Source organism: Psammomys obesus, unplaced genomic scaffold (genome assembly GCF_907164565.1).
Source record: "Psammomys obesus unplaced genomic scaffold, mPsaObe1.curated_primary_1811, whole genome shotgun sequence".
In the NCBI taxonomy this organism is placed as follows: domain Eukaryota; kingdom Metazoa; phylum Chordata; class Mammalia; order Rodentia; family Muridae; genus Psammomys; species Psammomys obesus.
In genome coordinates, this window is record NW_026585504.1 from 8,953,412 (window position 1) to 9,009,934 (window position 56,523).

The window sequence follows — 56,523 nt, forward strand, 5'->3', positions numbered from 1 at the left end:
TCTTCCTCCCACCCTAAGCTCACATCCTACAGCTACCCATGGGGACCTGCCTTCCTCCAAGTGTGCCCACTCTGGAGCCTTCAGACCTCCAGAGCCTTGGCACTGACGGCACCCTCGTGCCCTTCACTGTTGGGGTACATGGGAATGTTGGCTCCCTCCGTGGTCCATTAGGCCAGTATGAAGCTGAGCACACTGGAGCCCTCAGGCACAAAGGGATCCAGGCGTCTATGTGGACGCAACTCCTGACTATTTAGGTGGCTCCTGAGCCAGCTGTCCATGCTGTAACGTCGGGCAAGAGGACTACGTGGCAGAGGTCTCCAGCAAGCCTCTACTGGCCCCACGCCACACAGTGTACCGTGGCAACGTGAAGCTGGGCTGTGCAGGGACTTGGGCGCCCACCCTCTGCTCGACCCACTCAGCAGACATGGCATCTGCTTCTTGCTCAAATCCATCTCTGGAGGCTTCAACTCTTCCCCACCCCTGAGAGAAATTTTCACAAATATGGCTTCCTCCATCTCATCACACTTCCAGGGATACACTGGCACTCCAAGAGATGGTTTCAGCAACAGCTCTCATGCGTCACACGGGGTCTTGGGTACTCAGTAAATAAGATGTCCAAATATCTTGGGAGCACACTGATAGGGACACTGGATTTTGAGGATGAGCATCACAGGATTGGTCCATGGCTAGGGAGCACCGGGTAGAAGAGGGAATTCGGGGGTTAGGATTCCACTCCAGTGAGCAACGCTCACCTAAAGGCAGGGAGGTCAGACCATCAGAGACTGGTTCTACATGAGGTCTTGTGCCTCTGTAGCCATCCTTACCTTATGTCTAGCTTCCTGAGAATGAGATCACCAAGAATTTCCCTTCTTATCTCTAGCCCAGTTGTAGCCAAGAGCTTCACCCTCATTAGTGCCCACCATGCTGCCTGCCTTGTCCTGAGCCACCTGTCTTTCCCCAGACTGCCTGCTCCACCCTGGATTCCTGCCTCAGACTTCTGCTCTGCTTCCTCACTTTCTCATGATCTTGAGAGTCTCTGATAGACCCTTGCTGCTGCAGCAATATAAGGATCCTAAAAGCTCTAAGGTCAATCTCCTTCACTGCTCCAAATAGCTTGTTCACCACAATGGACTGCCCTTTCTCCCTTCCCCATGAGATGAGGCTGGGATTTCCCACAGAACTCAGAGACAAACCAGGTTTATCTTTCTCTCCAGCAATCATTTGCAAAAGGTTTGCTTGGATCTTAACGCAGTTTTGTCTCTGCTTGCAGAGAAAGTTCTTCGACATGTTTCTCACGGGCCTGGCGTGTGGTCAGGGCACAGAGACACTGATGTAGCACATTAGATATTTCCCTGAGAATCTTCTGATCCTTCACATCGGAGAGAACCTACTGAAATTGTATGTGGGGGGCTCTGGAGCCACAGAATCAGGGTGAGGGAAGACAGACGAGATGGATGGATGGAATTTCAGATGGAATATTCTGGAAGGATCACCTCCCAGGATACAGAATCCACCCTCCTCTCATCTGGTTGCTGAGCAAAAGATTTTGTCAGCTCTCACCTTGCAGAGGATGCCATTTGCACCCCCACGCCCTATAAGGATGTCTGATAGCTCTTAACTCCCATTAGGTATCCAGGGCCATTCCAATGAGAGAACTGAGACTCAGAGGGGTTTAGTCACTTGTCTGAAGCCACACAGACAGTGAAGAGCAGGGCCAGGTTTGTGGCCAAAGCCTGTTCTCTTTCCTTGTTGCTATAGAATAACCTCATCCATGCTCAGTCTCTCCCAGTCTCCAGCTGGTCTACATCGCCACTCTCTGTGGCCAGTCCTTGCCCTGGTCCTTCTCAAACTCCGTGAGGACAGTTCTTATGCCTCTAGCTCAACCTCAACCAGATGGATCTCCCAGCAGAATCTCCAGGAAACTGTAGGGAACGCAAACCAAAACAGAGAACAAAATACAAACTCTACATCCAAGACATGTCCCCAGAGTCCAGAGTCCCCAGCATCGGATGACTAGTGCCAAGATGGCTCCAGTTTGCTGGACCTGCTCCCAGCCCCCCTAACTCCTCACTGAATGCCTGCCGTGGGGTGAGGGGAGGGGGCCGGAGCCCTGTGTCTAGATTATCCACACCGCCTTGTTCTGTGGGCCCCTCTGTTGCCAAGGCTTGGATGAACCCCGCTTTTGCTTAGCCTCACCTGGTCATTCAAAAATATGATCTGTGGGAGTGCAATTTCCCTCCCATAAGGTCTCAGCTCACTTCCTGTTCTGCCCCCCCCCCCACTACCGTACAAGTTCTCTTCTAAGCTTACTTTAGACAGTGTTAAGCCCAGCCAGGTGGCCAGGTCCCTGTCCTTGGCTTCCCCTTCTTCTCTCCCTTCCCCGTGGCTCCTGAGACAGCCCTAGGAAGTTATCTGAAGCATGTTCTAGTCCTGGCCCTTCGTCAGTCAAGAAAGAAGACCAGAAAGGTAAAGGAATTTACCCAAAGTCACCCAGCAACTTGGTAGCCCCACCTCTGGGCTCCACAGGAGCATCTAAGGTAGCTAAGGATTAACTTTCAAAAGCTGGTAGCTGCATGTCCCTGTAGTCTGAGCCACCAGGGCATCGGAGGAAGAAGGACTCCAGCTGGGCCGGCTGTGTCAGAGGCACCTGACAAAGAGCGCTCAAGGAAGGATCCAGTGGAGCCTGAAACCTATGGCTGTGTTGAGCCACCTCCCACCCCAGTGCTGGGAGGAAGGCTGGGTTTAACCCTTGCCTTCCCCTCCCCCCAACTGTCCAGGGAATCCGAGTGGCAGGCCTTACAGGCCTCTCACGCTCCCGCCCTCACAGCTGCAGCTGGGACGGGCTGGGAAAGGGACACAGGGACACCTGGGTCCCCTTGGTCACGGCCCAGCCCTTTTCCCTCTTGAAGTAGCCCCAGGACCCCATGGGAGTCGGGGTGGGGAGGGGTTGTCATTCCATGGAGCCCTGCAGCCTTGAGATTGGAAAGACCCACCCCTTAGCTCCAAAGGGGTCCTGGACTCTTATCAGGGAAGCCAAAGACACCCCTTATACCCAGGCCTGGCCCCACACCTCCCCCGCCTGCTCGTCCTGCTCTGGAGCCCAGAGCCCCAGAGGGAGGTAGAAAGGACAGAAATAGCCCCAACTTTCCAGGGAGAGTAGCACTCTGTTGGTCTGTAAACTGTTCCGGTTCCCTTACAGCCACCACATGTCTGTAGAGGTCCGTAGAGCCTGCAGGGCCCCTGAAGGCCCAGCCTTATCTCTCTGGGTAAGGAAGAAGTCAGAGGGTCCAGAGGAGGCAGGGAGGCTGAGTGGAGGGTGCAATCCTCAAAGACAAGAAGGGTCAGAAAAAGAAGAAAGAAAAGGGAGGAGGCACAGGAGCTAAAATCCCAGGAGTAGAGGGAGGGTGGTGATGGGTCTCTCCCTTGGAAATCACTGCTAATCAATAGGTGGCCACAAGGCCAAGCCAAGGGCAGAAGCCTTTGGCCCAGAGCCTGGGCAGGGTGTGAGAAGATCAGAGCCCACAAGCTGGGGAGGGTGCGCGCTGACACCGGCTCCTTCTAGTGCTGGCCTCCTGACAGCATCCTTCCCCAGACGGATGGAAGAGGGACGGATACAGAGCACAAAGAATCCCAGAAGCTAATTTTAGCCTAGTGAGCCCCACCTCCCCTGCTGACAGTGAGCAGAGACTGGAAGGTGGGGGTTCGCACCCCTGCCTGGCCTCCTGCTTTAAATGGGAGCGTCACAGGCAGGGTCTACCCCCAAACTACAAAGGTGACACAGCCAGAGAGACCCTACAGCTCACCCAGGGACAGGCTCTGGGGTCCCTGTCTCAGCTCTGGTCAGTAAGCCCTCATTCCACCTCAGTTCCCTCACCTATGACACAGGGATAATAATAACACCATCTCAGGCAAAGCGTGTTACGCCCTGAACCCCGACAGCTCCGAGCTGTCTTCATTTCTGTCACTACCGCACACTTCAGAGGACGGCAAACAGATCTGTCACTCCAGACTTGGGGCTCAGCTCTTCCCTGAGGTACAAAATCGAGGCAAACAGCTAGATCCTGGCAGGATCAAAGCCCTGAGAACAACTGATTATTAACGCAACTGATTAATATGAAGGATCCCCATGACTGGACCTTCCAGGGAGGCGGGAGGAGGAGGAGGGCAGAGAGGAGGCAATGGGCTGGAGAACTGTGGGACCAGAGAGGCAAGCAACCCCCCATGGGCAGGCAAAGACATAGAGGCTCAGAGAAGGATGAAACCTTTCTCAAGGAAGCTCAGAACTATGGCCTGGGCAACCCACCTCCCCACTGGGATTTTGTGGAAACACACGCCCTACACCAGCCCTACCACCCAAGGTGACCATGAGCAGATTCCCTGGCCTCAAAGGTTGTCCTATATCAGCTCTAGCCGGGAAGAGGCTCCGGCAGCTGCCCCACTTACAGGCTGGTCCTCTGGTGGCTTTCCTGGCACACATGTGCCCAATGTAGGCCACACAGGCCTTGGTGAGGGGCTTGAGCCTGATTACCCAGAAGACTCCCCTTGGATCCAGAACAGCCTTCTGTTCTGGGCAGGTGGTCCAGGGTGCTCTAAATAGGAATTCTCAAGACCGATTCTGAAGCCCTCGCCAGGGGAATTCCCGTGTGATGGGGATATGTTCCCACAAAGCAGGGGCAGCTGGAGGCGGGGGGGGGGGAGGGGGCTGCTTCTTTAACTGTCTTCTGGGATGGGGCAGAAGGCTGTCATAGAAAAGGGTCTTCTGAAGGCTCTTCTACCAAGCAAACTGCAGAGGCCCCTTGTTGGCACTATGCCCACTACCCATGTCATCACTCTATTTGCATGGTTTTTTTCCCCTATATCTGCATCTCCTTACCAACCTAGTGGTCCACAGATAGCCTCAGAGAGATCAGAAATGGGATATGAAGAAAAGGAAAGGAAAATGGAGAGCAGGACCAAAACTGACTCCAGCCCCACCCAACTAGCCGTGTGGGCCTGAGTGAGTCCTGAGATCCAAGGCAGCAAAACGAGGTGTGCCCAGCCCAGGACCTGGCAGACCTTTCCTGAACACAGGCCTACTGCTCCTTGACTCTGCATGGACAGCAATTCCTTCACTAAGAAGTTTCAGTACTAGGCTACAGGGATGGCTCAGTGATTGAGAGCACGTGTTCTTGCAGAGAACCCAGGTTTGACTCCTTGCACCCACATAGCAACTTAAAAAAATAAATAAACCCGTAACTCCAGTTCCAGAGTATGCCATGCCTTCTTCTGATCTCCATGGGCGCCAGGCATGTCAGGCAGGCAAGACACTCATACCCTTTCCTTTTTAAAGGAATTAGGTTATGCTGGGCTACCTGGGTGCTAGCTCCAGCTCTTGCCACTATATGTGTCTGTACAATGCCACCCAAGGCAAGTGACCTTCCCTTTCTGGGCCCTCAGAACTAGACCCTCAACAGAGTTGCCAGAAGTGGAAAGCCTGAGGCACACAGACTACCTCCTAGGTATTTGGTGTCAGTGACAGACATGAACAATCAATCCCAGCACCGCAGCCTACTGAAATACTGAATGCAACTGGCTCCCAGCCTCAGAACCGCCATACCACCAACATTACTGAAGAAAGGCTGTTGAGAGAGACAGAGACAGAAAGGGGGGCGGCAAATTCCTCAGCCTGGATGTCATAATTGTGTGGTTCCATGTTTCAGTTGGGTGACCTTGTGTCTCAGTTTCCTCTCTTGTAAAATGACTACACATAGCAAGAGTACATGGGTTAAATGAGATTTAAGTAAGACTTATTGGTTTGCACTAGGACTCTTTAGCCCTACTCCAGCAGGGTGACCACATGCCTCCATTCCCAGAGATCAGTGGCCATCAACTTCCAGGCCCTTTGCAGCCTCTTAAGCGACAGAAAAATGTGGTCCAACGGAGAGACCAGGGCCTTAAGTGACCCTGTGGTGAGTGCACCTTTCTGAGTTTTATTTCCCTGATGAGATGGGCAAATGCCGGTATGAGGCTCTGGAGTCCTCAGAGCTGGCTGCCCTGCTGGGGAAGAGCCAGGAACAGGGCAGGGAAGGGCTTTCTTGTTAGATTAGTAGCAAATCCCATGTCTGTTGATGGCAGTGGATACGCGGGCATTTCTGGTGATTGCCCCTAGCAGATACATGGACCTAAAGAAAGTAATGAAGATGGGGAAAGTGTAGATTGGAGGAAATGTGGGAGCAGAGCATCCCCGTACCTTAGATCACTCACTGCTCCTCCCTCTATCCTCCCTAGTGCCTCCAGAGGGATCTACAGAGGGCCTCGGCCCTGTCGGTGACCTCCAGACTCCAGTTTGATGGCTCTTTCCTTGCTCTCGGAACCCGTCAGCCCAGCTTGGAGCCCAAGAGGCTGCCTCTTCTGCCCTCTCTGAGGCAGAATAGCTTGGGCTTTGGGCACCTCACCAGGCCTCCCATCTTGGAGAGCTGAGTATCCATTTGAGATAGCTGAAGAGAAGCATCTCCATTGTGCTCACCTGGACCTAACCAAGCACAGCTGCTGTGTGTACAGCGTTCCACAGTGGCCTGCCCTCAGTGGCACCTTTGCTTCTCAGGACCATGCAGCAGGAGAGTTCCAAACTGTCTCCCGGATACCATCAACTCTACGTGGCCTTCCCCTGCCTCGGACTTTCTCACCTGGCCACTTCGTGCATTCCTGCTCTAAGACCCAGCCCAGCCCAAATGCCACCTCCTCAGGGATGCCTGCTCTTCTCTCTTCTCTCCCTTGCAGATCAGCTGGTCTCACTGACTTGTGCTCAGTAAGAATACTGTGAGGATGAAAAAGAGTCAGAAAGGTTGGGCAGAGAGGAGAGCTAGCCCTAGGAGGGAGACTCGGCTCATCAGGCTGACACTCAAGGAATGCCAAGAGTGACCTAACTTCTCCAGGCAACCCTTTAGAAACAGGACTCATCTTGCTTATTACAAAATAACCTTTATTGATAAAATAGTTCAGAGTCTTAGAAACACCTGCATATCACAACAGGGGGCCTGGGTCCCAAGGAGCATACCCAAGATCAGCCAACAGATGGTTACAAATCAGCCCCTCAGCTGGTGGCACATGCCTTTAGTTCCAGCACGTGGGAGGCAGAGGCAGGTGGATCTCTGTGAGTTCAAGGCCAGCCTGGTCGAGGGAGTGTGAGTTCCACGACAGCCAGGGCTACACAGAGAAAATGTGTCTCCAAAAAACCAAAACCAATCAAATAAACAAACAAACAAACAAACAAACAATCAGCCCCCAGCCACACCCAAATCAATGTCCTGGCCTCACAACTGCAACCAACCAACCCAGGACCAGTCATCCTCTCTAGGGGGGATTCTACCTGGTACCCACCATTGTCTCTACTCGTGAAAACTCCCTTAGCACCTTCCAAATCTGATAAATCCATCCTGGACTAATAGCCTGCTTGGCTCAAGCTGTCCCTTCCCAGAGGCTAAGAGGTCTGTTGCCCAAGCTACAGGTGCCCTTATAGGTGCCCAGTCACTCTGGGGAGCACTTCCTAAGTTGGGGAGACAACCAGGAGGCAGAGGCGCCCCGGTGCATAGCCATATCACTGTGAGGGTTCTTAACAGCCAGAGAGACGTGCTTCTAGGCTAGGGCAGAATTAGTTATGTCTCCACAGGCCCACATGGGGTTCAGGGAGTTGTCCGGGCCCCGCAGAGGGTGGCTCTGCTCTAGCCCCAGCACTCCACCTGAGGATCTCATCTCAGACTGCTTCCTTGATGTGAGTATTTTTAGCTTAGGGAAACGATTTGCCTGCTCGATGACAAAGGACTTATCCCCTAATGGGGCTGGTACCAAGCCACTGAGAACTCTGTTGGTGTTACAGGTAACCGATGGAGAAGCCGACATCAGCATAATAGCGCCAACCTTTTCAGGCACAAGAATGTATTCTCAAAGAAATTCTGGAATTCACCTCAACCCACTTCCAGTTTGGGGTAGGAATTCACACACCCCAAGCACAGAACAAAAGTCTACAGGAAGGCTCACAGCGGTAAACACACAGGAAAGGGATTTTTATATCACCAGATAATCACATTTGCTGGCTCTCTAGCGCTTTTCCCCCATGGAGCTCAAAGCTCTCTGCAAAGCCTTTCATCTCCCTGCCGCAAGTAGGCGGCAGGCAATTGTCGCTCTGCTCTTTGCAAGGGTGAATGCCAATGATCAGGAGCCCCTATTGAGGCTGAGGCCAGGCTTCCAGACCCCCTCTCCCCCGGCATCCACATGCCCACTTGCCTCCCAGAGGGATGCTGAGTGAGAAAACCAACCCATGCTTCTAGCCTTAAAAGAGCTACAAATCTAAACAGAACAATGCTAGCCCATAACTACCCCATCCCAGTAGTCACTGAACCACAGGTGCTCAACATGGGTGAATCATCTTCATTTCATCCTCTTTCTCAACATCAGGTCCTCCTGGGACATGCAGAAGACTGGCGTCCTGCTCTTTGAAGGGCATGAGGAAGATCAAGGCTGGGGATGTAGCTCAGTTGGTTGAATGCTTGCCTAGCATGCTTGAAGCCCGGAATCCAATCCCCCGTATCACAAAAACCAGGCATGGTGGTGAACACCTGTAATGCTAGCACTGGAAGGTGACGGCAGGATTACCAGAATTTCAAGATCATCCTTAGGCTGCACAGCGAGTCTGAGACTGATCTGGGCTAGAAGACCCTGTCTCAAAAAAATAAAAATCAAACAAACAAACAAACAAAAGAACAACAAGAAGAACAACAAAACCACCACAAGTGGCCTGCCAAGGCACAGGGGGTCTCCAGGAAAGGGAAGCCTGCCTGTTGGCTTACAGGTGGCTGGTAGGGAGGTATTCTATTCCTGTCTGTCCTTGGCCACATTTGGAAAGGTCCAAGCTACCCTTGCTCAGGAGAGAGTAGGGAAAAGTTACCCCACAGTACAGTCAGCAAGGGGAGGTTTCAAATGGGCCCCTTGGAACAGCACTTTTGTTCTTTCCCCTTTGGGGGGGGGCGGGAGGGGGCCTGAGGATGAGGTCTGCAAGTGGGTCCCAGGGAAGTGGCCACATAGACTATGGGGGGTGGTCCTGGTACCAACCCAGGCACAGGCAGTGAGCAGGCAGGCTCACCAGGTAGTCCGAGTCCACTGCCGGCAAAGGATCCTGCGAAAGGCACGGCGGAAGTCCTGGTTGAAGATGGTGTAGATGACCGGGTTCAACGAGCTATTGCAGTAGCCGATCCAGAAGAAGAACTGGAAGAGGCCATGTGGTACCTTGCAGTGCTGGGGGCAGATGGCCCCCAGGCTGTAGCTGAAGAAGAAAGGGAACCAGCAGACCACAAAGACGCCAATGACCACCGCCAGCACGAAGGTGAACCTCTTCTCTCGGCTCAGCTGTGCCCTCCGGCGCCACCACTGCCCGCTGGCAGCACCCACATCCCTGCCCAGAAGCACCTGGCCACGCAGTGTAGCCAGCACCCGGGAAGCCTGAGGCTGCTGCAAGGCTGGGCCGCGTACTGAGGCGGGAGGCGCTGGCAGTGTTGGGGGTTCGCGTTCTCCCACCTCCTCTTCCTCTTCCGCTGCTTCCTCTGCAGTTACCCCACCAGGGTCCCTCTTCTGGCTCTGGGCTGATCTGGGAAGGGCAGACCAGCCGGGAGGCAGAGCCCTGGACTCAGGATCTTCAGCGCTCTCCTCCTCGTCCTTCTCTCTTGGAGGCTTGGGGTGTCCATTGGCCTCTCCCACAGAAGACAGAGGAGAGGCCAGGGTGGGCACCTTAGCTGAGGTTGGCGCTCCCCCAACGACAGGACGGGGCTTCTTGGACTCACCTTCCCCTGAGGCCCTCTTGGCCCTGCGACCTCTGCAGTGGCTGCGCTTGGCAATCACGTAGATTCGCAGGTAGACGAGGATCATGATGAGGCAGGGAGCAAAGAAAGAGCCGATGCTGGAAGCCAAGATGTACCACGCCTCTTGGTTGAGCTCACACTGGGGGAGCCCGCGGGGCTCCGGGCGCTGGTCGCTCTTGTAGATGAGGGGCGGTAGGGAAATGACGGCTGCAATGAGCCACACAGTGAGGATGGTGCATTTGATGCGGCGCGGGGTGCGCTTGGAGTTGTACTCCAGCGCCCGGCTCACTGCCCAGTAACGGTCCAGGCTGATGGCGCACAGGTGCACGATGGAGGAGGTACAGAAGAGCACGTCCAGCGCCAGGTAGACCTCGCACCATGTGCGCCAGAAGTACCAGTAGCCCAGCAGCTCGTTGGCCAGAGAGAAAGGGATGATGAGAGTGGCCACCAGGATGTCGGCGGCCGCCAGTGACACCAGGAACAGGTTTTGTGGTGCGCGGAGTGAGCGGCTGGTCAACACGGCCAGAATGACCAGCGCATTGCCGAAAATGGTGAAAAGGATGAGAAAGGTGATAACCGACGCGATGGCGGCGGTGGCCTCCACCGAGTAGGGCTCCTGGTAGTCCATGGTGGGGCCGGACGCGTCCAGAGGGACCGGTGCTGGCCAAACCCACGGCGCGTGGGAGACAGCGCCACCCTGGCTCCGCTACTGCTGGGGGTCGTCCCCCCGGCGGTGCAGATGTCCCATAGCCTGCCCGAAAGCGGCCTAGGAGGTCCGGGGACACCCGTGACCAGCCATCCCTCTCCCACAACCTCTCCCACCAGTGCCCGGCGTCTCCGCAGTCTGCCCCAGAGAAGTTTTCCAAGTTGTCCCACTGCCGTCCCGGGACCAGAGGAAAGTCGCGCCGTCGCGCCGCACGGCTGCGGGACGCACAGAAGCGAGCGGGGAAGGCGCAGCCGGCGCTGGGAGAAGGCGCCCTCTCTCCCGGATCCGCGCCTGCACTCCGCGGGCTGAGCAGGGGCGTGGGGAGGAGAGCGAGCGAGGCGGGCGGAGGGAGGAGACGGGGGCGGGAGCTGGAGGAAGGGAGGAGGCGGGGCGGGCGGTTCGTGGGGGGTGGTGGAAGGTGCGCTCCGCGGGGAAAGTGGACCCGCAGCCCGCACCCTTTACTCACCCGGGCCCCCAACGCCTCGCTTCTTCCCGCCGCCGCGCAGCCAGGACCCGAGAGAGCAGGGAGTCTGGGGTCTTCGGCGTTCCGGGAAGGATTCGTTCAGACCCGGAGCTCGTCTGTCCCGAGAGTCCACTAGCCTTCCGTCTGCGAGTCTGGGACCGAGCACCCACCTCTGGGGTGGTAGATGAGAGCTCACGTCGCCTTCAGCAGCCCGACCGCTCTAGAAAGCGTGTAGGGGAGTGTTGGGCGCTTAAGCGTAATAAGCCACACCTCTATCCAGCTTCCCAGCGGCCGAGAACCTTAGGGGCCGGACCGGAGGGAGGGAGAATTCCGAACCCCCTTTCCTAAAGCTTCCCCACCCAGGCTCCACTGGGTCCAACTTGCGAGATGCAAGTATCGCGTCTCTGTGTTGCGAGCGCCCTCTGCTGCCGTCTAAGGGCAGAACCTGGGGACCGGCAGCCTCTCCGGTCGCAGGGACACCAAAAGAGCTGAGAACTCCCCGTGGGATGTGACCGGTACGCTACACCACCCTATGGCCGGCTCAGTTTTCCTCATGAAGAGCAAAAAAGTTAAAAGGGAGAGGGGCAGCTGGAGAGATGGCTCAGAGGTCAGGGTGCCCCTTGCAGAGGACCCGAGTTCTGGTCCCAGCGGCCACAAGGCGACTCAAAACTATAACTCCAACGCCAGGTATTGACCTGCATCTGGCCTCCACCGGTACCTACACTCCCGTGCACTTACCCACCCATACTTTAAAACAATTAAGGGGTTTGTTTGTTTGTTTGTTTGTTTGTTTGTTTGTTTTTCAAGACAGGGTTTCTCTGTGTAACCCTGGTTGTCCTGGACTCACTTTGTAGACCAGGCTGGCCTCGAACTCACAGAGATCCACCTGCCTCTGCCTCCAAGAGTACTGGGATTACAGGCTTGCGCCACCATGCCCAGCTTAAAAACAAACTTTAAAAAGGGAAGCCAGCTTGGACTCAAAGCAAAGGCTTGGAGAGAAGCCAATGGACCAATGAAAAAAGGAGGTCCCTCCTCCAGAGCAGCATGAGAAGACCTAGGTCAAGAACGAGACCTCTCTAGCTCGGGAAAAGCTGCTGTTGGTGGCTATGGTGTAGAAAGGAGCTGGCCTTGACTGCTCCAGATGCTGAGACAGCCTCCCTGGTGGCAGCAGGAAGAAGAAACTTGGAAAACTGACTCGGCAGTTAAGAGCACCTGCTGCTCCTGCAGAGGACACATTTCAGATCCAAGCACCCACATGTCAGCTCACAACCGTCTGAAATTCTAGTTCTAGGGTATCTGACAACCTCACCTGACCACCGTGCCTATAACACTCACACATAAAATAGTAAATCTTAAAAACAAACAAACAAAGACTTTGAATAGGCCTTTCCTGACTCCCCCAGCCTCAAGGAGGTTTCTCCACAGCTTGCATGGAAAGAACCAGGCTTTGTATTTATAGCTCCTAGTTCAGAAGGGCATTATTATATGAATGTATAGAAATTAATCCCTGAAAATGGAGTCCGCTCCCAACCCCCACTTCAAGTCAGTGAGTCCACTGGATCTTCACTCCTCATGGCCATCACTGTGCGAGCTGCCATGTCCCCACCTTTGGGTCCCCAAAGATCGGCATAGACATCTTTTTGCTATGTTATTTGGGTTCTAATATCTCTAACTCCCTTCCAACCCACCTCCCCAACACTAGGTAGGAGAGAAAGAAGATGCGGGTAAGGGCGGTCTTGAGGCAAGTCCCCTCTGCATCGTCAGAATCTGCGCCGGTTCAGCAAACCAGCAGCCCTGCAGTAGCAAACATGGCAATCAGCAGCAAGGAAGCAGCAGCTACTCCTCCTCCTGCCAAGTGCCTCTGGCCCCTCTCAGGTCTCTCCAATTTAGTCCCTCTCAAGAGTCCCCAGAATTCCAAACATAAACCATCTGTAGCTAGCAAAACCACGCCCCTGCTAGGGCATGAGACAATCATAGTTAACGGCTGTGGACAAACTGAAGCAGCCCCATCTCCCACACCTGGGATTAAAACAAAAACATGTTCACATAACATAAATGGGTTTTTAAAGACACCAAAGCTCACTACAGACCAGTCTTTCCCCAACTCAGGCTCAGACAGGCAGTGTCCAGACCACCATGCCCAGCCGCCTGGGGGCACTTTGAGCCAGGCCTCCTCACCTCAGGCTGTCCTGCCACTAGCTCTCCAGTGCGGTGGGACTGCCACAACCAGAGAGAGGGGAAGAGACACAAATGTGCCCACACCCACTGTGTCTATGGTGCCCTAGAGTGACATCCCTGGAAAGACAGGTGATAGGGGAAAGGTGATTTTGCACGTAGGTGATACCATCTTATTCCAAAGAAAGGCAAGCTGGTCTTGGGATCCCACTAGGGACAAGTGTGACATCCAGGAGCTGAGGCAGTGGCACGGAGTCTCTGGTGGAGGTCTAGCACCCTGTAGCACCTCTCTCCCTTAGCCACCCCTGGGGCTGATCCCACCCCTGTGTGCTGCACACTCTCCCTTCCAAGAGACCCTTATTTCCAGAACACTACATCAAGGTTCTCCGCCTTCCTGATGTCACAAGCCTTCGATACAGCTCATGTCGTGGTGACCCCGATCAGAAAATTCTTTCCCTTGCTGCTTTATAACTCTAAGTTTGCTGCTGTTATGAATTATAGTGTAAATATCTGGTATGCAGGATGTCTGATACCGCACCCCTGTGAGACAATCGTTCCATCACACACACACACACACACACACACACACACACACACACACACACACACGAATAGCAACCCACAGGTCGAGAAGCACTGCTTTGTGTGGTCAGCTTCCGTTCCACACTCCGTTCCTCCGGCAACTCCCTCATGCAGTCACTGCTCCCCTCAGTTACTGCTCCCACCACCACCTCAGGCTGCCTTCAATCCCCTGTGGTCCCCCACACACACGCATTCTTCACCCCCTTGGGGTTAGGAATGCAGCCTCCTCTCCAGAGCCGTGAGTCGTGAGTCGCCAAGAGCCAAGCCCTGCCTGCGTCCTCTTCCTCAGTAGACCAGGAGTGAAGACCACCCCTTAGCTGTGCAGAACTTCAAGGCACCACTCCTCCTCATCGTCCTGTTCCCTCAAAGTCCACCTCAGAGGACCTTGGTCCTACTCACCCCGCAAGGACCATGCCTTGAGACGCTTTCCTCAGTGAGGCTAAGCCGACATCAACACCACAGTGAAGGACTAGCCCACGGAGGGGGACAGTGGTGCTGAGATCTAGAGCCACCACTTTGACGTTCAATCCTGCATCTAAATTCTGCAGGAGTTTCACCCAGTGGTGATACCCCTTCATGCTGGGGCGCATCTGCTATCCTGCTGTCCCCTTGGACCCAGGACCTTTGTGATTACCCCTTCATTGACCCACCCTGTGATAGCCTACAGCTGACTCAGGCCTACCAGATCCTCCACCCCTACTTCTAAGTTCAGCTTTCAGAGTTGCTGTTCACTTGGCTTTGCCCCTCACTCATGCTACCTCAAACCACACAATGTGCCCAGGGGACCCTTCCCTCTCACTTTACCTTGGCCAAGACTCTCTCCTTCCTATTTCCAATGGGGCATTTAGAATGTCTTTGGTTTGTTTGATGTTTTTTGTTGGTGGTGGTGTTTGTTTTTTCAAGACAGGGTTTCTCTGTGTAGCCCTGGCTATGCTGGCACTCACTCTGTAGACCAGGCTGGCCTCTGCCTTCCAAGTGCTAGGATTAAAGGCATGACTCAAACACACAGGCCTAGAATGCCTTAAGCCTTAAATTACACTGTTACTCCAGGCTATTCTGGGAATCCCTCCCCGATTCTATCCCTGCCTGCCTCACTCTACCTAATGCACCAGCCAGAAATCCCGTCCTTCCCGCCTTGCATTCTTACAGGAGCCCTTCCTATAAGTGGGAAGCCTATAGCCTCCAAGTGATCCCCCTTCCCTGCCATTTATCACCTCAAGATGCCTATCTATTAGCCAGTTATTGTCCCTTTCCCTACCTTGGTGCCCATAATAGAGTCTCCCTGCCATCTAATGAATGTTCATAAGTGCTATTGAATAAATCAATCCCAGAAGCGAACACCACCACATAGCCATGCTGCTGGAGTTTGGGTAGGTGGCTAAGCCAGTCTGATCAGCTTTCAGGTCTGGAACACCACTCCAGTACCCAGAACTGTCATGGAGACCAGGCTCTCACAGGGCCACAGGGCCACATGGCTTCCCTTGGGGGAGGGGCTGACAGGACAACTTTGTTCCTGGCCACCCCCAGCAAGAGGTGCCGCCAGATTCATTCATCCCAATCTCCTGAAACTGGATTTGAACACAAGAGCTACCTACATCTTAGAGGAGCTCGTGATTGCCTTGGGAGAGCAGACCCCTCCTCTGATCTGGTGGGGCCCCTGGACAGCCCGGTCCAGTGGCAGATGCCTGGTCTGGACACTCGAGAGATGTCACAGGCAGCCATATTTAGATGCTTCTGTCTAGTCTCCTTTGGTGGGGCCGTTGCTGTTCTGAGAAATGCTGCCAGAGCCCCACCTTCCTAACATCACAGGCAGACAGCACCTTCTCCTGTATCCAAGATCAAGAAAAGGGACCACGGCTAGAGAGATGGCTCAAAGGTTAAGAGCACTTCCAGAAGTCCTGAGTTCAGTATCTAGCAACCACATGGTGGCTCCCAACCATCTGTGAGATCTGGTGCCCTCTTCTGGCCTGCAGGCACACATGCATAACATTGTATGCATAATAAATCTAAAAAAGAAGGGGGGCAGTGGTGCACGGCTGTAATCCCAGCACTCAGGGAGACAGAGGCAGGTGGGTCTCTGTGTTTGAGGCCAGCCTAGTCTACAAAGTGAGTCCAGGATAGCCACAGAAACCCTGGAAAAGAAAGAAAAAAAAAAAGGAAAGAGAGAGAAAGATTGAAAGAAAGAAAGAAAAAAAGAAAGAAAGAAAGAAAGAAGGAAAGAAAGAAAGAAAGAGAGAGAAAGAAAGAGAAAGAGAGAGAGAGAGAGAAAGAAAGAAAGAAAGAAAGAAAGAAAGAAAGAAAGAAAGAAAGAAAGAAAGAAAGAAAGAAAGAAAGAAAAAGGGAGAGAAAGGGAGAAAGAGAGAGAGAGAAGGGGTAGATCCCTGGGCATGCTCCTTTGCTGAGATGGATACCCAGCACTGCCCCCCATTCAATCTCAGGAAACCTGTTCTGAAGCTTATCCTAGACTGAGGGCAGAGGCTGCAGAGTCCTCGTGGCCCCTGAGGCAACACTACCACGTGACCTCTCCAGGAAGGTGGCAAAGGCCAAGTTCTCACAACCCTCAGGACACCAGACTGCTGTGCCTCTTGCTTCCTGCCACCTCGAGCAAGTCCACCTGTGACAGAAGCCCGGCCCTCTGTAGAGTGTGGGATAGGACTCCCCAAGAGCCCGAGTGAGTGGCCATCTGAACAGTCAGTGCAGCACACAGCATGAAGCAAACACCCAACTTTATTTCTGCCTTTTCCCCAGTGGAGAAGGTGCCCTGCCTCACTAGTTCAGGGTTCTGGTTCCCCTCCCACACCAAGCAGGGCTTCCTGGGCCTCCCAACAGGCTCCTGGAGAATGAAGGGCTCCAGGCCCAGACCCTAGTCTAGAAGAAACCTCATGGAAGACCAAGGAGGGGTGTGGCATGGCTGAAGGATGATGAGCACTGGGATTCCCAACCCCCAGGGGCTTCTAGCTCAGCACCTTGTGGGCAAAACAACAGAAACGGTGATCTAAGGTGTGACTAAGGTTCAAGGCTGCTGTCCGGAGACGGTGGTCTTGTCACGGCTTCCATCACAGAGACTGGTAAAAAGCCACCTCCTACTAGTCCACCTTAGAAGGCAAAGTGGGCTCTCTGCCTCTTGGAGAACAGGGCTTCAGAACATCCTTAGAGCCAGGCATCACAGAAAGGAAGATATTCAGGATCCCAGTCACAGGGCTTCCCCTGAGGTCCATGCTCAAGGGAGCATTCTGGGAACTAGTCCTCTGCTGTAGAACTCCCAGAGGCCTTCAGGGCTGGAATCTTGCTCTTTGCCCACCACTCCCAGGATCCCGTCTCCACGCCCAGCATCTTCCATAGCTAGGGCTCAAGTCAAGGACAGACAGACATCCCTAGGAACTCTGCAGAGATGGGGGTGTGGTAGGGAAGAGACCAAAGAGTGTCCTGGGGATCCAAGAGTGGCCAGTGAAGAGGGCAGAAGAGAAGGAATGGTGCCCAGATGGACAAGGACTAGATGAGCTAGCTGCTCTGGGCAGAATACACCCTCCTCCCCACTAAGGGACGGAAGTTGACAGGCTCAGTCTCTAGGTACTTCTCCAGCATGACTTCCAGGTGCACAACCTCCCGGAAGCAGAGCTGGGCTGTCAAAGACATGGAGGATGGGTGCTGGCTGGTCTCTGCCTTCTGGAAATGAAGCAGGAGGTACAGTGGGCTCCTGGGCTAGCTGGAACTGCCCTGGAGAAATGCCGTCTGCACCTGTTCCGGGCCCCAAAGCAGCAGCTAGCATCTGAGGCGGTCCTGCCAAAGGTACCCCACTGAACGTGTCCTGAGCAGGATGCCCCAATCCTTGCTGGCTGTCTACCAGCCCGGAAATAATACCCTGGTCTCCGGCGCTGGAGCCACTGGGGGCAGAGCTTCCAGATTCTCCCGACAGTGCCTCCAGAAGTCTCTGTAGATGTGATACGGAGGCAGGAATGAGGCTTCTTTCATCACTGTGGGCCTTGAACCCTAAAGCAGGGGAGAGCAGAAGTTAGGTCTCAGAATCACAGAAAGTGTGTTTAGCACTGCCGCAAGGATTCATGTTGGCCTTCGGCTGTACTTAAGAGGGTACAGAGCCAAACTCCCAGTATCTTGTGGGACCATTCCTGTTCAAACCAAGGGAGGACATCAGAAGCTCTCCAGTCTTTGCTTTCTCTTTGTTGCCACACCCAGGCCATGACTGACACTGCTTTGTGGAAACACTCGAGTTTCGTGACCCAAGTTATCTGCCTCAGTGGATGCCGTCCTTCCTGCTTACACACCATAATCTCCCATCAGCGTATAGTGACCAGTCCGTGCTCCTGTGGCCAGTGGCCCTCCTCCTGCCTGCTTCTCCTGCTCACAGCCCATGCCCGCACTCTGAACTCCAGCATCACCAGAAACCACCAGAGCTGTCGCCATTTCTAATAATTCACCTTCAGGCAGCAGTGCCCTCTATCAGCTCTGCCGCCCACCTTGGCTGCCATCGTCCCTGTGGACACATCTCCAGCCACCTTCTGTCGCCAAGTCCCCGCCACACCTCAGTCCCCAGCACGACCCTATGTCCTGCCGTCTCTGCCAGATTCAGGTGCTCTGTCCTTCAGGACCCTCCCACTGCTCTGCCGGCAGCCTCACCTCCCTGGGCACAGCCCAGGCCACAGACCGACAACCACCTCCAGATCTGCACATGGACTCAGGTCCACTGCTGTTGTCTTCCTTCCCATCACGGCCAAGTTCGTGTCCTCCCTCCAAGGGCAGGCCAGACCCTCCCTCAAGTTCTGACGGACCACCTTCCTTTCTCCTCCAGCACCCACCCTCTCTCCACTGTGCCATCATTTCAACACCCAGACATGCCAATCTGCCCACCACTGTGACAGCAATCTTCCCGAGTACCAGTCCCTCCTAACTGTGTCCCAGTTCTCTGCTCTTTGTTAGAGTCGGAGCTCCGGACTGACCTGCAATCTCACATCATCTCATCCTCTAATTTGAAGAGAAATTACGTAATATTTGATTATTAAAAGTATACATGTCAGAGTGACACTAAGAATGATACTTAAGGGCTGCAGAGACAGCTCAGCAGTTTAGAGCCGCAGGCTGCTCTTCCAGAGGACCCAGGTTCAATTCCTAGCACCCACATGGCAGCTCACAACTGTCTGTTACTCCAGGGGATCTGGTACCCTCACACAGATGAAAATACATGCAGGCAAAACCCAATGCTCACGAAAATAAATCTTTAAAGAAAAAAAAAAAAAAGAAATGATACTTAAGCCAGGCATGGTGGCACATGCCTTTAATTTCAGCACTGGAAAAGGCAGGCTGATCTCTGCGATAGAGGCCAGACTAGTCTATATATTGAGTTCCAGGACAGCCACCACTGCATAGTGAGACCCTGTCTCAAAATAAAGTGAGGGGGGGGTCTGGGGGGGTCTGTTCATCCAGGAGGCAAAATTCAAGCACACAGCATGTGAGGCAATAGTTCCAAATGCGGTATCATTAAAGAGTGGTTTTTAAAGGGTCTTATAATTCAACAAGGAAAACCTAACCCAACTGAAAATGAGGCAAAGAATCTTTGTAGACATTTGTCTAAAACCAAAAAGGTATACAGATGGCCAGCCATCTCTTGAAGAGGCCGGATGTGGTTAGCCATTAGAAAAATGCAAATCAGAATGACAATAAATATTTCCATACCCACCGAGATGTTTGTAATCAAAAGCATAGACTATAAACCCTGGCAGTTATGCAGAAAAGCTGGTAGCCACCTACATAGCTAATGGAGTTTGTAAGTGGATCAACTGCTTTGAAAGACAGCCAAGTATGGCTGGGATAGATACCAACATAATATATTGATAGTGGCCCCAAAGCAGGAGTAACTCAAATGCTCATCAGCTGGTGAATAAATGAGATGTGAATGGCATTCAGCAGAAGAGGATTACAATAACAGATGAACAGCAAAGGTCCTACTGAGGGCAGCAAGCCAGACACAAAAAGCACGTGCTCCATTTATACAAAATGTCTAGACGAGGTAAATCCATAGAGGCAGAAGGTGGGTTAGTGATTAACTGGGGCTGGTGGGGAAAGAGGGTGGGACCAGGTGGAGGTGACCTAGAAATGAAATCTGGGCCACAGGCATGCACAGCAGCTTCGCTAGGGGTCATGCTGTCTTCCAGGAGGGGTGCAGCCACCTATGGGGCCGTCAGCGGGATGCAGACATTACCCTTTGCCTCATTTGCATTTGCTATCCCTGAGATAGTAGACTTCTGCTAATTTAGGGAGAGCGACTGCTGTAATTGCTCATCATTTGCTTTCTTCCCAGATGCCCGTTAACCACCTCGCGCATTTTTCTACCGGATATTTTGACTTTCTGTTTACAGCTATTTCTAAATTCAGAACACCACTAGTTATGTTCAGAAGCACCCCTACTTTATAACTTGTATTTTAGCTTTACCTGTGGTGTCTCTTAAACAGCCCTTATTATGCTTTCTGTCAGATTAATCTTTCTAGTGTTAAGTTCCTCTGTGAAGAAAGTCTTCCCTACCCCGATGTTATAAAAGGCATTTCACTATGTTTCTTGCTAAATTTTTCAAAGTTTCTCCATGCACATCCAAGTCTTTTATGCAGGACAGAATGCAATGATGCGTGATTGTAGATACCGAGTGGACTCAGGACCATCTAGAGCAGTGGTCCCCAACCCTCCTAATGCTCTGACCATTTAATACAGTCTCCTCCTTCCATGACCCCCTCATTTTCATTACTACTTCATTGCTGTGATTTTGTTGTTATGAATCAGAACGCAAATATCTGATATGCGACCTCTGTGACAGGATTGCTCAACTCCCAAGGTTGAGAACCACTAAGCCATCTTTTCTGTCATAATCAAGGCCCCCCTTCTGGAGGTTTCACGTTTGATTTTTTTTGAGACAGGTTCTCACTATGTAGCTCTGGGTGTCCTGGAGCTCACTATGTAGAGCAGACTGGTAGCCAACTGGGAGATCCACCCGCCTCTGCCTCTCCAGAGTAGGGATCAGATTAAAGGCTTGTGCCACCTTGTCCACTAAGTTTTAGTTCAAATAGGATCCATTTCAAAACTTTCCTCTCTGCACCCATCCCAGGCACGTAAATAAAGCCCTATATTTAAAATGTATACAGGCATCTAGACATGTATGTGTTTTACATTGATGTAAGGACATTTTGTAAACTCATAACTGGCTGGGGCAGACTTTCCACATCCCTTTGGTGTTGTTGCTGGTTTTGAAGAGAGGATCACTATGATGTAGCCCAGGCTAACCTCGGATTAACTGCAGTAGCCTAGGCTAACCTTAAATTAACATCCTCTCGCCTCAGTTTACCCTGCAAGGATTACAGGTCTGTGCTACCACTCCAGGCCCCTTCACTACTTAGGAAAGTCTTGGTTCTTAGGTCTTTCATCTCACATAAGCTGCCCCTCCAATATTATCAAAATTATAATTCTTACTGTTAATTTTTAAAAGATTTACTATGTTTTTAAATATATGGAGGAGGTATGTGCAGGTGCCTGCTTGCCCTTAACCACTGAGCCATCTTCCCAGTCTCTTGAGTGTGAATTTATTGAATCAAGAGACCAAACAAGGAAGTTTAAGATTTTAAACCCCATCTTCTTTATCTGTAGCTAGAGCATTCACTGCTATATCCAGATGTTTCTGATACAGATTGTCACTACTTGGGCCAGGCTGGCCTCAAACTTCTGACCGGCCCTTCTCCCTTAGCCTCCCAAGGCTGTGTATCACACATGGCGTTTTTGGTAAAGATTTATTTCTTATATATACAGTGTTCTGCCTGCATGCCAGGAGAGGGCACCAGATCTCATTATAGATGGTTGTGAGCCACCTGGGAATTGGCCTCTGGAAGAGCACGCTCTTGACCTCTGAGCTCTTAAGGCCCCACATGGCAATTTTTTAAATAAGTGTTTTCCCCTGTAGTTTAAAAGTTTATTTGTATGAATGCTCTATCTGCATGTGCATCTGCATGCCAGAAGAAGGCAGTAGAGGGCACAGATGGTTGTGACCTACCATGTGGTTGGTGGGATTTGAACTCAGGACCTATGGAAGAACAGACAGTGCTCTTAACTGCTGAGCCATCTCTCCAGTCCTTCCTTATATTTTATATAGCTTCTGTACTCTTATTTTTATTATTATTATAAGAAAATATTTTTTAAAGTTATTTTTGAGGGCTTGCAAAAATACAATTCTTAAATTGAATATATTGATATATTAAAAGTATCCTAATCCTAATAATTTGTTTATAGATTTTGCTTGTTTCAGTATCATAATCTATGATTGGTGACAATTTTTGCTTCCTTGTTCTGTTGTGGGTTTTTTTTTTTGGGGGGGAGGGTATTTTTTGAGACAAGGTTTCTCTCTGTAACCCTGACTATCCTGGAACTCACTCTTGTAGACCAGGTTGGCCTAGAACTCAGAGATTCATTTGCCTCTGCCTCGAAATTGCCGGGATTAAAGGCGTGTGTGCTACCACTGCCAGGCAGTTTCTGCTTCCTTTTTAAACACCAGAACTTTATCTTTTTCTTGCCTTACTTGCAGTGGCTAAGGCCTTCATTTCAAGACTGAATAGATGGAGGATAGCGGGAAACTTATCTTGGCCCTAAGATTTAATATTTTGACATTAAAAAGTTATTTCTACCCTAAGTTTCAGTAGGTGTCCATTATCTGGGTTGTTTCTCTTTGCTAAGGGGTTTTAGTCTTTAGCGGGTATTAACTCCTTTCGAATGTGTTTCCAACTCAATTGTGGTGAGTGTTAGTGACCCCGCCCACCTCTCCTTACCTCCTCACCAATCTTTGCCCCCATACTTGAGCCCCAGTCACTCCTCCTGTCACTCACCCCTCCTCTGGGAGTCAGGGACACCTGGGCTGCACTTATACAGCCTGCAGATCCGGGTGATGTCTGAGGCACTCAGGTTCCACCGCTGGCCAATGTGAACCCCGGGCTTCCAGAGCGGTATGATGGTGGGCTGCCCGCGCCAGCTGAAGGCAAACCTGGAGCCGGGGGTGGGGCCTATGTCAGGATCACAGTAGCCGAGTGGCGAGGAGGGCAGTGCAAGGGTGTGGGGAAGGAGGGGCTAGGAGAAGGGGAAGGGGTCAGAGAAACGGAGCCAAGAGGAGAGGGATTCAGGGAAGGGGTTGAGTTGGGGGCAGAGGTGAGGGGAGCCAAGGGGGACAGAGATGGGGATGCAGAAAGGAGGATGCTTACCTCCCATAATGCATCACTGAGGAGTAGTCGTAGGGTGCCAACATGTTGCTACTCCGAGACTTGATGAAGTTGATTTCGAAGCCTTAAAGCACAGACACATACTTTTGTAAGATGTGTAATAGGAGGACAGCCACCAGAGAACAGGAAAAGGAGGGGAAATGGGGCAACTTCCGAGAATTCACAGTCCGCCAAGTGGAAGAGTCTCAGTCCCCTGCGAAGCCTTCTTTCTGAGCTGGTCTACTTGCCGCATACCTTTGCTACCCTACTCCTCCTCTTGACCCTGGAAGGAATCCATACCTAGAAGCAGGGCGTGCCTCAGGGGCAGGCAACCATGACCCTCCTATAAGCCCTCTCCAGCTCTTCCTCCTGCCCAGTTCACTTTGCATGACACTACTCTTGGCAAATCCGCAGCACCCACAAAGCTATGGCTGCTGTACCCTAGACACTAGTTCCATGTCTACTCCTTGAGCTAGATTCAAAGATGTGCTGTCCTCTCCATGCAGGATTCGGGTGCCTGACCCCTCAATAGCCAGACCATCTTCATCTTTCCATCTTAGATGACAAAGCTGAAGGTCTGGAGCCCAGCAGTCATCATCCTGGTTGGTCCAAATGCCCACTTCTTCCCCCGAGGCCAGTGAGGGAGGGAAGGTTGCTGCCTACTCCTAAAAGGGTTGCTATTCCTTACGCCTTTCCCCAACCCTTCCCCTTCAGACCCAGAAAGTTGGTCCCCAAGGTCACCAGTAGCCTCCTAATCAGAATTCCCCTCCCCCAAAAAAATACCAATTTCTTCTCTTCAGAGACCCTTCATCATTAAACATAATCTTGAATGGGCGATATATTCCTCTAACTCAAACACCAAGTATCCAGCAGGGTGTAGTGGTGACACCGTTAATCCCAACACTTGGGAGACAGAGGCCGGAGGATCTCCGAGTTCCAGAACAGCCAGGGCTACACAGTGAGACCCTATCTCCAGAAAAGAGAAAAAAAATATCAAGTATCTAGCATGCACCAGGCCCTGGGCTCAGTCCCCCCCCACCCCCGCAGCACCATAGAAACATATTAAAGATATATACATAAAACTAAAGATAGGAATGAGAGTCTCCACATCGGCTTCCGCGGAGTTTCTACCTCTGAGTCCCCACAGAATTACTGTGATTAGGTTTATGCCCTGGCAGAGTTTATGCACATTAATGCGAATGTATTCTCACTTTTTGATCTTTGAGCGAGCCATCTTTTCCCCATTAGGATAGCTGATTGGCACGAGGGATGGAACCCCAGTTACAAACCAAACAAGGGTTGTACCACTTTTCTATGTCGCTAGCCCTAGCTAGGTAGCTTTTTGAGCCAATCTGATTGTTAGAACAGCTCTTGAGTTTCTAATTAGTACTGTTTTCTAAGTCTAATTTATGCTTTTACCTTAATTAATCCCCCGTTATTTTTTAAACTTAAATGGGCATGTTTAATTTATTTGTTCTCTTTGCTTTTATAGATATAAGTATCAACGCCCCTGCACTTCCCCTGAGCCTACTCTTAGCCAGAGAGCATTGATTTTAAAATAGCATTTTAGGATTGTTTACTTAAAGACAGAGTCTATGTAGCCGAGCCCTCACACTCTAATCGATTCCTCTGCCTCAGCCTCCAGAGTGCTAGGATTACATAATTTCCTTTTCCTTTACTTTCTTTTGAAAAACCCTTCACTTCCTTTAACCTCCAGAACTAAAAGCCTTGACTATCATTCCTAAGGGAGAGCAGCTTGGGGGTTGTTTGGTTATTGGCTTCCGTTTTACGTCGTGATCAAGATTTTATACCGACCGACTTTTCAAATCTAGCTTCTCACAGCCTGTTAGAGGATGAGTACTTACGAACACCCCAAGAGCACTTGGAAAGATCATGACCACCCTCAGCCCCAGCTCCTATCCTATCCCTTTGCCATGTTCTTCCCAGTTACCCCAAAGCTTCTCTGGGGCAAGTTTCCCACTTCCATCTAGCCAACCCCAGAGCAGAAGAGGCCCCTCAGCAGTTCCCACCAGCAGGAAGGAAGCCCTGACTCTTCCTGTGCCCCCAAACACACCGTGGACCCTGTCCCCCAAAACTTCCCTCCTGCCAAAGGCAGCTGTCATTCTTACCACTGAGCCCTAATCCCCACCTACAGGCTTATGCTGCCATTTGTTCCCTGTACCGCTCCCAGCACACCTGTCGCCTTCTGTCAGCCTTGGCTGTGCCACTTCCAGCGTATTCTGAGTCACATGCCCATTGATGCCCACCTCGTGCACCTCAGCCTTTCAGTGTTTCCCCTCGCCTGACCCTTGTGTCTGAGCTACTCTGAGTTTCTGTCTAGGCTCAGGGTCACAGTCTCGCCCCAGTAGCATCTGCAACGTGGGGGAACCGCTGAGTCCTCACCGATGAAGACTCATAGGGCACTGCCAACCTCACAGCCCGAGGCCTGACAGCAGTGGAGAGAAGTGAGACACAAAGCAAATGGCTGACATCCTTTCTCTTTCTTGGGTACAACTCTAGAGGCCCAAAGAAACAGCCACAGAGGACACTCCCACTCGCCTCACGAGAAAGGGACAGCGTGGGGATGAACTCTGCAGGGGAGGGGAGCAACTTCTCAACTCCAGCCATGGCCTGAAGCCTCTGTTCCTCAGGAAGGGGGGGTACTGAGGCCCAGCCTAGCCTGGGCACCAGCTGGCTTACCTGGGAGGATCTCGTTCCAGTTGACACGGATGTAGCGGTCCCGATCTGCCCGTGAATGCTCGTGCCAGAAGCCCAGCACATGCATGAGCTCATGTAGAACAATGCCCCGGCCCTTCTGGAGACAAGTGGGTGCCAGGGACACCACCTGCACCCCTCCACTGCGTCCCACACCAGAGAAGCACCTGCAAGGCCATGAGAGCGAGCTGGCTTGGTGGTGAGCTAGCTGGGCGTCCACCTAAAGAGTCAGAGCAGGAGGACAGACACCTGCTGTGCTTGCTCTAGGGCCTGGGATGGACCAGTAAGACTGTCCGTCCCCATCCTGGACTCTAGCCCCAGACCTACTGTCCCATCTCCCAGGTCTCTTGATGGCTTGGCCTGTAAAGAGGGCATCACAGAAAGCCTCATCACCACCTGGGCTGCCAAAAGGTGGGACCTGACGTTCATACAAAATAGAAGGTAAGGTCATCACGTGAGCAGACCGAGGCCAGAGGCCTGAGTCACAGCTTCCATCCACCCCGTGTCAGGCCCCAATGAAGGTAGAATACAGAAGGACGGCAGAAGAGGCTTAGCTAGGGCACTCACCTGGACTCAAATGAGTGGCAGAACCAGGACCCAACATTTGCTCAGGTTCATACCACAAGACCTCCAGGAGGTGAGGGCTTTGCAGAGAAGGTCTATGACCAGTGGCCATCCCTTACCCACCTTTGGCCCAGAAGGTCCAGGTCAGGATAGACTGGGTTTGAACCCAAGAACTAGATTTAGATAACATTTGTGTACATGAAAGGATGAACAGAGTATGATTGTGCTCAGCACAGGAGCACAGACGCGTGCGCACACACACACAAACACACAGAGACACATACACACGTGCACACACACAACCCACTCTCGTGTACCAACAGCACTTACCCTGACATAGGAAGGATGGAAATGAAGTCTCTCTGGCCCTTGTAGGCAACAAACCGGATGCATGTGAGACGTTCAAACTCAGCAAAGGCCTCCATAATGACCCGGCGGCTGGGCTCGTCTGGAAAGGACACACCACGGCTGACCCTTATGGAGGTCCCATAGCTCTTGAGGACCTTTGGGAATCCACAAGGGGGATGAGACCAGGACATTGAGCCCACCTTTCAAAACGGTATTCAGAGAGGGCAATGCTGAAAAGGAAGCCTGGGCTGCAGAAAGGCCCAGCTGTGTGACTATGCAGCCCAGAGGGGACCAGAGAGTTCCATCAGCTCTCTTCCAGAATGTCAACACCCCCCTCCCTGCCACAGCTCAGGATGCCCTGGGAGTCAGAGTTTGGACAGCCCTCTCAGTGTAGAAGGGGGTATGCAGAAGGGAAGAGTGGGGCTCCCTGCAGGAGGCCTGCAGCAGGGGGAAGGAGGGTGGGAAGGCCCTCCTCAGCCCTCACACTCACCATACTCTTTGGAGAGCAGGAAGGGAATCTCCACGATGCCACCGACACCCTTGGGCCATTTATTGTTGGTCACTGACAACAATCGGAAGGGGCTCTGAGGGGAGAGGGCAGCTCAGAGTTAAATGGAGGACACAGGCCACCTAAGCTTCCTAACTCTCCAGAGTACCACCAGGACTCTAAAAGATGTGACAGGCAGGTCACGGGCTGTCTTGGGAATGAGGAAACCATTAGAAGGAGAACAAAAGCATGGGGAAATCAAAGGGCCAGCTGTGAAAATCCAGATAAGGGAAGTCAAAGTACCTAAGGTTGGTGTACCAGGAGCCTGGCTCAGGATGGCTCAGGCCCTCCCAAGCACCTCCACAGAACACGAGTACGGCAAAGCTTCTGCTAACCCAAGGAGGAGAAGGCCCCTACTCAGTGATGCCCTCACAATGCTTCTCTTCCGTCTTCCACCAACCAGAACTCTGAAGTGTAGGCTTCATGGCTCCCAGAAGGCCCTGCCCCTCTAGCCACCAACGTTTGATCTGATTCTGCTCTATGGGTTTCAAATGCCAGGCACATGTGTGCACATCTCGAGTGGTCAACCTGAGCTCTCCCGCCCACGGACTCCAGCACAGCCTCTGGAGCCCCGGTCACCTCTGAACAAGCAAGACTGTCTCGCTATCCACTGCTCACTGTCGTATTCAGAAGTGACCGATTCTGCCACCTACAATGGCAACCTCTCCTGAACAATGTGTCCTTCTGCAATAAAGTCACTTTAGTCCCCATCACCCTCCTCCCTTCCAACTCAGCCCTCCATCCTTAGCAAAAACTGTCTCTCCATGTTACTACTTGTTCTGGCTACCTTAAGTAGGGGGTGAGGGGGGGGTGGCACCCAGGTCTTACAAGCATTCATGAGTCAATCTGGGCCCATGTCTTGTTTTTGTTTTTTGTTTTTTTTTTTCAAGACAGGGTTTCTCTGTGTAGCCCTGGCTGTGCTGAAACTCGCTCTGTAGACCAGGATGGCCTCGAACTCGGAGATCCACCTGCCTCTGCCTTCTAAGTGCTGGAATTAAAGGTGCGCACCAGCACTGTCAGGCCTGGGTTTATGTCTCCAACCTTGTGCTTTCTAAGCACTGCCCCTGGGCGGGGGCGTCAAGTGAGTTCTGAGAGCCTGGATCCTCTCCTCCAGGGAGCTCTCTTAGGCCCACTAGTCTGTCATTTCAGCTCTCACTGCTTTCGTGTTCATGGCGACCTAGAAAGTAGTACCTAATCAACCATAAGAAGCAAAGATGGGCCCCACCTGCCAGGTGTTCATGGCACCTAGAAGGAAGTTTTGAGGGTTCTCACAGCCTTGAGGCTGCCCACTCACCGGCCGGATGATGTCCCCTTCTACCAGGAAGCTGCCTTCTGGGGTCTCCTCTGAGATGAGCCCTGGGAGGGAAAGGAGGAAGGGACATGGGTGTGAACCTGTGACTTCCAGAACACAGGCAGGGATGGACTCAGCAAGGCCAATGTCTATGCCTTCTTTTTCTTTGGGGCTAAAGTTCTGTGAGAGCCACCGCTGTGTGGCTTTGGGGACATCCAACAGCCCTGCTAAGTCCCAGCCTGGAAGGGTGTGTGAAGCTTCTCAGGCTGCCTGCATCCTTCCCCTGTTCAAACACAGCCCGGGGCTCCCTCAGCAGGCCCTTTGCTGTCAGAATGCAGCTTCCTCTTCCATCCAGGCCCACTCCAGCATGAGTCACACTCTCCAGAACATGTTCTCGTCCCTCTTGGCCTTACGTTGCTCCCACCCAATATCTATTTCCCATTATCTGTTATATTCTGGACCCTAGAGGTAGCTAGGAGCTGAAATTACAAGTCATAACCACAGAAGGAAGTCGAGAAGGGTGAGCATTGTCTCAATTTGCTTTGCCTTCTCATCTTCCTCCTGTCAGGGAACCTTCTGTAGCTGACTTCTGGGAAGAGAGCTCTCAAGAGGACTTCACGAGGCAGCGAGGGAAGCCACAGAAAGCTTGAGAAGAGTACAGGAGCCCTGCCTGATCTCATTAGGGCTTCAGACTACAAATGGGACACAGACTAATCCCTTACACGTCCTCATCAGGTGAGAAGAGTCACCTCAAGATTATATGACGACAACTGCGTCCTTAAATCTAAAAGCCACTTTCCAGGACCTGTTACTGTTGTGTGGCATTCACAGCTATCATTTACAGCAGCTGGGGACAGCAGGGCTTCCTAACAAGACATCAGAAAGGGAGGGACAGCTGGTAGCTGTGTGGCTCAGCATGGGAGGGGCTTCTCCATGGCACTGAAAGTGAGTGGCAGGAAAGACTCTCAGTTCTGGCTCCCTCCAGAGGTCAAGTGATAAGGACTGGTGCCCATCTGAGCTCCTAACCCAGAGGCCACCACCCTCCCGTCCCAAGGCAAGGTTACCTCCGTCTTCCTCATGGCTGAGATTCCCAGTCAGGGAGCCCCTAAGCCACACTCTTCTTTGTTCCTTAACACCGCCCCACACACACTGGCTAGGTCACACCTGCACACTGTTCCTCAGTGTGACTGAGCTGCTCTCAAATATCTACTGATGATTTTGCTCAACTCCAGGGCGGAGAGAGTGCCCGCGCTCTCTTATCAGGCTGTTTTAAGAGAACTATAGCATCTCACATGAAACAGTACTTCACAAGTTTGAAAAATCAAAACAAACCAGAAAAACAGACTTAAGCATTTCCTCGTGAAACTTGCACTTTTTTAGAACTCCTTAAGTGGGGACATTTCCTCTCAGTTTTTTCTTCATGTCTACTTCAGCGTGGCTTTTTTGAGCCTCACCCAATGGTCTCACCTTGGTTAATTGCAGGAATGTCCTTGTCCTGAGACGCCTGGCTTCCCTCAGGAGTGAAGCCTTCTGGGACACTGGTACTGCAGACTCCTGAACATCTGGGTGCTGAGGGTGCTCCTAGGAGAAAACCTGGCCCAAGCAGACAAGCGCAGGTGCATGGATGCCCCAGGGCACCATTAGTAAGATAGGACAACAGGGCATTGGGAAACTGAGGGATTTAGGCAGCAAAACTCAGCCCCTTCCAGAATAAGCCTCCCAGCATGCATCCCTGAAGTGTGCCTGGCCATCCCACCAGGTCATGCCTAGTGACCAGGTCTAGATGCATTCAGTAAAGGAGGTTCCTATAAGGGACTAGCTCTTGGCTCAAAAAAGGCTATGGCAACCCACATGAGGCAGGAAAGAGGCATCGTGGACTTCAAATCTTGATTCAAATTCAGGGCTAGCATCAGACTCTTCTACTTTTTCTAAAAGCAGGCTCAGCCTGAGTGACTGCTACCCCAGTCAGGTTAGAACAGAGCCTCTACCTTAAAACGAGTAGGTATGCGGTGTTATGCTTGGCAATCTGTTAGGTAGGCTCTCTGCTTCTACAGGTATCAGGTGGCCTCCCCCTCGGTTCCCGGAGGCCTGCACTCACTTTTCGACACACCCCTACAAACCTTCCCTTGGAGCTGTGAAACTGTCTAGATTATTTTAAGCCACATCCCCCTAGCCTCTTTCCAGTGCTCCAGAGGCTGGAGCCAGCTTACCTGGCAAGGAGAGCAGAGCTAGCAGCCAAGGCCACAAGATTCCTACACTCCCCATGGCGGGGGTCTCGCTGCAGGCGACGCACAGAGCTGCGGCAGGGAAAGACACCCGAAGTGCAGGTGCTGATCCACCTTTAAATAGGAGCTTTTCCAGCCCACACCTGCAGCCTCCCAACCACCTCCACCCGCAGGTCCTCCCAACAGCTACCACCTGAAGACCTCCCCGCTCCTACCTGAGGACTCTTCCCCCAAGGCTTGAGCCTTCTGGATCGTAGACCCACCCATCCTGGCTGAAGTGGGTAAAAAGTGGGCAAGGGGCACTAAAGAAACCCTTAGGACATCACATGGCTGTGTAGCTTCCCTGATACCTCCTCCTGCCACCAGAGGGCAGAGGAGCATTGTAGCAAGGTTCCTTGGCTGGACTGAGATCCCAGAACTAGAAGGGACAGCTTTTCCTGCCCTGCCCACTACCAGAGAGAGGGCTCAGACACAGAAAATCTACCCGAGAACTCAAGACACCTCCCCCATGTACTTAATGATGGAAGGTGTGGTCACACCTGTATAAGCTCCTCTCTCTCTCTCTCTCTCTCTCTCTCTCTCTCTCCCTCTCTCTCCCTCTCTGTCTCTGTCTTTCTCTCTCTCTCTGAGACAGGGTCTCATTATGTAGCTTTGGCGGTCCTGGAACTGTCTATGTAGACCAGGCTGGCCTCAAACCCACAGAGATCTGCCTGTCTCTGTCTCCTGAGTGCTGGGATTAAAGGCACCTGCCGCTATGCCCAGCCATAAGCTTTTATTTCGGGAGCCATATAGGAAAGACACAAGTTGCAGGACTCTGCAAAACCGAGCACTGAGCACCCAGCATCATCAGCACTCAACCACACCCCCACACACACGAGAGAGAGGGGACACTTTTGGACACTCAGACCCTCACATGATTGTGGTCCTTCCAATGCCCACTGGCCTGATCGGCCAGGGCCCTTCCCATCTCACTCATTCAAAATGCAAAGCGCCTCAACTCTCCTTCTACTCTTTACACCCAGAGACCCCAACTGGATCGACAGCCTAGAGCACACCAACAAATCCACCCCATGCCCAGCAAAGGACAGCCAGAGCCAAGGGCACTGGTTATTGTCCACAAGGGCCTCGCAGCATTCCTACTGAGCCTAGGGCCACCATTTCTCCAGAAAGTGACCTCAGTTACTATAAGTTTGAGTGCCACAGCCATGTCATGTCCAGAAAACATATAGTGAAGGCCTGTCTCAAAAAAAAAAATGTGTGTGTGTGTGTGTGTATACATACATACATACATATATTTCATACATACATACAATGGCCTAGCTAGTTAAATGTGCTTAGTAAAACCATCATCATCACACTGGTGGAAAATCTCAGATCTGGTCAAAAAATGGGAGTTTTTCCTTCAAACAAGAATGTTGTAGACTAAGTTGGAGTAACTAGTCACGAGAAGACAATTCTGGTGGACATGAGACTCGAGGCTCCATTCTGAGTGCAACCCGAGCCTGCTAGCACCAGAGGGATCGGAGACTTGGCATTTTGCCTCGGTGCGGCTGTGCCAGCACTTCATTTCCTAAATCAGAGCTTGTCTCAGCCTTGGCCAGAGAGACTGTTTTGCAGTCAGCGGCGGATAATTCACTGGTCAACGCACTAAGAACAGTGACTGAGGTCTTTAAATGGAACATCTCTATTACCCTGTCCCCTCCAAGGCACAGGGAGTGTCTCATCTCAGACGGAGGGACAGAAAGCGTGTGAGTGCCTGCAGATGGGAAGGAAGGAGAAATGCTGTCTCCTGGATTTGTCACGCCTGTGGCACTCTAACCCGTAGCAGCCGAGGTTATGTGTGCAAGGTCAACCCAGCCAGAATTCCTGCATGCATTCAGAGGGGCTCTCCAGGCTCTCGCCAAGCAGCTATTGTCAACTGATGGCTGTTAGAGTCATTTTTCTTTGGGGGTATGGCCACGCTCCACGGGATGCTCCAGGAGTGTTTGGGAAGCACAAAGTGGATGTAGGGGGCTATGAAATAAGAAGAGAACATGAAGGTAAAGGGAGCGGTGTTGGGGAGGAAGTTGGGGGAGGGAGAGTAGGGTGAATATGATCAAAGCATATTGTAGACATACATCTATGAAATGGTCAAAGAATAAAATGCAGATTTCTAAAAGGAGACAAATGTTGAACGGTCCCTCCCAAATGAGGTACCCAGAGTCCCCAGTTCAGCACAAGGCAGAGGCCACCTGGAGGGCAGCTTGGGAGTTAATGTCAACATAGAATGTGTTCCTTTTTTTTTTTTTTTTTACTGAATATATGTTTCTATGAGAGTGGAACAGGAGTGACAGTTGTGAGCTGCCATGTGGGTGCTGGGAATTGAACCCGGGTCCTTTGGAAGAACAGACAGTGCTCTTAACCACTGAGCCATCTCTCCAGCCCCATGTTCCCATTTTTCAAGATGGAAAGTTCTAGAAACAACTACTGTAACTATTACCTAATACTTCTGAACACTTAGAATGGCAAAGACAACAAGTTTATGGTTTTCACAATTAAATTTGAAGGATAGAGGGGCTGGAGAGACGGCTCAGCAGTTGAGAGCATTGGCTGCTCTTCTGGGGAACCCAGGTTCTATTCCCAGCACCCACAAGGCACCTCAGAACTGTCCGAAACTTCTGTTCCAGGGGACCTGACACCCTCATACAGATATATGCAATCAAAACACAATGTATGTAAAATAAACAATTAAAACAAACTTAAAGGATAGACTATGAAATATCATTTGTGGTGACACAAGCCTGTAGTGGCAGTACTTGAGAGGCAAAGGCAGGCAGACCCCTTGTGAGTTTGAGGCCAACCTGGTCTACATACCCAGTTCCAAGCAAGGTAAGGCTACATAGTAAGACTCTCTGTCGGGAAAAAAAAAAAAAAAAAAGAAAAAGAAAGGAAGGAAGGAAGGAAAGGAAAGGCCATTCGTTAGGAGGGGTGAACTGTTAGAAGCACACAAGGGGAAGGGAGGGGGTGAAATGGGACAGCCAGCAATACTATATGTGAGATGGTGACGAGATGTTAGTGCTCTGAGGCCTGGTGTACCTTACCTACCCTGAGCCGGACATCAAGTTCCACAGGTAGGTCCCAACAGAAACTGGAACAGTGGCCAGCCCCATGGCCTGAAGCAGGCAGGCAGGCACCACTACAATAAACAAATACGTGGTAGAAAAGTGGGGAAGATGAAAAACAGATCAGTGCATGTGTTGCGGAGAGAGGCGGGACTGGGGGGGTGGCGGCGGCAGCAAGGGGACACCTTGTCCTTGCCCGTTAGGATTGGCAACAGCAGAAACCCGAGATGGAGGAGGGTTCACTTTCTGGATTAGACCTCCTTGAGGGCCCACCATGGTCTGAGAAGGCCACATGGGTGTCTGTGGTCTCTGCTGCCGCCCCGGGATGCAGTGAGGCCTGAGATTAATGTGGACAGATGCAGTCTGTGCCGCTGACCAATGACTTGGTGATGTCCTCAGCTTTGCTGCCTGGGGGAGCATCCTGATATTCTAGCCGCACGTTGAGGTCCACGGCCTGTGCAGATACTGAAGGCCATGAGCAGGTCAGTGGCCCTGATATGGCTGGTCGTGTCGATGTCTATGGCCTGCGTTACCACTGAAGATGGCCGCCTGAAGCCATGTTAATGTCTGTGGGCATGGCAGAACGGACCCCGTTCCTCCCCCTCTCTCCTCAGTTGATGGCTTCTGGTATGGATGCAGGCGGAGAAAGACTCCTCCTTCCTGAGCAGGCTGGCCACTAAGAATTTGACCATATTCTTGAGTATGTGAACAACACAAAATGGACTTGCTCTTTCCTCTGGTTCTGGGAGGATCCCGGAGGAGGAGGGAGTGGACATAGGGAAACTTTGAGGTGATTGCAGTCGGGGTGTTTGATGTGAGAATCCCAAATAATACATTTAAAAGGAGAGAGAGAAACTGATACAGTCCTGGAAGAAGGCTAAGAACAGCCCTAAGCTCTTGAGCACCTCACCCCAGGGCAGAGAGAATGGGCTGTGCACCCTTCATTCATCCCCAGGAAGCCAGTGCCCTCTGATCTGAATGTCCTCAGCCAACACCCATCAGGAAACACATATCGGGAAAATGTGCTTCCTGAGGAAGTGGGGTCTAATCAGGGAAGCTCTGAGCCCTGAGCTGCTTTGAGACCTAGACTGGAGTCCCCCAGTTCAACCACAAGCTAGAACCTGTGTGGGAAAGACCCCAGGTGGGGTCGGTGAAGACCACTCAGTCATTCAGCCACCCTAGACACGGACTTGAGACCAGACACTTGCGGCATTGATTTTTTTTTTTTAACAAAACACAGTTTTATTGACACTCCTCAATGTTCTGTATAAATATAAAGTGCTGTTTCGAACGGCCCCTCCCTAGCCCACAGGGCTGGGAGGAAACCAGGGAGGGAGTGTGACATGTCAGTTGAACACCAATAACTTTTCAGCACCAATTACGGTGAGAGGCACACAGACTTACACATGAAGGCAAGATATCAGAAACACAACACACGCGTCACTTCCTGGCTCCCCTGGGAGCACAAGACTCTATAGAGGTTTGGGTCAAGGGGTGCACGCCCCTAAACTTGGTTCCTGCTTGTCACAGCTTGTTTTTTTTTTGAGCCCTTGGACTACCAAAGGCTTTAACATAGTAGGACTGCAATACATAGGTTCAGAGTCCAATTAGTTTCTGCCAGAGCTGGGGGAGGGAGAACAGATAGCCCTGGTCCCCCTCAGAAGAGCACCATATCAGAAAAGCCATCACACTGGCTTTCCTAGCACCCCACCTTGAGGACGAGGTGAGGAGAGATGAGCCAGGCCGGAGAGGAGCCCGGCAGCCGGAAGCAGGCTCCCCAGGAGTCAGTGAGAGCCGGCCCTGTGGGGTTTTGCCTCAATGGCACAGCACCTGGGTCTCAAGCTGCAGCAGCTGCCCCATGAAACTCAAGTTGGGGGAGATGACCCCCCGGCGTTGCTTAACAAAGTCAAAGGCCTCGTCCAGCCGCACCCGGTGGCTCTGAATCAGGTACGCCAGGCAGATGGTCGCTGAGCGAGAGATGCCAGCTTGGCAGTGCACCAGGACGCGGCCCCCGCTATTCTTCACCGAGTCTGAAAAGGAAACGAAGAGGGAGGAGTGAGACCGGAAGGTGGACGGAGGAAACAGCTGCCCCCTGCCTTTTCCCCTACAGTACCCCCAGAGCCCTGGGCTGAGGCTCCCTTACCAATGAAGCTGATAGCCTCCTGGAACCAGACGCTGATCTCCACCATCTGGTTATCTTCTACTGGGATGCTCTTGTACCGGAAAAGATCCTCAAAGTGGTTGGGGCAGCTGGCTGAGACATTGAGAACGGCTGTGATGCCGCAGGCCTGCAGGCCCTGAAGGTCTGAGGAGTGGCTGCAGCTGCCCAAGTACAGGTAGGGCAAGATTTCCACAGGACCACCCTGGAGGAGGAAGGGGACAGTGGTGAGACCTCAGCCTTGGCCTGGAGGGCTTGAACCCTGAGTGGGGCAGAAACATCATGGGCTGGGTAGAAACAAGAGAAGCTCTAAGCCAGTCTTTCTGACCAAGGACAGACCTTGAAGTCTTGAGGGCATAAGGGGACACGCCGTGTGCCCCTCAAGGCTTAAAGTCTCTATGAGGATATACACATTCACACCATTTACAGGTCTCACACACACACACACACACACACACACACAAAAAAAAAAAAAAAAAAAATTCTGATATCAATTCACCTGGTCATGGATGGAAGCCTTAGAGTCAGAGCTGTTATTTTCCGTCCCGGCAGGAGGCAGCGCCTGGGCTGGAGCTTCAGAGCACAGATCCGGACAGCACGCCTGAAAGCTTTCGAAGCCTCCTACGTGGGGGGAGAGGAGGAGGGGGGGGGGGGGGGGCAAGACAGGAGGGCTGGGATCGGGCAAGAGACCAGGCGCGGGGGGGGGAGCGCGGGGCGGGGGGCGCGGGGTGGGGGGCGCGGGGCTCACCTCTCAGGAAGCATACGGCCACGGGTCCCGCGCGCATCTCGTGCACCAGCGCAGCTAGCAGCAGGTGAGCGGGACCGTCGGGCGGGAGCTCGGCCAGAGACGCGCTGCTCTCGTCCAGCACCACGGCGCGGGCCAGCTCCCCGCGGCCCAGGCGCGCCCGGAGCGCCCGATCAGGCAGCAGGCAGGCGAGGGCGGCGGCGGGGGTGCCCCGCGCCCGGCGCCGCAGCAGCGCGTTCCAGGGCACCGGCCGGGCGGCGCGCGCGTGGCGCCGGCAGAAGGCCAGGAACGGGCGGCAGTCGAGCAGCAGCGTGCGCTCGGCCTCCCGCGGCTCCCGCAGCATCGCACCCAGCGCCACGCACTCCAGCTCGCGCGCCGCCTCCAGCCCCGTGGCGATCGGCATCGCCAAGCCTCTTGCTCCTCTCGGGCCTCCCTCTGGCTCGGCTCGGCTCGCCTTTCCTGCGCTCGGGCGGCGCCAGCGACTGTGCGGCCGGAGCCGTTGGCTCTGGGCTTAAGTACTCGAGGGCTGGCCCGCTCCGGTCTCCGTACAAGGCTAGAGCAGGAAGGCGCCGGGGCCCGCCCCCGCGGCTTCACGTGGAGCGCTGGCTGGGGCGTCCCCGGGGCTCCCAGAGCGGACGGGGCGGGGGGAGGGGGAGGGACACGCAGGGGAAGAAACTGGGGACCAGACAGTGACAAGTGTCGGCCCGGAATCTAGAGGCCCCACCCACGTCTCCCCAGTGTGTACGCCCGAGTGCTCCCCACTTTGCGCCCTTGCTCCACGCCATGTGCTTGGGAACTCAGCTTCTCAGCTTCACAGAGCTGCTGCGGCCTTAAGCTTCCTCGCTTTCCCCATTCTCTCCCAGGGGTTTCATTCTAGGAATTTCGATAACAAAAATGGACAAATTGCCTGTTGCTACCAATGATGATACACTGGAAAGAAGGATACCTAACTCGTCTCATTTTAGAAAACTTAGGAAAATGTCTGTCCCCTTCTCTCCGTGGCAGGGTTTTACCACAGGTTGGCCCAGCTGGAGTAGTCTCTTGAAGCCAAAGACCTGGGTCTGGGGGGCTTTAGCGGGGAAAGGGAGCAGGGGCCTGTGACGTTTCCACTTATGACTGGGACGGTTTCTTTCCCTCGGGGCCCAGGGAAACCCCCAAGGGCCCAAAAAGAAGTACTTCCCATGTCACAGACCAGGGCAGAAGGGGAACTCTGCTGGGTTCTCCCAGGGCCTAGCCAGGTCTGGCGGGAATTTCAGGGGAAGGAGAACCACTCACTTCCAATCCCTTAGAGCTGCAAACCCTCCTGGGACAGGCCGGGGCACCATGCCAGGCTGTAGGAATGAAGAGCTGGGTAACGCACTGCCCGTCCACCCTCCCCAACTCAAGTGCCAGCCCCCCTTCCTCCCGGATGTGGTGAGACCCGACTGTGCGTAGGCTCCCCACCCCGGGGGCACTCCTGGTTGGGGGCAAGAAATGTTGGTAGGTGGCTGAAGTCCATCTAAACTAGACAGAGTGGGTGGGGACAATGTCCAGAACCCAACCCCCCAAATCTTTATTCGCCTGAGCCACTCCTGTACCCTCAGTAAGCCCTTCCAGCCTCTGCAGACCCCGTGTTCCCTCTGTCTTGGAGGGCTACGGCTAGGACCTGTGTCTAGCATGGTATGTAGGTGCTGGAGCAGAATATTATGCCTCTCCCTCCTGTTTGGGGAGCTTAGAGCTTGTGGGGGATACAGAATACAAGGGAGGAGCTACGAGGACTCCTGGACCAGGTATCATGGGCTTGTGCCTCAGTGACCCCCTCATACGTGTAGGTTCCAGGGCTAGGTTATGAGGCTGTGCCACCAAGCCAGTCTGGAGGCTGATACAGCAGAAGTGGTAGCCCAGCCAGGGAGTCTGGACCAGAGATCCCTGAAGCTGATAGGGGCTCTTATCCTTGGCATCGTCCTCACAGATGACTTAATGGCTGATTCCAGGGACAAATTACAGAGCAGGAGGGGGACCATCATGTCTAGTCTTGCTGACCAGAGTCACCTGCCATGCCTGGAGCCACAGCCTTCCAGCTGTGGAGAAGAGGGAGGTCCTGCAACAGGAATGAAATCAGCTTAGCTTTGTGGGAAACTCCTGCCCCTGGACTCCAGTGCCGCGCTGAGCTGGTGGGCCTCCTTGCAGGGTGAGAGCAGGTTTGTTGGGTGCCTCGGTCCTTGTATCTGCGCCAGTGTGGATCTGTCACACATATATCCCAAAGCCACTCTCCTTGGGGGGGTCCCCTTTTCAGTTCTGACACACACAGATTAACTCAGGGAGGCCAAACCTAACCATAAAACTGTGGCTGGCCTTCACCTTCCGCCGGATTCCCAAATCAGGGGAAAACCCCACCTTCAACACCTGAGTGAAAGTCCAAGGCTGGGGTAGAAGGGCCCACATCCCTGCCCACCTCCCGCTCTGACTAAGCCCTCCCCCAAAGCTGCCACCAGTGAGTCATCTGGAAGATGTCTGCTACCCCTTGCCACCCTCTCAGGACCCTGTTCTCCAGACCCATTCCCTGAGAGCCTGCCAAATGGAGGCAGGAATCTGGACATATGCTGGGGTAGCATGAGGGGGCATCCAGCCAAGCTGGCTGCGGGTGCCTCATCACCAGACAGTGAGTGACCTCACAGCCATTGGTTTCTGTTTAAGGTTCTTCATGGCCCACCTGTTAACAGAACAGACCTAACAAGTGAGTTTGGGGCTCAGGTTTTATTTATTTTTCTTTCTTCTTCAATTAAAACTGTGTGAGACTCAACTGGAACAAATGATGATTCTCTGTGTTATTCTTTTCTGTAACCATTTATTTGGCTGGCTGCTTAGACGTCACTGGCCCTCTGCCTTTGGGATTCCGGTTTGTCCGCCCAGCCTGCTTCCAACATGGGTTTCCCTTCCATAATCAGATGCTCCAGGCTCTACCCTGATGCTCTTTCCCTTCCTCCTCCTTCTCCTCCTCCTCCTCCTCCTTCTAAGCCTAGCCTCAAGCAGATGGCCCGGGGAGGAAAGGAGGCGTGAGTGGCTGGGCTGAGAGGCCTGAGCCAGGGTAGTTATGAAGGTGAGAGTAACCTTAGAGATGAGTGACAGGCCACCCCCAGCCCTGCCTGAAGAATGAGTCAGGGGTGACGTCAGCTTTCCTGTGCCAGGCCTCCCACCCGGATACTATGCCACAGCCACCCCCACAGGCTCCTGCGAGGCAAAGATCCGAACCCCCGGGCCCTGAGCTTAACTGCCATCACAGCCTGACCGGCACTGTGGAGAGGAGACAGAGATGTTCAATGGCCATTCGGTCTCCTGTTAGGGAAGGTAAAGCAGGAAGCCCCAAAGGTCACGCAGGTCAGAAGTAGACAGGCATGTGGTAGAAGGGGCTAGCACATCCCACATGTCTGCCAGATAAGTTTATAGGAGGAGAAGGGAGGCAGGCAGCTCTACCAAGGAGCCTCCCCTGGACCCAGCCTCATGCTGGATGTGGGTGAGGGGGATCTGTCACCTGAGCACTGGGTCCCTGTTAGGCCCAGGTCGGCCTCTGACGTGCAGAGCATCTGAACAGGGCACTGAAGAACCGAGGAGCTCACACTGAGGAAGTTCCACCCTTTTCAAATCCCTTTCGACAATCTAAATTTGTCTACTTGTGGCTGGCTGGCTTCAGGGCTCCTGTGACTTCCTCCTCTTCACTGAGGCTCAGGTCCTCGATTCGTTTCTGCAGTCACTGACCAGGTCCTGAGAACTTATGTGCTTATGTGCCAGGTCCTGCTTTGGGGGTGGGGATGCAACAGTCAACCTCCTAGTGACGCCTTCAAGGAGCTGACCTCATCGTGTCAGAAATACTTACCTTCCCGAACATGTTGTATCTCTGGCACTGCTCATCCACTAGAGTAATGATTACCTTTTCCTTTTAAAATAAATGGTAGGGTTGTGAAAAAAAATCAAGTCAACTTAGGAAGGCTATTGGGTAAGGCACAGACACTTCCCAAACACTTTATAAGGGGCGATGCACATAGGAGACGCCAGAGTGGAAACGCCTTGCCCTGGAGGGCATCGCCACTGCCCCTTCCAGCTTTGTGCACCGTGGTTCTGGGCATCTGGCTGTCCCTGTGGCTACAGTCTCCCATAAAGGCAAGAGCATGAGTCACAGGGCAGGGAGGAGCCACGGTGGACAATGGTGAGCAGCCGCACGGTCGGGGCAGAATCTATACCTTGGCATACGTACATCCATGCTAGGACTGGAGTTTTGCTCATGCTCCTACCTGTGTGCCTGGGTAGAGATGGAGGTGACCCCCCTCCTAGGGTACCCATTCCCTGCATACATTGGACTCCCAAGCCTGCATGAGCCCAGCAAGTGAACCACCCCCACTCCCATGCTGGCAGCCAGAGGCATCTGTGGCTTAGGCACAGTCCAGGGGGAAAGAGCAGGTTATGGGCGGGGGGGGGGGGTTGCCACCAATGGTATAGCTTCACAAGCAGAAATATGACCACACTGGGTTCCAAGGTGACAAGAGGACTCGTGGGTCTCTGCTAGGCCCTGGGGACTTAGAGACTTCCATGATCAGAGACCATACTCCCCTGAAAACAGCCAGACTGTTGGCCGTGGCAGCAGAGGTGACAGAGGCAGATGTAAGATAGCTCCATCGAGTCAGCTCCCAGGGCTCCCAGGGCAATATGGCTGGAGTCATAGTGCCTTGCCTGAAACACAGGTGGGCTACTTACGTACTGTGAGATTTTAGGCAAATGCTTTAACCTTTCTGGGCCCTCGATAAAGAAAGCAATGGCTAGCAGTGTGTGGGAGCCTTACAGGCATTACTATGTCTAAGCTTCATATCCTTATTTCTCTCTCTCTCTCTCTCTCTCTCTCTCTCTCTCTCTCTCGGAGACAAGAGAAACTGCAGTGTCTTCAATGCACCTACACACAAGTATGCCTTGGCCACTTACAATGGTCCATGCAACAAGGTCTAGAGCAGTGTTTCCCAGTATGTAAGTAGGTCACGACCCCATTGGGGGTCAAAGGACCCTTTCACAGGATTGCCTAAGACCATCAGAAAACACAGATATTTACTTACGACTCATAGCAATAGCAAGATTACAGTAATGAAGTAACAAAGGAAATAATTTTTTATGGTTGGGGGGTCACTGTGTTAAAGGGTCCCAGCATTAGGGAGGCTGAGAATCACTGGTTTAGAAGAGCCTAATGAGAGGTGACTAGGCCAAGATGCCTGTATTGTGGAAATGAGTTCATCCTCTAATATAGTAAGATGGCCCTCCACTGAGGCCAACCCTTGGACTTTTTGAAATCTTCTTGGTCTGTCCCCGTTTGTTATTAATTGTGCAGCGTCAAGCATTCAGTTACGGCAGCACAAATGAACTGAGACAGAAGCCAAAGTTCAAAGGCATGCCAGTGGAGGCACCAAGGCCACTGTGCTGGCTCGTTTTATGTTAACTTGATGTGAGCTAGTCATCGGAGAAGAGGGAGCCGAAGTTGAGAAAATTCGTCCACAACAACAGGCTGTAGGCAAATGTACAGGGCATTTTCTTAATTGGTTACCTGATTTGGGAGGGCCCAGCCTATTGTGGGTGGGGACAACCATGAGCTGGTGGTCCTGAGTTCTATAAGAAAGCAGGCTGAAAAGGGTGGTAGTGGCGCACTTTTAATCTCAGCACTTGGAAGACAGATGCAGGTGAATCTTCGCTTCGAGTCTGAGGCTAGCCTGGTCTACAAAGTGAGTTCCAGGACAGCCAAAGCTACACAGAGAAATCCTGCCTCAAAAAACCAAAAAAAGAAGAAGAAGGGGGAAAAGAAGAAGAGGAAAAAGAGGAAGAGAAAGAAAAAAGAGGAAAAAGGAAAAAGAGGAAAAAGAAGAAGAGAAGAGAAGAGAAGAGAAGAGAAGAGAAAAGAGAAGAGAAGAGAAGAGAAGAGAAGAGAAGAGAAGAGAAGAGAAGAGAGGAGAGGAGAGGAGAAGAGAGAAGAAAAAAGAAAGCAGGCTGAGCAAGCCATGAGAAGCAAGCCAGTAAGCAGCACCTGTCTATGGCCTTTGCCTCAGCTTCAGCCCTGTTTGAGCTCCTGCCCTGACTTCAGTGATGGAACAGAGATGTGGAAGCATAAGCAGAATGAACCCTTTGTCTCCAACTTGCTTTTGGGCATGATGTTTCATCACAACAATAGTAACTCTAACTAGGACAGCCACCCAGCCTATGGGAGTACTGGCTGGAGCCTGGGTTTTAACTGTTAGACTTTCTTGCCTCTAGACAGAGTCTGTAGGGTCCTGCCTTTGTCCTGCATTCACCCCTTCCCCAGATTCATGCCACCCATATGCCTTTCTTCACAATAACAACTATATTGCCTGTTGACCTATGCTTGTCAGAGGCCCTGCCCTGTCCTGGGACTGTAAGACCTGGGGTCTCACAGCTCAGGAGCTCAAGATCGTGCCCTTCCCAGAAACTCCCACAGGCCATGCAACTCATTGCAAAAGCAAGAGGTTTAATTTAACCATTGCGCAATGGGGTCACCCCAGCCGGTCAGCAAAGAGTGGTACCCCGGAGACAAAGGCCTTTAGGTTTTTAAAAGAAAAAATTGCGGGAGATTTGAAGTTGCAGTTTTGGTAATTTAGGATTGGATGAGGAAGCTATAAAGTAAGCTAATTGGTTAGTCTTAGGTGCTCAAGCTTGGCCAGTCCTGCTTGAGTGCCGAGTGTGGATGCAGCTGCAATTTAAGGTGGGGGTAGTTAGCTCATCCTTGAAGCTTAGGGCTGCGGACTTTTGGCTGGAGGTCAAAAGCTACTCAGAAGAAGTCTGGGTTCATTGCTAAGAAACACTATCTCAAAGACAAGTGCATTGCTTGCTTGCCCTTTTTTTTTTTTTTTTTTCTGTCCTCACAGATATAGGGTCACATTTTTCCATTCTCTAGAAAGGTACTAAGAGGCTTTAGCTTAACCTGAACCTAAAACTCAAAACTATAGGCTTTAGAAGACATACAGGTTACAAAGTTAGTCTAGTCTAACCCTTTCAGGACCTTTCTAAAAAACGATCAGGTTCAAACCGAAAAAGCCCTCAAAGGCCAGAAATAGTGCTTCACCAAACATGCATGGGGAACCCAAGACACTGAGAAACTGTATAATTTGCCTGAGATCTTGAAGTCATTAGACAGTAAAGCCACACTTGGTACTTGAGTTTTGTGTCTCTCCTACCATGCTCCCAGGATCCAAGCCCTAGGTCCACTGCTCAGGTCCTTCTCACCAGATGCCCTGCTCTGCCCTCTTCTTGCTAAGCCCTTGTGCCTGGAACCCTCATCCTAGAGATGCTGATGGTTGACTGTCTCAGGAACAGGAGTTCTCCTGAGTGCCCAGGGCTGTAGACACACACAAGCCTCTGTTCGCCACCAAAAGTCCACTGTATTAGCTGGGCATGGTGGCACACGACTGTAATCCCAGCACCCGGGGAGGCAGAAGCAGGCAGATCTATCTGAGTTTGAGGCCAGCCTGGACTACAAAGATAGTCTAGGACAGCCAAGGCTATGCAGAGAAATCCTGTCTCAACAAAACAACAGCAACAAACCAAGTCCATTGTGCTCCTCACCAAAAAGCACAGTGCCCATGTCTGGGTTGGGGAGTGAGGAACCTCTACTGGCAGCTATGCTTCAACATAGAACTTGGCCCTTACTCCCATCATGCCCCAGTGTCCAAGAGAGACATGTCCTTAGGCCCTCAGAGCAGTGGATGGTCCCAGAAAGCAAACTCTGCAGGCATATTGAAGAGCGCCTCGGCCACATCTGCTTTGATGACCCTGGGCACACTATTTGCTTCAGAGCTCCTCACAGGCCAGTGCTCATGGCTCACCAGGTATATTTACAGGGTGCCAGGCTCTGTTCTGGGTGCCGGGGATGTGGCCCTGAATGAGACAGACAAGGCTTCTGTCCTCTGTGGGAGCCAGAGACCAGACCGTGAACAAATCTGGAAGACCATGTCAGCGTGGCAGAGACAAGCTCTCAGAGGGCAGGGGGAGAGGGTACCGGTCATAAGGAGGGTTCCACCGAAGGTGGCCTTTAGCTATATCTTGGGGGCCAGCAGGAAGGAGGTCGCCCAGAACAAAGCGAGAGACAGAAGGCCAAGCTGAGGGGTGGGGGTGGGGAGCAGCTGGTGGGCAGGCCCTTTACTTCTGGTGAGGATCTGACAATATTGAAACGCCAGTGGGAACCCTTGGAAGGTTCTGATGGGGCTGAATGAGTGGCACTTAGCTGTGAGAGGCGGCCACGAGTGAGGTCAGAAGCTAATGGGGTGGTTTGGGGGCTGGAAACAGTGACTTCAGCCTCGGTGGCAAATGAAAAGAGCCATCAAGAACTTTGATCCAACTGGAAGGGTTAGCTGTGAGGAGGAGTGGAGAGGACTCTTGTAGTGGCCAGATTCGTAGGGCATGATGAGCCTGAGCCTGAACCAGACAGGGCCCTGCTGTGTGCATACCCCCAACTCAGACTTCTACAACTGCAAGAGGGGTGCTCACTCAAAGCTGAGGGGAAGCCACAGACCGAGAGAACTGGCAGCAGGGGAGAGGTCAGGACGGACGTAGCAGTATGTGGGGCCAGGGACTCGAGTTAGGAGCAGACAGCTTGTGGGTGAGAGGAAGCGTCTGGGAGGATCAGGCAGGATTAGAGTTAGATAAAGTGTTTCCTGCAGACAGCAGTTCCTGAGAAAGCCAACCATTGCAGGTCGTCAGTGTCCCCAGACACCGGGGATCACATGTACTCACACACAGAAGGTCATCACAGAGCGTTGTCCCCAGACACTGGGGTCACATTCGCCCACACACTGACGTGTACACAGCTTCAAACACATGTACCGTCATGCTTACACAGCCCTACCAGGATTCCTGCCCTCAAACCCACAGTGCTACACAGTCAAACCGAGACATCCCCTCACCCATGGGCTCTTGAACACACCCGCCATGATGTGGGCTCCCACATGCCAGCATGGCCCGCAGAAACCCGGCATCATCAGTTCCACCAGGACCCCAGGAGGTAGACCCCAGGTCCACAGGCCAGCTTCTCACACGCTCCCACCCGTCCCTCTGCAGCCAAAGACTTTGCCCCTGACCACTCATCCTGAGACATAGACTGCCCAGAGTGCCTGTCCACTTCTCACATGGCTCTTGTCTCCCCTAGATTCAAGGCCTCTAATCCACGTCTCAGTCAGCCCGGAAGTAACAGTCCCCTTCCTTTCTTTTTCTTTGTTCTTTCTTGCTTGCTCGTTTTGTTTTGTTTCGAGACAGGTTTTCTCTGTGTAGCCTTGGCTGTCCTGGACTCATTTTGTAGACCAGGCTGGCCTCGAACTCACAACAATCTGCCTGTCTCTGCTTCCCCAAGTGCTGGGATTACATCCTGCCTCCCCTTTCTCTCATTGGCCGGGGCGTCCTCCTCTGTGCTGCCCTGGAAGGAGCAAGCTCTCAGAGAGCTGGAGGCCATATCTGGGGCCTGATTCTACCCTCTCCTCACACAGGTACTGACACCCACAACAGCACAACACACGCCATCGCATATGGCTGACTCCGACATACCCACACGTATACCAGTTACACACACACACACCACATAAGTCCTCGAGCACACCCTTCGCATGTGCATGCTTCTGTCATCAGTGCTGGTTTGAGAAGGCATGTCAACTTGGAAGATCTGCAGGTTGAAGGACACGGTTCCCGACATTAGTCTTTGACTTGCAGGTTTAGCAGCAGGCCTCCCTACCTCTGGTGTCAGGCACTATACCGTATGTGCCAGGAACTTTGTCCTGGCAGCTGGAGATGAGCTTCATGGTCACAGCAAGGCGGCCCCGGAGCCTTCCGCTGCTCTGGGGTGAGGCCGTCCAGGCAGTGCTGCGGTAGCACCGTGCTATGAGCAGAACCTTTCGGAGCACTGCCAGAAGACTAAATCGCCCTCTGTCCCCTGCTTCCTTCCAGAGGGAGGCTGCTGGCCGGGTGGCCCCCTGACCCTTTCCCCAGCCTTTCACCCATAGCAGGGCCTCAGCACAGAGCAACTGCCTCAGCTTCCCAACACACAGAGACAGGACTCAGGTTTGTGCTGAAGAGGAAGAATCTCTGAAGAGACGGCTCCCAGTGGCCAGGGAGGGCTTCCCAGGCTAGACTGGGCGGGAGCTGTAATGCCCTACACCTGCCCTCTGGAACGGAACCCGCTGGAACCAGACACACCCCATGTGCCAGCTGTCACAGAGCAGTTGGCTGGAATGAAGATCTCCCAGGAATGGCTCAAGAAAGAGAGGGGAAGCCCAGGCCTCAGGTGCAGCCCCAAAGACAATAGTCATTAGGCCAGAGCCAGAGCTGTGCCGAGGCTCCTCCCTGCTGAGGGCGAGGGCACACCAAGGAAGATGTGCCGCCAGGGAAAAGCAAAGGGCAGCACCTTCTCCCTCCTCAAGTCTGGCTTTGTTCTCTCCACCCTGCCAGCCCTGCCCCTCCTCGTCACCCCCTCTCTCCTGGCCCTCTTTAGGCTGCCCCAGCCTCATTGCGCCCCATCCCCCCAGCCTTAGCAGGAGGACAGGAGGATGTAGGAAGGAGGGCTGAGCAGTTGCTGAGGTAGGGACCCAGTTCTTGCGTGCCTCGACGAGTCCTTCTCCATGTCAGCCTCCTTTCACAGACATAAAGGTTGAGCCCTTGCCACCCAGCCACTGGAGCCTACTTCTCTCTGTTCAAATCCTCGGGATGGCATGAATCTGATTCCCTCCTGTAAGCCTGGATTAAAGAAGTCCACACACATACCCGGGCTCGGTGGCACATGCCTTTAATCCCAGCACTCAGAAGGCAGAGGCCAGCCTGGTCTACAAAGTGAGTTCCAGGACAGCCAGGACTACACAGAGGAACCCTGACTTGAAAAAAAAACAAAAATAACTCGAAAAAACTCTACACACAACTTCATTCTCTCTGTCCCCCAAATTCTGCACCTTTGCTCTTGGTGTTCCTTGCAAGGCGGGAGTACAGGGGGTGCACCTTGGCTGTGGAACTTTCTACATATCCTAGCCGGACCAGCTGACCCAGCCAACTTCCCTCCGCACCACTGCTTCCCCAGCTCACTGGCAGCCCCACTTTGACACCAGAGTTGGCACTCAGTGCGTCCCCTCCACCCCCCTGAGCCCTGGGGCTAAGGAGGGACATGGGCATCCTGGCTGAACCCAGACCAGGCCCACCCCCAGCATCAGGTGTTTGTTCCTTGAGGCAACAGAAGTAAGACAGGAAACTGCATGGTGAGGGACCAAGGTAAGTATTCTGAAGGCACATACACACACATACATAATATACATACACACACATGCATACGCATTCAAACACATACACACACCATCCAGAGCCTTTTCCCTCTGGAAACTGCAGCCTCCTTGAGGCAGGGGGATGGCCAACACGACCTTCACAGTTCCTTCTAGTCAAGTACAAGAGCTCTGGTGATGTCCTTGTACACCTTTTTGCATCCTTCATCTGCCAGCCCTCTATGCTTATATAGGTAGGTTTCTGATCCTACTCTAGTTGCTAATGGGCCCAACCCAAAGACTCCCCCCCACACCCCACCACCATGCTCCCTAGATCCCTAGACTAGCCCTGACAAGAAACCAAGCCCGTCTGCAGCAGCCTAAGCCCCAGGCGCTGAGGGGTTTGGGGCTCTCCTCCAGAACCCCCAATGCCAATGGCACTGCCTCTCCTTCAGCTGAAAATATGAGGCACATTCCCAGGTACTTTGAGGCCTGGAGCCAGCTTTCAGCTTCCCATCCCTCTGAGAGACAGTGATGAGCAGCCCCACTACAGAGCCCTCCCAGAGGTGGGAAACAGCTGGTTCTTCCCTGCCCCGCCTTCCCAGTCACCCCCACAGAGACCTCTGGGAAAGGCTCCTGAGAACAGGTGCAGCCTTGCTAGCCCTTCCTGCTGCCTCCAGCAGCTTTTGAACTGGGGTACAAGCAGCCTGGCTTACACCCCACCTACTGGGAGCAGAGAAGAGACAAATGTCTGTCCAGGACCTGGGAGGTAAGACTTCACATGTGGCCACTTTTTGAGGGCTGGGACTCTCTCCCCATAAACTTGTCTTACTCTTTAAAAAAAAGTGTGTGTGTGTGTGTGTGTGTGTGTGTGTGTGTGTGTGTGTGTGTGTGTGTGTGTTAGGGCGGGGGAGATAGTGGGGCATGTCATGCCACAGCCATGTGTGTGGAGATCAGAGTATAACTTCATGGAATTGTTTCTCTCCCTCCATCTTTCAGACTTGTGTGGCCAGAGCCTTCCCTGATGAGCCCTCCCCCAGTTCCTCCACCTGACTCTTCAGAACTTGTTTGGAATGAGAACATAAGGAAGGCAAAGAGCAAGGCTTTTTTGTTTATCTGTTGTGGGGCTTTTGTCTATTTAGTTTTGTTTGTTTGTTTGTTTGTTTGTTTGTTTGTTTGTTTTGGATGAAGGAGATCCCAAGGTATTTTTGGTATGTATATCTAAGGCTGCCAGCTAGCCTCTAACTCTGAGTACAACACAAATGACCTCGAGGCGAATTTCTGCTCCTCTTGCCTTTGTCTCGAAAGAGCTGGAACCATAGGTGAGCCTGGTTTTACACACTGCTGGGGATCGAACACAGTGCTCTGTGTGAGCTATGAGCAAAGCAGAGCATTCGACCAGCTGAGCTGTGTCCCCAGCCTGCATGACCAACTAGGCTGTGTCCCCAGTCTGTGTGATCAGCTGAGCTGTGTCCCCAGCCTGCATGACCAGCTGAGCTGTGTCCCTAGTCTGTGTGATCAGCTGAGCTGTGTCCCCAGTCTGTGTGACCAGCTGAGCCAGGTTCCCAGCCTGCGTGACTAGCTGAGCTGTGTCCCCAGTCTGTGTGATCAGCTGAGCTGTGTCCCCAGTCTGTGTGATCAGCTGAGCCATGTTCCCAGCCTGCGTGACTAGCTGAGCTCTGTCCCCAGCCTGCGTGACCAGCTGAGCTGTGTTCCCAGCCTGTGTGACACCATTTAGACAGGAAAGCAGCAGGGTACTTAACACCATGGTATAAAAGGATAAGAGACCGGCCTCCCACACATGTAAGTGACAGAACAGGCTGTTCTGAGGCCAGTGTGAGGTTGTGGCAGAGAAGTTTCCCAAAACAACCCATTTTGTTTCAGATGTAACCAGGTCCTGTCATCTCCTAACCAGATTTTTTTTTTCTTTTTAAACCAGCATTTCACTATGTAGCCCAGCCTGGCCTCAACAGTCTCAGCCTCCCAGGTGCTGGGATCACAGGCAAATGCCACCGCTCTCAGCTCTGACCAGATTATACTAACAGTCCCTCATGTGCAGGCGCCGCATGAGACTGTTAGTATAATCCTGCCTCCCAATTCCAGCCTGCTTCCAAAGTACAGTCAACATTATGTTTCTAAGGACATCTGAGGGGGACCTGAACCCTTCAGCGGGACAGTCAGGGCTGTCATCTCTTCCTCCCTTTTTCTGGTTCATGTCCCCTGTAAAGCCAAAGAGCTCCTCCTACCAAGCAGCTCCCTACGTCCCCAGACCCCCTTTCCTCACAGAAGCCCTTTTCATCCAAGAGCCCAGACAGACTCAGAATGCCCCAAGCTCCCTTGCTGGACACCAATACCAGCACCAACACCACCTCCTCCAAGAAGCCTTCCAGTTTGCCATGGTGAAGAGCAATGACTACTTCTTGAGTGCCTAGCCCTCAGCACTGTGAAACCCTCAGAGTCATGGTCCCCTGAGGCAAGCAAGGGTGCACATAGCTTTCACCCTCACCTCTCCCCAGTAGCCTCCTCTATCCTCACCCCAGGGACTATCTTCAGGCCTCCTTCAGGGGAGAAATCTGACACCCAGAGAGGGAAATGAGTCATGGTCTGGTGAGGCCTAAACAAGGGGCTGTCAGGGCAGAAGACTGATTCAGGCTGTCCCCTTCCCCCATCACTCTGCAGGCCTTGGCTGGTCCTGCCTTCTCCCTAGAGCCAATCAGCATCCATGCTGGGGTGAGCCACCAGCCTCAGTGCCTGTGGGATGGAAGGAATCATGGGGAGCCAGGTCTGGTCTTCTCTGGGGACATGAGAAGTGGGAGGAAGCACAGGAAGAACAGGCTCACGGGTCAATGGACCCCTGGAGAAAAGGATGCCGGGGCTGATCCTGGGGGTACCCAGTACGGTGCTGTCCAGAGGCCTGGAAGCCCTGAGGTAAGGCCAGACATTTCACCACACCCACCCTGCAGGGCAGCGGGAGCTTCTCAATATAGAGTTCAGTTTGGGTGACGAATCCCCCAGCAGGGAAGAGACCCAATGGTCAAATGAGGGAAATAGAAACTGCTCACAGTCCAACAAGGAACCTTCCCAGCCAAATGCTAGGCCTTTGATGAGTCATGTCCCTTAGCCTCACTGAGGAAGGGGCCAAAGCAGGGCCACCTCAGAACACTGCTGTGGAAATTCACTGAGGCTCTCCATCCGAGAAGGTGTTTTGAAAACCAGGAAGGGTTGTCTATGGGGAAATGATTTAAATAATTAAGGGATAGCACACTCATGAATTCAAGAAAGTTCATTGGCCTGGGGACAGGGGCAGCCCCCATCTTTACTGAGACCCCATGCTTGCATCCTGCCCAGGCACAGGGCTGTCTCTGTCCTGTGTACCCTCTTCTAGCTGCGGAGTCTCATGATCTTCCCTCAGGGCCTTTCTTTTCTTGGTCCTTCAATTTCCTGGCCCCTGCCCCCACTTCTGAATCTTGCAAGGCAAGAGAAGGCAGACAGAGAGAAGAGAAAAGAGGCCCTCATGGTTGTCTACCTGACCCATTTCCTCCCTGCTCTGGACCCTCAACACCCATCTTGAGTTCCCTCCTCTGCTTCTTAAAGGTTTTGCCAGGAGGCTCCAGTAGGCAGAGATGAGAGATTTGGACTCCCTAGCCAACCCCATCCCCAGCACTCAGGTATAGCAGTAGCTGGTTTTCCTGGACTCTAGGTCCCAGGAGACAGCTGCTTTTGCATGGCCCCAGCCCTGATGGCCCTCTGTCCTCCCATCTTTCCTGTGGCCTTCATCATGTGAGCGCTCTGAAGTGCAATGCAAAATGCCCACAATATTTTGATACATTTCTACCCAGAGCTGGAGCCTCACTCTCCACACTTTGCCCAAACAAGTTACATGGGAGCTGCAAGATGTCTCAGCGGGTGAGGCACATGCCACACAAGCCTGATGCCCAGAGTTCCATCCCCAGAACACATACAAATGCTGAAGAGAACCAGCTCTGAAAAGTTGACCTCTGACCCCCACCCCACCCCTTGGCATGTTCACACACAAAGATAATAAACATTTGTAGATGTGTGCGTGCATGTGAGCACCAGAGCACATGCGTGCACACTCATGCAGGCACCCAAGGAGAACAGAGGACTTTGAGTCCTCTGGAGCTGGAGCCACAGGCACTTGTGAGCCATTCGATGTGGCTGCCGGGAACTACAAGGCCAATATGTGTGCTTAACCAGTGAGCCATCTCTTCAGCCCCAGTGATAACACATTTGATTTTTAAGAAGTCACGATGACAGCCTAAATCCTGAGCAGGTTCTTTCCCACCCCTTGATTGAGACACCATGGTTTCCTGCATTTTATGTTTCCTCACGCTGCAGATAAGCCTGGTTCATTCAGCCCCAGATGTGTCCCTAGTAGTCTCCGGTGGAAGAATCGACAGACACCACCTCCAGCTTAGCTGAGCAGTAGGTAGGAGTTCAAGGTTGGCATGAAAGCTCCCAGGTACTGGCTCCTTCCATCCTTACCTCTGCAATGTATGGCATCCATTTCCAAGTTTGCCTCACAGCCTACTATGCCTGCTGCAGTTCCTGCTATCACAGCAACATTTCAGCCAACAAAAGAGAAAGGCGCAAGGGAGGATCTCTCTTTAGGAACTTTCAGGAAGGATTACTGTCACTTCTGCTTATATTCCACAGTCTAGAACATGATCACCTGGCCACGGCTGACTATAAGGAGGGCTGTGTTATCCGATGTACACAGCTGTATGCCCAGAAATCTTGCCACAAGACTGACAACACTCAGCATTCAGTGAGCTCACGGGAAATGGGTTATTAAAACACATCTTAACAGTGAAATACAAAAACTTAAAAATGCCCAAGCCCATCACACTGCTGACTGACACTCTCCTTGGAGAAGCAAGATATACAAGAATAACTATGGTTCCCCGTTCCAGGAGTGCTGGCCCTTCATGGGAGAAGGAAGAGATTACAAGGAAAAGACAAGAAAATAACCCTAACCCAGGGAAATCAGCAATGTAAGCAAAACTGAGATCACACGTGAATCTTTAAGAAAGCTTTTCCACACCCGAGGAAATTCAGTGAGAAATGATGATCAAAAAATGTTATCTCCTGAATCCCAGCAGTTGGGAGGCAGAAGCAGGTGGATCTCTGTGAGTCTGAGGCAAGCCTGGTCTACAAAGCAAATCCAGGACAGCCAGGGCTTGTTACATGGAGAAACCATGTCTCAAAAAACAAAAAAGAAAAACAAACAAAAAAACCAAAAAAGCTATTTCAGCTGGGGTGGTGGTGACACACATCCCAACACATTTAATCCCAATGTTTGGAGGGCAGAGGCTGGCAAATCTCTGAGTTCAAAGCCATCTTGGTCTACAAAGTGAGTCCAGGACGGCCAGGGCTACACAGAGAAACCCTGTCTCGAAGAAACAAAACAAAACAAGAAAAGAATGAATGAAACCTCAAAGCCTGCCCCTAGTGACATGCCTTCTCTAACAAGGCTACACTTCCCAATTCTTCCCAAATAGTTCCACTAAGTGGGGACCAAGAATTCAAACGCTTGAGCCCACGGAGGCCATTCTCATTCAAACTACCACAATCCACACTGTAGTGAGAACTTTGGTTTCTTTAAAAACCCAGTTATGTTATGGGAATATGTTTTTTTGTTTTAATCCCAGGTGTGGGGTACGGGGCTGCTTCAGATTGTCCACGGTAGCTAATTATGATTTGTCTCATGCTCTAGGAGGGAGTGTGACTCTGCCAGCTGAAGATAGCTTATGTTTGGAATTCTGGGGACACTGGGCATAAAGATACCAGAGCCCCAAGAGGGAGGGCAGTTGCTGCTCCCCCTGCTACTATTGGCTTGTCAAGTAGTAATGTGCACAGAGGAAACTCAAGGAGAAGAAGAAATTAGATATCCTGACATCGAAGATCAAATTTGCCCCAAGGAACTCAACAGCCCTAATCAGCAGGAAGTAGTCTAAAGAGATCTACACCCCTTTCCCTTCTATCCTTCTTTCTCTCCTACCTAGTATTGGGGAGCTGGAAGGGATTGGCATGGAGAGGGTGCTAGGTAAAGAACCCAATAAATTAACCAAGAAGTACTGATTACACCGTGTGGATTAAATAATATGAAATAAGAACAAAATACACAGCCAGGTGTGGTGTCACATGCCTTTATTCACCTGTCCAGAGGCAGAGGCAGGTGGCTCTCTGTGAGTTCAAGGCCAGTCTGGTCTACACAGCAAATTCTAGGACAGGGAAAAATATTTGGTTAAAAAAAAAAAAAAAGACCAACTAAAGGTTCTAATTCGAGCTAGGGACATGGCTCAGCAGCTAAGAGCACTGGCTGCTCTTCCTGAGGATCTGGGTTCAGTTCCCAGTACTGACATGGTGGCTCAGAACCATCTCTAACTCTGGTCCCAAGGGATCTGACGCTCTGTGGGAACCAGACACACATACATGAAGGCAAAGCACCTATAATGGAGAAGTAATGGTTCTAATCTGTCCTTTCACTCATTCATTCATTCAACAATTAGCGGGAGGGAAGGTTTTAAATTGTTGTTCATGTTGAAGTTTCCAGCACTTTTTGGACAGACACCTTTGGGGCCATCATGGGACAGGAGGGTGTGGTAGGAGCTCCATCACAGCTGACCATAACAGCAACTAGGAAGTGTTGTATTTATGATTTGCTATTAATTATCTTTTAGTAATGCTTGCTGTTAATCCTAAATAACTGTATACCCAAATCACCACACAGACACTAGGATTTATTTCATTAAGCTAGAACACAATGCTGGGCAATTATTACTCCATCCTAAACCTCCAAGCCCTCATAGTTTCCTAACATTTGGATTCACCCATTATACTTGCTTTTTGTGAAATCTTAGGTCCAGTCCATCTCTCCATGTCGTTCCAAGACCTTTGCTCCTGCCTCTGTTCTCCCAGCTCTCCTCTGCTCTTCTCTCCTCCTCTGCCTACCACCTTCCTGTCCTCTGGCTCCTCCCTCTCTTCCTGCTTCCTTTTCATTGCCCATTGTTGCTAGTTGCTTTATTTTGGCATGTTTACACAAAGTTGAGACAGGTGACGCTTAAAATAAGTATCACAATGCAATGTCTGGATTGAAACCAGAGAGTCGGGGAGAGAAATCAACATTTGAATGAACAAGGGTAAAGTGTATACATTCCAAAAGGCCATTGAACCAACAAAGAAGCCAAAGAGCCTGGCTATAGCCTTCAGAGGCCTGCCAACCTCTTCAGGTCCTGAATGCTCAGGATAGCGCCAAACTCTGGGAGCTCTATCAACTCCGAGAAAGAAAGGGGGCTTACATTAGGAAAGTAAAGAGATGAGCTAGTCCTTAAAAAAAAAAAAATAAATAAATAAAGAGGAGTCAAAGTCAAGCACACAGTGTTCCCAGAAATATGAAAGTCACAGGCCAAGGGGTGGGAGAATGTCAGTTTACCCACTGAACGAGATGCGTGTGTCAGCCAACAGGGTGAGCCGCTGGACATCGGGCAGGGCAGGTAAATAAGAGATCAGGGCCCTCTGCTAGGAGTGTACATTGACACACTTTTTCCAGAAAGCAATTTGGTGGGAGCTGTCTTGCAGCCCCTCTTCTGGACACCAACACTGAAAAGGCAGAGACGCATACGGAGACTTCCAACTCAGCACGGTCTGTGATTTTATAGTCCTTGTAAGGCTCTATTTGAGAAGATAACGAGGGTAACGAGGGGCAGCGGGATGGCTCGGGAGGTGAAGGTGCTTGCAGCCAAGCCTAGAGACCTGAGAGCTACCCCCAGGGACCCACAACGGTGGAAGGACAGAACCAGCTCCACCAAATTGTCATCTGATAGCCATCAGTATGAGAGAGCTTGTACACACTCCCTTCAAGGTAATGATAATAATAATGTCGAATTTATATCTGCTTTTTTCTAAAATTCCTGCCCTGGGAACAGACATTTTATACTCCCTCTCCTAAGGTCTCAGTGATAAACTGAGCGCCACTCCATCCAAGTTCATCCTGGGAACCAATGAGTTTAGTGGCCACAGGTGGGCAGCTTCTTACAAAGGTGTGCCCCCCCAACCGTCCCTCCTCAAAAGCCTTTACCCAGCAGGGGTGAGGGCTTCCCCTTCACTGCACAGTTGCAACCCCCTCCCCATATACTCCAGTCCCTCTCAGAGGCCACAGCAATTAAGGCAGAGTTGCAAATATAACAGGCGACTGGATGGTCTGGTATAGGTTTCACAACCCTCCTGTCCCTCCATGAGGGGTGTAAACAGGCTGCTGGGATAATCGTTTTGTAAGAAGGAGCTTTATCACCTGAACTCCCAAGGTAGTGGTTGCTTGGTTCAGAGGGCAGTCCCTCAGACCACTGATCTAAATCAAACTCGAAGCCAAGTTAGCAAAAGGATGCTTCAAAAATCAGGTCATAGCTGGGCAGTAGAGGCACCCCCACACTAATCCCAGCACTCAGAGGCAGGTGGGTCTCTGTGAGTTAGAGGCCAGCCTGGTCTACAGAGCAAGTTCAAGGGCAGCCCATGCTATACAGTGAAACCTTGTCTCAAAAAACAAAACAAAATCCTCCCCCCCCCC

General features: G+C 52.2%; 3 protein-coding genes across 3 annotated transcripts; all 3 read right to left on the reverse strand.

The window, feature by feature from the left end:
• Positions 1-6,948: 6,948 nt before the first annotated feature.
• Positions 6,949-10,902, reverse strand: Adra2b (adrenoceptor alpha 2B). The gene has a single exon (XM_055617722.1). The coding sequence runs from the start codon at positions 10,456-10,458 to the stop codon at positions 9,115-9,117; it is 1,344 nt and encodes a 447-aa protein (XP_055473697.1). The 5' UTR covers positions 10,459-10,902; the 3' UTR covers positions 6,949-9,114.
• A 6,413-nt stretch (positions 10,903-17,315) lies between these two features.
• Positions 17,316-30,723, reverse strand: Astl (astacin like metalloendopeptidase). Its single transcript, XM_055604909.1, has 9 exons — positions 30,669-30,723; positions 29,926-30,051; positions 28,462-28,523; positions 27,111-27,204; positions 26,603-26,720; positions 25,694-25,875; positions 22,997-23,078; positions 22,628-22,782; positions 17,316-17,746 (listed from the first exon to the last, which is right to left on the reverse strand). Exons 1-9 carry the CDS (start codon positions 30,721-30,723, stop codon positions 17,316-17,318), a joined length of 1,305 nt encoding a protein of 434 aa, XP_055460884.1.
• Positions 30,724-35,041: 4,318 nt separating this feature from the next.
• Dusp2 (dual specificity phosphatase 2) lies at positions 35,042-37,090 on the reverse strand. Its single transcript, XM_055603630.1, has 4 exons — positions 36,691-37,090; positions 36,442-36,563; positions 35,928-36,147; positions 35,042-35,814 (listed from the first exon to the last, which is right to left on the reverse strand). Exons 1-4 carry the CDS (start codon positions 37,088-37,090, stop codon positions 35,600-35,602), a joined length of 957 nt encoding a protein of 318 aa, XP_055459605.1. The 3' UTR covers positions 35,042-35,599.
• Between the last annotated feature and the right edge of the window lie 19,433 nt (positions 37,091-56,523).

Bases quoted from the DNA above. Each gene is read 5' to 3' on its own strand.
- Astl (XM_055604909.1), bottom strand. From the start codon at position 30,723: ATGGGGAGTGTAGGAATCTTGTGGCCTTGGCTGCTAGCTCTGCTCTCC. The intron at 30,052-30,668 runs GTAAGCTGGCTC...TGCTTGGGCCAG, and splicing joins AGCTCTGCTCTCCTTGCCAG to GTTTTCTCCTAGGAGCACCC. The intron at 25,876-26,602 runs GTAAGTGCTGTT...ATGGCCTTGCAG, and splicing joins TCCATCCTTCCTATGTCAGG to GTGCTTCTCTGGTGTGGGAC.
- Dusp2 (XM_055603630.1), bottom strand. From the start codon at position 37,090: ATGCCGATCGCCACGGGGCTGGAGGCGGCGCGCGAGCTGGAGTGCGTG. The intron at 36,564-36,690 runs GTGAGCCCCGCG...CCCCCCACGTAG, and splicing joins GGCCGTATGCTTCCTGAGAG to GAGGCTTCGAAAGCTTTCAG. The intron at 36,148-36,441 runs GTGAATTGATAT...TTCCTCCTCCAG, and splicing joins AGGCTTCCATCCATGACCAG to GGTGGTCCTGTGGAAATCTT.
- Adra2b (XM_055617722.1), bottom strand. From the start codon at position 10,458: ATGGACTACCAGGAGCCCTACTCGGTGGAGGCCACCGCCGCCATCGCG.